The following is a 57,226-nucleotide window of genomic DNA, read 5'->3' as shown; positions in this document are numbered from 1 at the left end:
AAATACAGTAGCATGTAACAAGGATAGAATGCCCCATCCCATCAGCATGGGGAGATCCTCCCAGATGCTAGCAGAAAGTCCCTTTCCATCCCTGATTGGATGTCTACACATGATTCTTTGTAACTTTTATTTATAAGGCTTAAAAGACAATTACTCATCCAGCGCAAATATAAAACAGGGTCTTTGTTAACTTCTGAACGTGGCAAAAACATTTTTTTATGTCTTATGTACAGCTCACTAATTTGGGTGTCAACAAATTCCATTTTAGTTTAAGTAGTCCAAGCTGCCAATTGTTTGATATCATCATCCTCTTCTTCTGCCCTCCTGGAAGATGCTGGAACATAAAATGGATAAAAATTAGCAATTGGTTACATTCACACCTGAAGCACAGAAAGCAGGTTTGCATACAGGTATTAAAAGGTATATATTTATGAAACAAAAAATAAGTGCTAAAAGGGATTGACCTGGCTAATTATTTCAGGGAACTAACTGACCATAGGCAGTTGATGTGGGCAACAGACCTGCTCGGGATCGATGTGCAGCGGGGGACGTGCCTGCCATTCTCCCTGGCATTCTATCTGGCTGTGCTGGGAGGGAGGAAGAAGGCACATTTGGAAGCCGGATATTTGTCATCTTCTTATTTAATTCTTCCTGCTCCAATTCTTCAAGTTCTGCCATCAACTCATCCTGAACATAGGAGAAAGAAAGAATTATGGAATTAACGTTTCACGAAGTGGGTTTCCTCAAACACAATAATAAGAACATCTGCTACCCAATTGATATGTGAGAACCCAGTGAAATGGAATATTTATTTTAAGACTAAGTCTTTTTTGCAACACTGAGCAATGATTAAAAATGAATATTTTGGGTTGTGCAAATTTGTCGTAGTTAATCTTATAATACTTCAGTAAACAGTTATTCAACTAATTTGTGCTAGCTGAATATATAACCTCCACAATTTCTAGGAACTTTACACCTTGCCTGTCATTTTCCAACGTATCTTTTCTTTTCTGCTGTAACAAATTAAGAATCTGTAAAACTTTAATTGGAGCAAATATTTTCATCTCGGCTAATGCTTTTGAAAATAAAACAACAGGTATAGCAAAACTATAATGTACAGAAAGTAAAAAGAATCAAAGATACAAAGTTTCTCTGTAAAATTACCAAAGCCAATATAAATCATGCTGTGTGTTTGGGTTTAGAAAACTTCCAAGTCAACGTAGGTACACTGTACTTCCTTCTTTTAGCTATAGTCTCAGAGAGTCTGGTTTAATCCTAAACTATTCTCTGCCTGAAGAAACTTAGACAAGACCAGTTTGAGACTTTAAAGGCATAAGTCACCTTATGTCAGATATGACATAACTGCAGTAGTTCAGATCTAACTGGCTCCATGAGTACTCAGGTAGAGTCCAACCCCCTCTCCCCCCCCCAACTCGGAGAGAGGTTGGGAGTTGAAACTAAACTTGTCATTATTAGGATTCTAAGACTGTCACTATTAGAAATGACCTAAGGCGCTCTTATACTCCACCAAGGAGATTCTTTGTTTATTCATTCATTCATCACTGAACAAATTTATTGAAAGCTCATTCATGGTCAGGTACTGAATTCAATGCTGGGGATGAAAAGTTGAATCAACAGTCTCTACACTTAAGGAACTCATTATCGAATGTGGGAGAAAGGTAATAAATCATTATCTTATATTAAAGTGAGAGTAACAATACCCTGGGCCAAGACAGGAGATACTTAAGTCAACCACAACATTTGATCAAGTCAATTTATATCAGATGTGCAGCAAGCTTAACGATTGTCTGACCACTGTTAAATCTACCTCATGAAAAGGAAATAAATCATGAAAGTATATGTCGTCACTTTCACAGGCCATGTGAAATAATATGGCCAGTGTACTTGCGTGCTTTTGGTTTTCCACAGGCAATATGAATAAAGTGCCTTCAGAATGAATACTCTGATGCCTACTTCTGCTCACAAAATAAATGGGAACAAATATAGTAAATACAGTAATGGCAGCACACACTATCCTACACTGAATGGGTGCCCAGAACTGCCGATAGCACTTGATAGTTATCAACAGCACCGAGAAGATATTGATATTTTCTCTTTAGCAAATATGACAGAATAATCATCTCCTCCGTCAATTATAGACTTTGAGTACCGAACACTTGTTCACTGATAAAATAATTCTAGAATTTAAGAAACTTCAGAGATAATCTAGCAATACAGTAATTTTTCTTTTACAGATGAGAACTAAGGGTCAGAAAAGTGAAGAGACTTACACAAAGTTGAGTAACAAATAGCAGAACCCAGATGTCCTTGTGAGCCCAGAGCCCTTTCCACCGCATCGAAATGCACTCATTAGATGCTTATTAGTCTAACCAGGGCTAGGCAACATTTTCTGTAAAGCGCCAGATAGTGATATTTTAGGCTTGCTGGTCACATACAGTCTCTGTTGCGCAGCCTTCTTTGTTTCTATTGTTATTGCTCTTATTTTCTGCAGTCCTTTAAACATGTAACATCCTTAGCTCAGGCACCATACAAAAAGACCACGGGAAGGATTTGGCCTAAAAGCCAAATTTTCTAACCCCTGATCTACACCATTTGGGGAGGGGGGATATATATTTTTTATTTTAATTCCAGTATAATTAACATACAGTGTTTTATTAATATCAGGTGTGCAGTGTAGCTAGTCAACAATTGTAGGCATTACTCAGAGCTCCTCATGATAAATGCACTCTTAATCCCCTTCACCTGTCTCAACCCCTGCCCTCATCCACCTGCCCCCTGGCAACCACCAGTTTGTTCTCTATATTTAAGAGCCTGGTTTGTTGTTGTTGTTGTTGTTGTTTGTCTCTTTTTTTCTTTGTTTTGTTTCTTAAGTCCCACATGTGATGGTCTACACCATTTTTAAAAGTTGTCACTCATTCCAAATGTTTCAGGTTTCCATGGAACCACATCTTACTTAGTAGATGCATCATTTTTAATACCACATAGATGTAGGAAGTCAGATTCTTTCCCATACTAATCAGAGAACTGGAAACATTTCGAAACATATAGTAGTCCTACTTATGTGTGCTTTGAGTAGAACAATTGAAATTCACAGTGCAGACACTACCATTATAATTATAGTCTTTATTATTGGATTGATTAATCTAAATGGAATGTGTGTGTTAATAATGCCACTCTACATTTATTTTGTTTCATAGCCTGAGTAATAAACAGAGGCAGACTAACCTCTAATTTAACAACTACAGAGCGTGATATGTCTGTTCCTTGCAGAGTGACACAATCTTTGTTTTGCCCAGATGTGTGAGCACTTGATTCCTTGTAATGGTTCTATTTTGGCTTCAACCATTAAAAGTCACTAACTCTACATAATCACATGCTGCCTTGCCTTAATAGTTGAAAACTTAATTAGGGGGTGGTTTGCTAAACCATATTAATCTTTCTTTTAAATCAGGGTTACCAGCACTTCATTTCCCTCTTAAGACAAGTACATCACTAACAAATATCACTTATTCTTTAATGATATTTAAGAAAATATTTAAGGAACACTGCCTGCTATATATGGGAGGAAGTTATCCTTTTCAGCAACCACAACACTCTGTTCTTTACACTGTGTTACCTACCTCATCAAAGTCATCGCCAAATCCAACCCGCTGAGAAAAGGCTTCTGAGATTTCGTGGGCAATATCCTGCTGCTCTGTGATCTCTTGCATCAAGTCATCTATTTTGTTCAGATCCCTGGGAGATAATATGCTATTGAAATCTTTTAGAAGTTTACTTTAAAATTATGAGTTTAGATATAATTCCATATGAAAAATGAGTCAATTTAATGTAAACTCTTAGTTATTTCAGTAGGATAACAAAATTTTCTGGTGATAAGATTTATCAACTTTAAAAATAACTTGCATTTTGGGCGCCTGGGTGGCTCAGTTGGTTAAGTGACTGCCTTCAGCTCAGGTCACGATCCTGGAGTCCCAGGATCCGAGTCCCGCATTGGGCTCTCTGCTCAGCAGGGAGTCTGCTTCTCCCTTTGACCCTCCCCCCTCTCATGTGCTCTCTCTCTCTCTCTCTCAAATAAATAAATAAGTAAATCTTTAAAAAAATAAAATAAAAACAACTTGCATTTCAAGAAAATTAATAATCCTACATTAAATGCACATGTATTTTAAATATTTGATAAATAGCCATTACATTTGGGAGGCACTAGAGACTAAAACTAACAATATTTGTAGATGCATTTTGAAATTTTGTCTGGTAGGTAGGGCATATGTAGAATTTAATAATATATGCTGCTGTGTATCAAGTCAGCAGGAAATGGTGCCATAGACCACCGAGGATCACCATGACCAAGATAAGCTGTGGCAACACTCAGCAGTCACTGACAGCAGCCTTTTAGAGAAGCTGGACTCTGGAACCAGAGATTTTTCTAGAATGCCTCATGGCTCTGAGATCCTGACTCCCTGAGGGCTTTCCCACAGCTGCTGATGCCAGAGGGAGAACACTAATGAGAACAGGGTGAGGCCTAGGAAGTTTCTAGCACCTGAGGGCCAACCCCCACCCCCGCCAGCCCCCCCGGACGCTAACCACCAGCCTAAGCTGTCAGGGTCTGAAGGCCAGGATCTGGACTGCTTCTCTACCACCCTGTCTCTGAATCAGTCCTCCAGCTCTGAAACTAGGCCAAACTGATGGAATACCAGAGAAGTGACAACTTTCCTTATTATTAAGCAACCTAAACACTGAAATTGTGACTCCCAGTGGAATAAATACTTTGCAAGTTTCCCAGACTCTATATATGGGAAAAGCCAAGTAGTTTTACATAAAAAGTTTTCTTTTAGCATCCTCCCATCATCCCTTATTTCCAATTATTATAATTACATTTATAACAAATATACAAGGAACTTATTTATGACAAGGAATAAAGTCTGGGCCTGAGACTGAATTTTTCTCAAAAGGAATATAGTGGAATGCGGCTGCTCAACTACCTGGGGTGAAAGGCTGTGATTCTGTGATGCAGTTAGCACCCCGCTTACAGCAGTGAGAGAGGATTGTGACTCTGATAACGACTCTAATGATCTTTCTGAAGCTGTCAAAATGACATCTGATTGTCAATGAATTATCAAGGCAAGAAAATGTCAGCAAAGATGTCTTCACTGGCCCCAGCCTCCCACTCTCCCACTTTTCCCATCCATGGACACTTCTCAATATCCCTCAGGCACTCATTGTTCTTGTGCATCTTTGACCCAGATGTCACTCTCATATCCAATCTCAGGAAAGGATCAGGTCCCAGGCATAGATTTCCTAGTGTGGATGTAAAGCAAATTATCACCAGCCCCACTACCACTATGAATATTGACAATGAGTGCTTACTTTGTGCCAGAAACTAGGCTAGGTGCATTGTCTCTAGTATCTCATTGACTTTCACAATGACTACACAAGGTAAGCACTATTATTATCTCCAATTTACAGCTAAGGAAATTGAATCAGGGAAAGGCAAAAGTAATTTGCTCAAGGACAGCTGGTAATGAAACTGGGATTATAACTCAGAAAATCTGACCTCAAATCCATCTCATAGCTATTATTCCAGGTCAGTGTTTCCCAAATACCTGTTAGGATCAGAATCACCTGGGGAACTTGGTGATAAAAACAAAAAGGCCCAATCCCTACCTTCCTTCAAGGAGCCTGGGCATCTGTGTTTTCTTTTGTAGTTTTCCAGGCTTGATAACCAAAGTTTGACAACCATTATTCGATAATTCTAATACTCTCACAGATGTTGACATTTAGGCCTTTTTAAAAAATACAGTGTGAGGGGCACCTGGGTGGCTCAGTTGGTTAAGCATCTGACTTCAGCTTAGGTCGTGATCTCAGGGTCTTGGGATTGAGCCCTGCATTGGGCTCTCTGCTCAGTGAGGAGTCTGCTTGTCTCTCTCCCTCTGCCCCTCCCCCTGCTCATGCTCTCTCTCTTTCTCTCTGAAATAAATAAATAAAATCTTTAAAAAAATTTTTAGGGCGCCTGGGTGGCTCAGTGGTTAAACGACTGCCTTCGGCTCAGGTCATGATCCTGGAGTTCTGGGATCAAGTCCCACGTCAGGGTCCCTGCCCAGCGGGGAGTCTGCTTCTCCCTCTGACCCTCCCCCCTCTCATGCTCTCTCTCTCACTCTCTCGCTCTCATTCTCTCTCACTCTCTCTCTCTCAAATAAAATCTTTAAAGAAAATTTTTTAAAGCCTATAGTATGAAAGTATTTACAGGTGGAGTACCAGACACTATTGAGACAACTGAGAAACCTAAGGGCGAAATGAATGTCTTCATTTTCTCATGGTCCTTTTTTTTTTTCCTACTCTAACTTCTAATCTTTCTTTGAGGGGGCATTCCATTCCAACATGTCAAAAAACCTCAAATGAGTAACTCCATTCCTGCCAAAATCATCATATAGCTCCAAAGGCTCTTCTCAACATTGAGGGAATTTATGACTTGGAGGGAGACCAAAGTCACTCACATGTTTTCATGAACTGCTTTCATCGCTTTTGCCGCAAAGCCCATGTTTCTTAACACCTCGGTGTTGGTGTGTGAATTTTCCAGGGCTTCTCTCTGGAACTCAATGGTGGAAAGTGTGCCATCAATCTGAGTGAGCTGCTTCTCCAACCTCTTCTTTCTCTTTAGTGCCTGCAATGCAGCTAAATAAGGGAGAAGCCACATTTATAAGGAGGAAGCCCAAGCCACTTACTCAAGAGACATTTGCTCAACACCAACCATAGACTCAGCATTGTTGATCCCTACAGACACCAAGGAGGCCAAATACAGCTGACGAACTAACACTAACACATGTCCTTTCAATCACCCGCACCAACTACCACTCCCTCAAACATTTTGCTATTCTTTTCTTCCGAAGATCTGGCAAGAGGATGAAAGTGTCAGTTTTCATATTCCATTAAAATATATCTCAGAAGTACTTCTGTCAGTATAGGATTTTAGAAAAAGAATAGATAAAAATATGAGTAAAAATCATGCAGTAGAAAAATAAAACTTTAGAGGAAGAAAAAAAATCATAGTAACTGTCTATTCTAGCCCAGTTTCTTTATTTCAGAGACAAGCTAAGTTATGTGACTTTCTTGAAGGTAGACAGTGACTGGCAGCTGGAACCAAACCTAGGATGATGGGGTTCATGTCTTGGTCTAAAATGATTACGAGATGGTCAGCAAGGTTACATCTAACCATGAGCAACCATAAAATCAACACTGTTAGAGTCATACTCAAGGATTAGATGGCATGCTGGTAACAGAAAAGAGTGTTGCTTTCAGCAAATATCCAAATACCCTCCTGGTTTAGCTCTTTACCTGCTTCATTTGAAAATCACAAAACTAAGAGTCTTTTTGACTCTGGCACTCCCGCCAAAAAAGACCTTAAAATAGGAGTTTTGATAGGGCATTTAAGGAGAGTGCAGGAAAAGAGCAGCAGAAGAATGTTAATATAAAGATGATTAAATGGAATTGGCAAAAGTACCCCAAATAGCTTTATGGTTTCAGAGCGAAGCACGTAAGTTACTGCAACAGAGATCTGAGAGAAGGCTCTCTTCGAACTCTGTTTTGGTCAATTTATTCTTATAATTCCAAGAGATTTGGTTTACTTATTCTAATGCTTTTTGTTTGGTGCACAAAGACTCATAGTCATTACAGTTTGTCAGATTTTACTGGCATCAATATGAAATATTACTCTATGTCCCATTTAATCCTCTTTGCCTTAAATTCCATTTTGTTTTATATTAATGTTTCAGCTTTTTGTTACAATTTGCCTATAATAATTATGGGGACCTCTATTTCAAAATTGTTTTCCATTTGCTCTATTGCACCTATTACAGATAGCATATACTTGAATATGTAGTTTATGTGACTGTTTTCAACCCATTCAGATAGTCTCTATCTTTTAATGTAAGATTTTAACTCATATTTATTTATTGTGATAACTGATATGTTATCTAATATCATCTTTTTATTATCATCTTTTTGTGTTTTCTGTTGTATTTTTTGTTTACTTCTGCTGTCTTGTCTTTATGTATATTGATCAAATTTTCTTTGTTCATTTTCCCCCCTTTAATTTGTTGGATAGTTATATATACTAAATTTATTCTCCTGAGAATACTCTTGTATTTTAAAAAGACACATACAATTGAGTTTTCTATCCATGTTGAAAATTAATCAGTATTGATAATTTACTGTTCCCAAATAAGATTCCTTTCTCACCCCAGACCTTCCAATGTTTGATTGAAATAACTGCAATTTTATTAGTTCTAGATGATTACTAGCTGTTTTCACTAACCTTTCAACTTTTAAGGAAACTGGGCGCCTGGGTGGCTCAGTTGGTTAAGCGACTGCCTTCGGCTCAGGTCATGATCCTGGAGTCTCTGGATCGAGTCCCGCATCAGGCTCCCTGCTCGGCAGGGAGTCTGCTTCTCCCTCTGACCCTCCCGACCCTCCCCCCTCTCATGCTCGCTCTGTCTCTCTCTCTCAAATAAATAAAATCTTAAAAAAAAAAAAAAAAACTTTTAAGGAAACTTTTCTTAACAATTGCATTAAGTTTGACAGATTTTCTTACTAATGATTCTTGTATCCTACATCATCCTTTCATGAATTATTTTTACTTTGCTGGAATAAATATTAAAGTGGTTTTTTTTTTTTCCCCAGAAAAGGTACATAGATATAAATTCTCTAAATACCTATAGATCTAAAGATGTCATCTTGTTTCAAACTTGAATAATAGTTTGGATTTTTTTTATAGAACTCTAGGTTTAAAATATTCCAAAAATTTTAACTATTCCATTGTCATTGGGTAATCAATATTCCAAAGTTTGATAATAATATTATTTTCATCCCTTTGTAGAAAATTTGTTAGCCTATTTCTTCTTTGGAAACGTTTAAGATTTTCTTTTTTACCTTAGAGTTATGAAATTTCACCAGCATAGGGCTAAGTGTGTGCCTTTTATTTTTTGCTTTTCCCAACTAAATATTTGGTGAGGTTTTTTTTTTATTCTGAAGAATTAAGTCTTCCTTCAGCTTGGGGAAACTGTATTCTTTAATGTTTTTTATTACTTTTCCCCCCTCCATTATTTCTCGCTGCTTTCTTCTTATTTTTTTCTTAAGATTTTATTTATTTATTTGAGAAAGAGGGAGAAAGAGAGAGAACACGAGAGAACATGAGCAGGGGGAGAGGGAGAGGGAGAAGCAGGCTCCCCACCGAGCCTGAACCAAACCCAGATGCTTAACAGAGCCACCCAGGTGCCCCTGCCTACTTTCTTTTGAAATCCCTATTTATTTATTTTTTTTTTTTGAAATCCTTATATGATGGATGTTGGATTCCTTGGCTCTATCCTCCAATCTAATAATTTTTTGTTCTATGTTCTGGGATAATTCCTTAACTTTATATTCTGAATTACTAATTAGTCTTCAACTACATTTATTCTACTTTTTTACCCTCATTTATTTTTATTATGTTTTTCAATTTCTAAGAACTTTTTCTTCTAGCTGCTCATTTTTACGGCAGCCCATTCTTGTCTTATAATTCAATAGCCTCTTGAATCTCCCTGAAGATACCAACACAAGTTTTGTCTTTAACATTTTTTATTTCCTACATTATCTCTCTTCCCTTGGGTTTGGTTGTTTGCTTTGCTTACCTTAACCCTTTCTTGCAATTACCTTTCATCAAAATTCTTTTGAGTCTGTGTTAAAAGCTTTCATTTATAAATGAAAGACTAGAATAGTTAGTGTAAGTAGCTGGGCTACTTGTAGTTACATAAGTGTGTTTTGCCATGAGGTCTTGAAAGGCAAGGCTGCCCGGAAGCTCTGTAGAAGAAGTAGGTGTGGTATTCCAAGGGAGGGAGCAAGTAGACAGGCTTGACAAAGAAAGGCTTTATTTTAGGTGTGGAATTGTTCTCTATCTCCCTGGTGAGTGGTAACTGTCTTCCCATCCCTCCCTGCCCACTGTGGAAGTCCAGGGTTATCAGGTTCTGCTTGGCTTCCCTCTCCAGGTGCAAAATCACAACTGAAGTCCCTGCTAAATAGCACTGACACTTTATTTAGAAAAGAGTTTTTGTTTAACCCGTCCTTTAGGAGAGAACTAAAACAATTTTTTAAAAATTATCTGCATAAAGGCCTTTCTATGACATCACACAATATCATCCTGTAGAGAGGCTCATCACATTAATGACCAGAGCTGTGCAAGGGCTTTCTCCCCAACATGGGAAGAATGGTCAATTGACCCCCTGTGCTAACACCCTACCTGTGGATCCGTATCTACTGCTGCACTTATCACACTGTATTATAATTATTTATAAAACCTATTCTACCCCATCTCAACTACACCAGTTATAAGCCCTTTGAAGAAAGATGTAGTATCCTATTCCCCTATTTCCCCAGTACCTGGCCCAGGTCCTGGCACACAGCCAATAAAATACATAACAAAAATTAACATCAAGTATTTGTTATATGCCAAACTGGTGCTAAGTGCTTTATGTGAATTGTCATTAACTCACAAAAACTCCAAGAGTAGATGCTATTATTGGTCTACTTCCCAGAAGATGAAATGAATGAATATCAAATAAATAAATCTGATAATTTTGTAAACATAGAAATGACAGCATGGTATAATAGAAAAAGTATGGCCTTCAAGGCCAGAGTGTGACTTCTTCTCCCATGACTTAATAGATGTGTACTCTTGGGTAAGTCACTTCCCTTCTTTGAGCTTCAGTTTGCTGTTCTGGAAATGGGGATATAATCCTCACAATGCAGGGTGATTGTTTTAAGAATTAGGGGTATTATGGAAAATTAGGGAATTATGGAAAATACCTTATACAGTCCCCATGCAAGATAGATACTTAGCAATTAGATATTATTATTAAAAATAGCAATTTATGTAACATTTATTAATTTATGCAATTGTGTATCTTATATCTGAGGCCAATGAGCAACAAGTTACCTGTTGTTGTTTTTTTGTTTTTGTTTTTGTTTTTGCCATAACTCACCATAACAGGAACATAATATTAGAAAACATTAGAAAATATTAGAAAATCTTAGGAAGCTAAACTTCAAATACACATCTCCACCCAACATATCCAGAAGTGGAATGTTCCAAGTGTGTCTCCTCCCTATCTTGTTAGGCTGGTTCAGTGTCTATACTTATTTGAAACTTAACTGGTATCCATTGACCCAAAAACATTTTCCTTTTTTTAGAAAAATTTTATATTTCTCTATTAAAAAATATACCATGTTTCCCGGTAAGAATTAATTTTAGATTACTTTCTAAAAATCAAAAAATGCAATTTGATATAAAGGATGAGACTTCAGAGTTACTAGATTTACATTTTAATCTTACCCCTACCAATTATTAACTGTGCATAATAACCTTGGAGTGTGACCTTAACTCTTAAGTGACATTCCCTACTTGGATAATAATGATAATAATAATAGCAACAACAATAATACACAGATGACAATAGACCATTGTACTCTGGAGTCAAGTTGCCTACTTTCAAACCTAGGCTCCATCTATCCATAGTTGGGTGACTTTACATAGGTTGCTTATTGGAAAATGAGGATATAACTCATTCCATGGTTAAGGATTAAATGAAATAACATATGCAAAGTATTTAGTGCAGTGCCTGATGCATAGTGAGCGACTACTAAATACTAGGGATCTTTATAATCATCATCATTATCTCCTTCACAGGGTTGTCAGAACCATATGGTGGGAGCCACATGGTATAATGCCCAACCTTGCAAATGTTTGTTGTTAATAATAATGAGTTCTGGTTTGGACACAGTTTTAAATGCCTATGTTAACATACAGTTTCTGCCCTTCAAAGTACATGGGAGAAATTTAAAAATTCACTAAGAGTTGAGATCTCAACTTACATGTTCATTCCCATGCCACAAACTACGGATTGGCCTACACCAGAGTCCTAATCTCAGAGGGAGCCAGGCAGGTAAGGAAAGGTAAGTGAAGCAAAGAGAGGTTAGGAAGAAAGGCCTTCTTTGTTTTCTCACCTGTGAGAGAGAAAAAGACAGAGGAATATTAGTCTACTATAATAAAAAATAGTACAAGAGTGATAATAAATGGCAGTCGACCTTAATCCCAGGATCAGGGAGTCAACCGGAAGAAGCAGGAACTCTAGCAACAAGGCAAGCATTTAACCTGATTTATCGGAAGCAACCCCGCAGGCCCCGGTCCATGGCCACCATGCCCCGCCTCCCACAGCTCAAAAGAAGCAAGAAATCTGGATTTGCAGGCAAAGTCCTCCAAATTTAAAATCTGACTTCCATGTTTCAAATCATCTTGGGTGAGCAAACCCAGTGATTTCTGCAGAGCTGGATCTGGTCCCAGGACACCGGACACTTCCTGTGACTTCTGCCTGGTGCAGGATGCTTCCCCCAAACACAAAGACAAGAGCCGTATGTTCCAAAGAACCAAGAAATATACATTCAAGAGTCTCCTGTGAGCTGGTTCTCACATGAAATGATGATGCCTCAGGCCCACCAGGAGTTAGACGGGCTTTGATTTTGTTTTCTAATAAACAGTTCGGGAAAAGAAAACAGCTGCCTATTTTCAAAGACAAGGGACAAATATTGCAAATTTAGCAGTGCTCCCGATTGGCAAAGAAGGACGTTTTCAGAGCCATGTAATTCAACCTGTGTAGGAGGGTGCAATTCAATCTTCAAACTCCTGTATGTGCTTTTAAGCAGCGGGTGAGACCTGGACAGCATTCTTTCTGAAACAAAGGAATCTACTGTATTCTTTTGTGGTGGAGAAACAGCCAGGGGTTTTGTCGCTTCGCTTCACAGTGACGTTCCTTCAGCAATGGAATCACAGAACAACGTCCTGTACGGACTTGCTGCTAAGGATACATGAAGAGCCCTTACTACCGCCCAGTGAGGATGGCGGCTGAAACTTAAGAATTACTCACTTGAACCAAAATTCCACCAGCCTGAAGCAACTTTACTCCACTACTACATGGCCAGAGGAGGAAGGCTTTCAGTCATCTATGAAAAATAACTAGAAATGGCAGAAAAAAGTTACAGTTTCATTGTTCATATAACATATAGGGCATCTTGGTTTTAAAGGTCAGTCTGTTCTTCACTCATTGAGAGCATATACATGTGTGCATTGGTAATCCATTAGTTGGCAAAAAAAAGAAGAACTTTTTAGAAACCATCATATCTAGTGACGACAGACAAACCCGTGTGTGAAATATGAAACTGCATTATGACAGCTCTTCTCTCTACCAGGAATGGATGATCTTTAGAGAAGGCCTAAAGGTGGGGCCTAGAAGAAAAATCCCAGAGAGTGCTTAAGAGACATATGTCACACATAATTGGTCACATCGTCTTTTGCTTTTAACTGGGAAGGGTCATAATCATGTTGTTTTATTTGAGAACCTTTAAGGTGAGCCCTGTTCTTATTCACATACAAATCACTTCATTAATTAAAGAATACCTTCTATTTATGGCACCTTGCTTTAGTTCTTGAAAAACACAATCTGAATAAGCATCATCCATGGTAAGCATTCTACAAACGGAATGAAAACAAAATGTTTCTGTTCAAAGTCACAGGCTAGATTGAAAACAGCTGGGAGAATACTAGAAAATTGTAAGGTTCATTTGGCCCAGACCACCACATCATGAATTTCCCTGGACTTCTTCAGTTTAAAAAAATATTCTCATCCATTCATGTCAGCCAGCCCAGGAATAGATACTGAAGATCTACCACGCGGCCAGCACTGTGTTGGGTACTGCAGGGACGAAGAAATAAGGCTATAATCTCAGAGAGTCAAATACAAAGTGGGTGTTCAACCACTTACTCATCATTGAACAAGCATTCAGTAAGCATCCATTATCTTCCAGAAACTGTGACCGCAGATACTAACGTGTGTAAGTTACATTTCAGTAGCTGAGGAGACACAGAGGGAGAATAAAAGGGGCCACGTAGAAGGTAGGTGGGTGCACAGAGGGAATGGACAAGCTCTCTCCGGAGGGTAAGGGAAGGCGCCACAGAGGAGGCAATGTGGATGAAGCCAGGGTGACAGTCTACACGAAGACGCAAACAGCAAACACACCGCTCAGGAAGGAGCACGAATGATAAAAGGTGTCATAGGACGGATTCCTCCCGGATATAGGATATAGGAGAAGCTAGAAACCTTAAACCCCAAAATAGAGCAAATCACACCAGCTTGCCACACTGACTGGATCTTATAAGTAACCTCCATATTTTCAGAGGTCTCACCAATATTAAATGTCATAAAAAGGGTAAAGAGCAAGCTGAAAGACTAGAACACAGCAATGATGTGGTGTATCATGCGATGGCACGGCAGATGCCTGAGAAAACAGTAGAAAGGAAGGAGATTGGACAAAGTAAATAAGAGATATTCTGAGGAAAAGGACATTTGGAAGCGGAATAGTGCTGTAAGCAAGCCAGTGATGTTGGACTGAAATCTGTAGAAAAAAAGAGAAATGGTGATTGATTAATATTATAAAGTATAAAAGATTAGAAAGAGGATAATTAGCACCCTCTCCCATCTCCAGAAAGATAGGAAATGGACAAAGGAAGTTAAATGACTTTCCAACAGAAATGACACAACTCTTTTTTCTAAAAAGCTCACAGCTACTTTTGGAGATGAAGCAGTTCTTACCACCAGGATGTCGCACAAGAGATTATTAAATCTGAGAGTGAGAAGTCATGACCAAAAAGTGCTATCAGCCTTGAGTTGTCAAAAAAGGAAGAATGCTTGCATAAGACTCATTTTATATATCCACTGGAATTCTTATTTCTTATAATTAATTGCTTCTAAGGTCGATTGCCAGGCAAGTTAAATTAACCTGCTATTGGAACAACATATCAATGTAGTAATTAAAATGTACTTGATATTCTTTGTAAAAACCCAATTAAATGTTTGAGCAGGCAGAATATATAACTGATTGAACGGATGAGTTTTTTTACTTGCTACTGGTATTATTAGTAACCTCACAAATTGGGAACCTCTAGGGCCTGCTACTGCCTAAAATGTAGGGAAAACAGTATGAGTATGAAACTAGCGAATATTAAATAGAAAAAGTCAGAAATAGCAATTATGCTTAATTCTAGAGGGTAGACATATGCACCTATAAATGTAATTCTATATTGTGTACATATATACATGTGTATATGTATCTGTATGTATGCGTGCACATATATGTGTGTATTTATATGTGTGTATATGTGTGTATGAATATGCACGTGTGTATGAATATGCATGTGTGTATAAATGCGTATTTATATATGTATGTACGTACAACATAGTTCTATTTTCTACTTATAGGAAGTGTTCCTTGTTCATATGATGCACCAATATTTCCTATTACTGTGTCCGTGGCTTACAGGTGCTCCTGAGAACCAACAAACTATATCCCTACAGCGCCCTTCAACTCTCACCACCTATGATTCTATGATTATTGCCTTGAGATCCCAGGATCAACAAATCATGAAAAATATATAGCTCCTACCCTCAAGATCACTATTCCCATTTGAAATTCTTTAAGAATAGGTTTACCTTGCAATTGGTGATGAACTACATTATTTAACTTTGCAAGTTTAAGTGGCTGAACAATACTCAACAAATGAAGGTAGTTTATATAAATAAAATTTTTCAAACTGCTCACAAAAAGATAAACCAAAGGCTCTTATATGTGTGATCTTTAAAATATGTATAAACTGGTTTAACATAATTATAATATCTTTTCTTGCTGCAGTTAACAGAGTAGAAGTTTTGAGTTAGGATAATATCTTGGTTCAAACTCCAAGGTTATATTGACTTTCACTTATATGTACTAAGTATATGGCAAGAATCGGTCATGGAATTTGCACTGATCACTGAGAAAGGCCTATTCAACAATGTTATTACTGCTAAAGCAAATAAGATACAACCATTATGGATATGTAGCATATAACACTATACGAAAGAACCAAAAAGATTCACCAGAAATTCATATTTAGAGAATAAAATGTCAAAAGTGTTTGTCGAATATTTGGTTGCAGGATTTTATTCCTCTATATTTATACGTGAGCCAAATGTAAAAGTATACCTTTTATTTCATTTAACCTGGATGGTTGACATTAAATTTTAATTTTTAAATATTTTAACTTCTACTGCAAATATCCCCAACTCTTAACAGAGAATAATCATCTTCTCCTTTCCTGTCATTTTTATACCACCATTCTTGTTTGCTTGCTTTTGGGGGGTGGTTTGTTTTGAGGGTAGCGATCACAGCATTGGCATTTAAGTTACTAGCTCGCTAGATTGAGGGAGAGTTGATAGAGGTTGCCCAGAGCAGGTGACAGTGGGGCTTTAGCAAGACCCCATCCTCTCACTGGAAATACCCACAAGTTAGAGATACCTGGGAGAAGGGCTTAGCAGTGGGCTCAAAGATTCATTGGTTTGGGTTTAGGAGCTCTCACTGCTTTAAAGCATAAACTTTGGACTAAGTCCTAAATATTTCCAATAAGTAATTCCCTATTAGAACCATTTGTTTGAGGTAAGAAATCAAGATCTCCAGTATAGAAAAGTCAGTTATTCAGGAAATAGATTACTATTTGCTTTATATTTATTCCAGACTCTTGCTTTTTTTTCCTTCTCCTTCTGCAAACTTTTAAGCCAATTGTGTGTTTGTTGAACTTCTATCAAACGATAGTCAAAAGAAAATAGGAGAAACTAAAATTACCAGTTTGTACTAAAAGTTTTGGTTATAGTTTACTAAGACAAAAGATTGAGAATGGAGTTTTAAAAAAATAAATCCTCAATATTACCTATATATTTTAAGTACCTGTGATAATTTTGTTCCTTAAAAGTACAAATAGAGGGGCACCTGGGTGGCTCAGTCGGTTGAGCATCGGACTCTTGATTTCGGCTCAGGTCATGATCTCAGGTTCGTGGGATGGGGCCTGTGTCAGGCTCTGTGCTCAGTGGGGAATCTGTTTGAGATTCTCTCCCTCTGCCCCTCCCCCTGCTGTGTGCTCTCTTTCTTAAAAAAAAAAAAAAGAATCTTTAAAAAAAAAGTACAAATAGATTCACATGTACTTAGACATATTACAAAAAATGAATCCCCAAATAAGTCACTCTCGCCTTTGCCAAACCTGATTGCCAAAGTAAAGCATTGTAAACTTAAAAAATTCAGTATTAGACCTTGCCTTATGTCTCATTAATTAGACTATCATGCCTTTGTCCCATTTTCTTGAAAATGAAATCTGATCTGAAATTAGTAGTTCTAAGTACTGAGAAACACACAAGTAATTCTAAGTACATCTGAGGGCAAGCTTACAATGATCTCCTGCTATGGTTTCTCAAAATGTATAAATCATATGACTTTGGCATAATCATGGTGTTAATAATAGATTTTCTACCTTATGGTGGCTAATTCAATTAACTGCAAAATAACATATATCAAGGAAAATTGTATTCTTTGTATAATGTAAGTATTTTGCGAAAAGCTCTATTATCCAGCTTTGTGAAACTTAAATGAAGAACAATAATACTGACTACTCCAGAATGTATAATGCTGCTCCAAATTCATGAAGAGGAAAAAAAAAAAAAAACACAACAAAACTTGATGTAGTTACATAACACAAGAAACAGTACCAATTACCCTTCTAGAAGTAGCTACAATACATCAGCAAACTGTCAAAATCTGTGCCACAGATACTTGAAAGAACGCTTCTAGAACAGAAACACCCTACACTCTAGTTCCTGAGAAATTAGAAAAGAAGACAATGATAACTAGAAGCCAATATAAGCTCACAAAAATGAAAAATATCCAACTAATCTCACTGGCCTGTTTTCTTTGGATTACTAGATGCTGACTCAAGGAAAAAACCATAGACCACCTGCTAGCCTTCTAACATTATGCACATTGAAATCAACCAGAAAGGCTTGAGTATCACAATCCTGAACTTATCCCAAATTTCTCGAAATAAAATCTCCTGGTGTGGCATTTTAAAAAGCTCTCCAGGTGAATCTGGTGAAGCTAATATACTCTCAGTTCATAAATCAGCATTTGTGAAGCAGAGGTGTGTGAATATAGTTTGGTTTTAGGAATATAATCCACAAGGTATACTGAAGCATTGTAAGGGAAAAGAGAAAAAGTTGGAGAAATAAGATGACACCAGCTAGAAATGTAGATCAGGTATCTTCATAGTCAGATGAATAACTGAACTCACTGAGTGCTGATCTATCAAATTGGTAATCATGCCTTACTTGAATCCTAGATGAAATGTTACTATAATGTAGAGGTTTTCCTGGAATGAAGTCTCTAGAGAGAGAGAGATACCATGAGGCTCTGTCCTTGGGTTCTGTCTTATTCAATATATTTTAACAAAGACCTTGACAGAAAAAAAAAAAAAAAGCTGTTGATCCAATTTGTGACTGGTTCAACAAAAAGAAATAGCTCATATGTAAGACAGTAAAATTAGAATTTTAAGACTTAACTGAAAATAAGGAGATATTTAACAGAAATAAATGTAAAATACTGAAGGCAAGCTTAACATATTGATTTAAATGGGGAGAGGGTAAATCCAGCTGGGATTTTTCACTCTTTCCAAATCCACTGGGGAAAAGCAACTGATCCGCATCTGAAAAAGCACAAGCAAACTGAGGCCATATTAACAGAGCAAAAAAGATAACAAGCCCAGGGCATTCTGCTGGGGGTACCAAAGTGGATGCATGAGGGTGTAAGTCTACTAGGATCCCTGCCAGGCTCAGAGGGGGAAGGGAGGTAGTAGGAAAGTGAGAAGTTTTCATACTACAGCTTAAGTGAATAGACTCCCAGGGCCCATTCAGATATTTTAGGTTTCCCCACCATGGGGTGAAAGCCCCATGGGAGTTCCTGAGGTTGGGGGAAAGAAACTGGGGGTGAAAACTGAGGAAGCGTCAGATTTCCATTGATCTATGTTTTCCAGAAGAGGGAAGAGCAGTTGACTGGAGAGTAAGACCTGACTCGCATATGGGTTGTTAATGCCCCAGGAATAAAACTCTTTCTTTTCGGGATGCCTGGGTGGCTCAGTCAGTTAAGCGGCTACCTTCCACTCAGGTCATGATCCCAGAATCCTGGGATAGAGTCCCACATTGGGCTCCTTGCAGGGAGCCTGCTTCTCTCTCTGCCTGCCGCTCCCCCTGCTTGTGCTCTCTCTCTCTCTCTCTCTCTCTGACAAATAAATAAAATCTTTAACAACAAAAAAACTCTTTCTTTTCTCTGGCCCCAGAATACACGGAGTATGGCACAAAAGAATCAGAGAATCAGGGGCACCTGGGTGGCTCAGTTTGTTAAGCGTTTGCCTTTGGATCGGGTCATGATCCCAGAGTCCCTGGATCCAGACCCATGTCAGGCTCCCTGCTCGGTGGGGAGTCTGCTTCTCCCTCTCCCTCTGCCCCTCCCCCCTGCTCGTGCTCACGTGCTCTCTCTCTCTCTCTCTCACACACACACACACACACTCTCTCTCTCTTAAATAAATAAATAAAATCTTTAAAAAAAATCAGATAATCAGAGGCAAGCAAACACTCTATGATGATGCTTGGTTGTAATTTGAATACTGGAGAATTCTGAGACTCTTCAAAAGGACTACGGAGTCACAGTACCACGTGAACTTCCCTCAAGAAAACTAATTCAGGCTGGCTAATGAGGATCTGTCAGAAGCTTCAGAAATGTGTCTTCAGCAGGAAACAGAGGGACATGGGTAGCTATTTCTCATCTGGGTCCCTGGGTTCCATGGAGGAGGAAGGAAGCAACAACAGGCATGGTGAGAGAAGAAAACAGTAGAGGGTAGATGTTTCCAGTTTAGCACCTCACCAAATACTAAATGCCTCCTCAGTTCCCAATCCTTAGTGGGCATCAGAATCACTGCGTTATCTGTTCAAAGTTCAGATTTCTGGACCCTACACTCAACCTACTATGTTAGAACTTTGAGGGGGTCCTTGTGAGTGCACATTTTAACAAACACCCTCAAGGAATTCTGATGCAGGTGATCTGAGGGCCACATTTTGAGAAACTCTCTTAAGAAAGAAGGTCACCAGGTAAGCGATATCTCCCAAGGGAGCTTCCATCCAACAGGGCCTTCTGCACTCTGCATCAGTCTCTTATTACCTGAGCCATGCATGCTTTGCCCCGACTACTTTGGCAACAAAGCTGATACCCAGCTGACACAGATGTGATTCTTTTTATACAGAAGTCCTTCTGATCCCGTGTCTGAGACTGCAGAATTCAACTCCATGATGACTATAATAAAAAGCAAACTTAAGAGCACAAGGAGGTTTGTACACTAGGCTAAAACAATGCGATCATGCTCACACCCCGAACTCCAAGGAAGACCAAGTCTGCATCATGACTCTGAAAACAAACTTAGCCTTGCCAAAAAATAAAAATAAAAATAAAAATAAAAGATCCCAGGCTTCAAAGTGAGCTGGCTTACTCAAATAAAAGCCTCTCTGCCCTAGGGTCTCATTCATCAGCTACCTGATGAAGAGTTGGAAGGGCCTCAGCTGCCAGGTTTCACCAGAATCATGTGTAATGATACTGAGGAGGGTTGTGGCCAAATTCACTCCTTCCTAGTCTCAACCTTTCATCTCTCTGAGCCCACTTCCTACAGCCTGAGGCCTATGGGTAACCCAGACTGGATCCAGCCTCTCCACATAATTACATATTTGACGTTCCTGCTCAGCCTAGGACAAGGTAAGTAACAGAGGCACCTAGGATGGAAATTTAAGAGGACAATCACTCTCAGGGTCACACAAGTGTGTGCTAGGGGTCTCTCTCGCCTCCCCCTAGAAGGGGCCCTGGGAGGCAAAGCTCAGCACAGTAAGGGGTAACTGAGAAGTGCCAGAGGGAGTTGAGGTCACAGAACAGGAGATACAGAGAAATGACTGCTGTCCTCAAATATGTGAAGGGTCTTCACATGACAGATGGAGTAGATTTATTCTATGTTATTCCAGAAGACAACAAAATTTGGACCAGTAAGTGGAACTTAGTAGGAAGCCAATTTCAGCTGAAAAAAAATTACTGTTATTACAATGGCTGACACTTAGAGAGCACTGAATTAAGAGCTTTACACAATAATTCCATTAATCCAAACAACTCTGAGGATCAATCTTATCCTCACAATTATGCAGATGAGGGAATTGAGAATTAGGCCTAGTAAACGGTCTAAAGCCACACAATGTCTAAGTGACAGGGCAGGGCTAGGAATCAAACCCAGGTTTGTCTGCTTTGAAGCTGAGGTTCCTAACTACAACACTGAGTTACTTTCTATCAAGTGTGTAAAAACTGGATCAGGACGTTATTTTTAAGCAAAATATAACCTATGGCCATCTCTTAATGATGTTATTTTTTAAAAAGACCTCATAAGGGAGGTTAGAATAGTGACCCCCCCTAAGGTGTTCCACCAAACCAGTGTGGCAGGAAGGGTTTGCAGTACGCTGAGGTACTGATTCCTTCCGCCCGGGGTATCAAGGGTCCCCGAGCTGCTAGTCCCCGGTTATCCCAGGGAAGTACACAAATCAGTGCCACAGATGCCATGATGTGAAAACAAGTTAGGAAGCGCTTCAGGACGAAAAGACCATGTATTCCTAACTTGTTAACATTACTATGGATTTAAGTTCCTCATCCTTAACCCTGGCCACAGGGAAGAATCGCCTGGGGGCATTTTTTTTTTTTTTTAAGATTGGTTGATTGATTGAGAGAGAGAGAGTATGTGTGAGCAGGGAGGAGCAGAGGGGGAGGAAGAGGGAGAAAGAATCTGAAGCAGACTCCACACTGAGCACGGAGCCCAAGGAGGGGCTGGATCCCACGACCCCAATATCTTGACCTGAGTGGAAACCCAAGTCAGACGCTAAACTGAGTAAGCCACCCAGGCACTCCCTGGGGGCACTTTTTAAAAAATACTGGTGCCTGAGCCCCACGCCAGTCAATTATATCAGAATCTATGGGGTTGGGACCTAGGCATCAGGGTGACTTAATATACAGCCAGGATTGAAAACTGCTCTTGATGACAGTGCTCAAAAGAAAAAGATTAAGTGGTTTGCAAAAAGTTTGCTTTTCCACAAAGCAGATGACCAGTTATAAACGAAGGGTAATCTATGTAAACTGCATTTAAAGAGTCTCTGACCACCAATTTTTTTTTCTTTCTTCTTTTTCTATTATGGCTACTAGAAATTTTTTTTATTAGTTTCAAAGGTAGAATGTAGTGATTCATCAGTTGCATATAATACCCCGTGCTCATTCCATCAAGTGCCTTCATTAATGCCCATCACCCAGTTACCCCATCCCCCCACCTCCAAAATTGTTAACCAAATTATAAACCTTGTTCCAAGTGTTAATCTTTTAGATCAACAGGGCCTTGAATATCATGCGTGTTGCAAAGCCAATTTGGTGGTGCACACTCAGGTTCTTTTTGGTAGATTACGGTAACTACCAAAGAAGTTTAAGGTAAGAATTAGCTATGCCTGCCCAACTTGGTATGAGATACAATAAGAGCAAGTTTCAGACTAAATTCTGCATAAACAAACATACACTGGCAAGCAAAAACAGTTTGTTAGCTTGTTCCATTAGCTCAATGAAGTCCTGACTGGACATCCTTTTGGGAGCTCCAACACACCCCATATGAAAGGCTCACTGAAGGCAGCAACATTCCCTGATAGGGTGCTGAGCCCTGTGGGAGGTGCACTCTGTCAAAAATACACTTGAACCAAGAACTGGACGTGGCACTGATCTAAGATCAAGCCTCAGGTACCCTTCCCTTCTAATGTTAAGTTAGTTATACACCTAGTAGATTTTTATCACCTGTTCTTACAATGGGAAGCAAGGAGGTGTCTCTAAAGTATTTCAGCCAATCCACATATTTAGAATATCTGTAATTTCACCAATGAGATTTCATTTCTAACATTTATTATGCTAATTTAGAAGTTACTTGCTTTACCAATAAAACCCATTTTTGACATTCAGAATGCTGTCAAAGCTTCTGCTGTAGAAAAATAGATCACTGAAGAATTTGTAGTGGCCAGGAGTGTGGCCCTTTCTGATACAATGCTACTTGACCAGTCAACCTACTATTCTTGGCAGCATGCTAGCTGACCAACCATGTCTAGAAGTAAAACTTTAACTGCACATATATTATGTCACTCAGATTATAAATTACAGCCCTTATAGCACAATATACAGCCCTGTATAATATATAGCCTTGTATAACAAAGGCCCATTTTGTACTAACTATATTGGGCCTGATAACACTATGAATGTGAAAGAAAATATTTCTTGGTAGCTAGTGGAAAACAGAAACTATGTGTATATGAAGTTATCTGATTTATTTGGAAAATGCTGATATTGACAGGGTTTCTAATACATGGGCCTGTAAATGAATTCTTTCCCTAGCTTAGAATACAGATGAACTCAGGCTAACTAGCCTCTTTCTACTCCCAGAACCACTGTAGAACCAGGCCTGGGCTCACAGCAGTGAAGTTCCCAAGGATAAATGATAAAGAATAAGTGGCTTTTCTAACCTCAATTGGTTATTTGCACATGATACATGCATCTGTTACTTCTCTGATTTAAGGAAGTTAGATTGATGCTCTTAAATTAATGTTGTCTTTAATTCTGGGGGGTCTTAATAAAGCCAACTTGTAATATATACTTTAGTGCACTGCCAATTGAAGAACATTTTTGAAAAAAATCAGTAAAATGTATATTACCTTATATTTTTGTCTTCCAAAAGCAAATCTACATTTTCACCACTTCCTAGAAGCAGATGTTCAATTTTTAAGATTTTTTAAAAACCAGTATTTACTGTAGATAAAGCGATATACAGACCCGAAAGGATGACAGACAGACATCCCTTGACAGACATGCAAATTTCAGAGTGCATATCAAACTGAAGAGGAAGAACAGGGAAGCAGAGCTGCCCATGACTTTTTAGCAGGCCATAATGGCATGGTATCTCTTTAGAAATTGCCATTAAATAGCTCCCCAAAACATTTTCGGACAGAAAGTAAAAATAGAAACCAGCATTTAACTGTAAAACAGGCTAGCATGCCGGGGCAGAGCAGCGGCAGAGAAAAATGAAACTTGGCCTTTTTATCGTTGGTGGTAAGTGGACACAAATGTATCAGGCACATTTTTTATGGGAAGCAGCAGGGTTTTCAAGGTCAGCTCCAGACGACATTATTCCTTTCCTGCATTAAACAATGGCAGCGTCATTTAGGGCTAAGTAAATCTTCCCAGGGCTTTGTTATGACTAATGAAGCCTGACTTGTGGATGCGAGTTCAGGGTTAGGTGGTGGGCAGAGTCCTGGACTGCAGCTTCTATTTCTGAGTCTGCCATTACAAAACCACTTTTATTTCTAGTGTTACAAGACCAAATCATTTCAACCTCTCCCTGGGTTTTTATACGTGTCACTGTGCTGTTTACATCTATTCTCTATAAAGAGAGCAGTACACTGAAGAAACCAATTAACTCTGGAAAATAACAAAGGGTTCAAGGTGTGACAGGAGCACCAAGAATCATTACTGGTTTAAAGTCCCTTTTGCGGTAAAAACCAGTGATAGGAAATATAATATTTAGTTCTCTGACTTTTTTTTTTTTTTTTTTAAATAATATCTCAACTGCAGAACGGCCAACTAAACTCGTCAATGGCTTAGGAGCAAGGCAAACCAGAACATACTAGAATATACTTCACTGGAGATTTCCAGGCAAGTTAAAATGTGTGATTCAATATATATAAACACACAACAGAAAACTTGATATTTGAGGTCAGCAGGGCTGGACTAGGGTAAGGCAAGACAGGAGTCAAATTTAAGGGGGAGGGGCAAAAAAGTCAGTAATCAAGATAAATAATATTTTAATGTTTTTAAAATTCAAAAATAATGCAACAAAATTCACGATGGACAAAATATCACATTTTTTAAAAAAGAAAGTTAAGTAAAAAAGTGCCTTGTAGAACGACATAAGAGCCAGAGGTAAAAAAAAAAAAAAATCAATAATACCGATTCTGTCTTTATTTAAAATCTTGATATTTTGGGGCGCCTGGGTGGCTCAGTCGGTTAAGCGTCTGCCTGCGGCTCAGGTCATGATCTCAGGGTCCTGGAATCGAGTCCCGCATCGGGCTCCTTGCTCTGTGGGGAGCCTGCTTCTCCTCTGCCTCTCTCTCTCTCTCTCTCATGAATAAATAAAATCTTTTAAAAAAAAAAAAAATCTTGATATTTTGTTCATTATCGTTTTTTGAATTAATTCTGAGTTTTTCTGTTGTTCGGCCTCATTGGAACTCCCTATCATTTTGCCATCCAGGATTGTGCCTTGTTCAGCTGACTCGAGTTTTGGCCCTGGGGGTCAATACCAGTTCCTAGAAAGGCCGTGGGAGTAAATCTGGCCTCCTGGGGAACAGGTGCTGTGGGCCGGATTGTCCCCAAGGAAAGCGCTGGAGGAGAAGGGTGAGAGCTCACTCCTGCGGCCAGACCCCAAGCCTACCTCGCTTATTCTGCGTGCCGTGCTTCTTGGCCAGGGTGAGTTCCCTCTGGATTCGATTTTCCAGGTACTCTTGTTTCTTGCTCAGCATCTCCTCGGTCTCCCGAAGTCGGGCCAGGGCCTCCTGGGGGCTTGGAGCAGCTCGGCTTTTAGAAGAGCCTCCCCCTTTAAAGAACTTGCCCAACTTGCTCATGGCTGTGGATTTGAGGGGCGAGCGGTCCCGGGAGTGTCTCAGGAGCTCCCCGGGCCGCGTCGGGGTAGCAGGTAAGCGAGATCGTCCTCTGGTCTCTGGGGGGGAGGAGGGAAGGCCGAACTAAAAGGCAGCGCTCCTGGGAATCAACAAGTCTTCGGGGGCAGGTGACACAGACTCCCGGGCATTTCCTGGCGGCCGGCTGGGCCCCGCCCCTCGGCGCGGCTGGGACGGGGAGGGCACTGGAGTCGGAGGTGCCCGTCCCGGCCGGCGCCACCCGGCCCTCTGGGAGTTAAAGGAGAGCAGGGGGAAAGAGAGAGTCGAAAAGATTGACAAGACTGTAACTAAGTTGCCGCTCGATCCACACTGAGGACACACCCAGGGTTGAAGGACTGACTAGTTGGCGAATGGCTCAGAGAAAAGCGAACCAATTTCCCAGGGGTCTCCTCTGAGTCCTGAAAGTGTGCTTTACCGACCCAGATTAAATTAAACAACAAACAAAACTTGATTCCACACATGTGTATTTGCTTGCGAGTGTGTGTGAGCACAGTGTTTCTGTATTCAGGTCTCTGTCCTTGTGAATAAGAATATTCAGGTATGTTCGTGCAGGTGTATATTGTGTGTGAGGCAAGGGCTTGCAGGCCATTTGTCTGCCGCTCTGAAGCAGGTCTGTGGGCAAGCGGTTTACTCTAGGAGCAACTGGTCTGACTGGGCTTGTCTCTGCCGATGTAGACTCCGGGCAGGTAGATGTGTGCCTGGCTGCCAGCTGGCATGGATCGATTCTAGATCATCCTCACATGGCTTGAAGTGGGTGAAAGATGGTATTCCTCTCTTTTCCTAATGTCAGGACTGAGTGTGATTGCTACATTCAATTCTGTAATTAAGCATCTGAAGCTTTCAGTGTGGATGTTGGTGTATCAACAACCTTTAATGGAGTGCCCTTGTGTTTGTAAATATCTTCACAAAGACACCTAAGAACAAAAAGGAGAGAGCATCCTAGAAAAAAGAAACATTCTGTTCATGCTCACTATCTCAGTTCTGTTTATTAGAGCTGCAAGCAGAGAGTTTGGTAAGATGAAAGGACAGCAGTAGATAATGATTATGCATGCTGTAATACAACTGAAAACCTGTGCTGAGCATGCTACAAAGACATGGAATATGGAATTGAGCCTATGTTCTAGTTTTGAAGGGCTAGTAGATACTCCCACATAATACACCCCTATTTGAGCAACATTACCCAACATCATCAGAACCTATTTGTGATGTTAGCTAACCACTGATTGTTAAAGGGGAAAAAAGCGTCCATTACTATAACAAAGACACTGTGATACCCACGATCAATAACCCAATTTTGTCTGCCATTATAGTAACACAGAAGCAGCAGGTTGATCCATTTTACCCAACATTGGTGTAGCCAACATCAAATTTTGACAAAGAAATAGAACATTTTCACAGAAGGCTCACTGGTATAGATCTTACACACACAAACATGTGAACTTATCATTTCCCAATAACTCTAGCCAGCCACCTCTGATCATTTCCTGCCTGGCCTTGTAAGGCGCTTATGGTCTGTGACACATATGTTACTATAATCTCATATGTATCATAAACTATAGTAAGTATTGTACTTCATTATTATCTAAATATTTCATGAATCTGTCTCGCAACTTATTTTCTTGAGAGTTCAGAAGGAGCACATATTCTGCTATGGTTCCCATTGCTGGTTAGTTTAACCAATCTTTATTAAAAGTATTCTATATATAAGGTACTAGAAATGCAAGTATAATTTGCCTTCTAGGAGCTTACCTTCTAGTGATAGTAGTAACAACTGCCATCTTTTGAGCACTAACTATGTGGCAGGCACACTACATGGATCATTAATAACCCCTACATAAACCACAAGAAATAGATATTGCTATTTCTATTTGACAGATAAGGAACCAAAGGCTCAACTGGTAACTTTGCCAAGGTCACACAGGCAGTTAGAGGGTAAGAGATCTTTCTATTTTAAGCTTATGGTCTTCTCATTATTTACATGATCTTCTTTCCCTCTATGTGGCTTGGTCCAGAGGAGAAACCCATTAAGTACTTACTTAATTAAATAAAATGGGGGATGAAGAGGCTGGTATGATGCATTAACATTAAGGGATCCTCCAAGCATTATTGAATTCACTGAGGGGTATATTTGAAAAGAACTTCTCCAGTATAGCAAAACATTCTTTTGTAGTTCACTAACAACTACTTTTTGTTGGGAGAACATTGAAAAAGTGGAAAGTTATAATGAGGAGTTGCTTACTCATCCTTCCCTCCATGTTTTCATTTAACAGATATTTATTGAGCATTGAGCATCCCTTTGTTCCAGGCATTATGTTAGATGTTGGAAAGACTATTAAGAACAAGATAGAGGGGCACCTGGGTGGCTCAGTTGGTTAAGCGGCTGCCTTCAGCTCAGGTCATGATCCCAGGGTCCTGGGATCCCTGCTAAACAGGGAGTCTGCTTCTCCCTTTACCCCTCACCATGCTCTTGTGCATTCTCTCTCTCTCTCAAATAAATAAATAAAATCTTTTTTTTAAAGAAAAAGAGATATTTTATAGTTTAGGGGAGAAGATAGGAGTTAAGCAAATTATCTCACAAAAAGTAGACTTTATAAGCTAAAATTCTAATAAGTTCTATGGAGAACTTAGAAATACAGAGAACTGTAAGAACGAATAATAGAGAAAGCTGATCTTGTCTTAGGGATCCACAAGAGCCAAACTGTGGAAGGAGTCAAGAATGTCCTTCAACAGCTGAATGGATAAAGAAGATGTGGTTCATATATACAATGGAATATTACTCAGCCATCAAAAAGGATGAATACCTACCATTTGCATTGACATGGATGGAACTGGAGGGAATTATGCTGAGTGAAATACGTCAAGCAGAGAAAGACAATTATCATATGGTTTCACTCATGTGGAACATAAGGCATAGCTCGGGGGACTACAGGGGAAGGGAGGGAAAACTGAATGGGAAGAAATCAAAGAGGGAGAAAAACCATGAGAGACTCTGGACTCTGGGAAACAAACTGAGGTTACAGAAGGGAGGGCAGGTGGGAGGATGGGGTAACCAGGTGATGGGTATTAAGGAGGGCACGTGTTGTGATGAGCACTGAGCATTACACGCAACTAATGAATTGTTAGTTCTAAACTAATGATGCACTATATTTTGGCTAACTAAACATGATAAAATAATTTTTTTTAAAAAGGTGGCCTGAAGAAGTGACATTTAAGCTGGAATTTGGATGATGAATAGAAGTTTCCTAGATGTAGAGAAGGAAAGTTGGTATTCCAGGATAAGGAATCATTCATTCATTCATCATTTTTTCTGAGTACATACTATATACCTAACACAATTCTAGATGCTAGAGATCCAGCAGTGAAAAAGAAAGACTAAAAGCCATGTATTTTTTGGAGTCTACTTTCGAGTTAGGAGAAGACAGGCAATTAATTAATTAAGAAAGTAATAAAGCAGGCAGGGCTAAAGAACTAAAATTTTAGACAATATGTGCAAATATCTTGAGTGTGAAATATTAGGGTTTGAAAGAAGGCCAGGGTAGCTGGGGTTTGGAGACAGAAGAGGACAGTGCTGTAAGATTGCCTTTAAAGGTAGGCAGAGTCCTGATCACATAGGGTCCACATGATGGACGAAGCATCATGTATTTTATCCAAAGAGCAAATGAAAATCAATCAGAAATTAAAACAAAGGATTTAGTCATTAATTTATAATTCAATAAAAAATCAGTTTTAACCAATTTAATGTGTAGAAATGCATGTGGTGTGCAAAGCAAGATACATTTGAATTAAAAATCATTCCCTTCAATTAATACATAACCTCAATAGGGAAAAGATAATTCTTGTAAGCAAGTAAACCATCCAAATATATATTAGTGTTTAATCCAGCAATGGGATATAGAGAATAAATTTTTAAATCAATGATGTAGAAGCTGAAAATAACACATTTATCTTCATTCAATACTCATCCTACAACTGTGGTTTCATAAAGAGTTCTCAGCATCTAGTGTATTTTTCATTTTCTAATTTCAATTGATCTCAGTCAATAAGGAGGCTGTTGTTCAAAAGAATGATCTTGTTCAGGATGATTTACCATGGTTAAGATGGCAAAGGAAATTGGAAATTTATAGATCTGTTAAAAAGACCTAGATGTCAGGCTAATTGATACATTTTGGCCACTGCTTGAAATTACATCCATTTTTAGAATGCCAAATGAATTCTCTAAAGCAACAGAAGAAGAATTACCCTTTAAACACACTGCAGAATCATCATCAAATAGTTATTTATCAAACAGCTCAACAAGCATGTACACATTATTTTCATCAGCAGTTCCTTTTGTTTCTTAGAACCAAATATTCATTGTATATAATAATCACAATAATGAGTACAAAGGTAGCCCTTGTGAAAAAATAATAATTTTGCAAAAATAACTTTTATTGCCCTCATTCATAATGAAGATATACGGTGCCTGTGACTCAGTTTTGCCTGCATAGCTCTTTATCCATGTTTTCCCATATCTCTGCCTATTCCTGATCAGAAAGAAGTTACAGAATCTAAGAGTTATCAGATTTGGCTATAGCATGTTTTCTATACCAACTGCTTAATGAATATAAAATGAGATGTAGCCCTCTACCTCAATATCACCCTTATTGCACAATCTACCCAAAGTTGATTCTTACACCTTCCTTTACCTCCAGAATTTCCTTATACCTGAGTGCAATCACATGAGATTTTGTACCTCATCAAGGAACACACAAATTGTTTCTTTTTTTTCTAAACATTTTTATTTATTTATCTTTTATTATGTTATGTTAATCACCATACATTACATCATTAGTTCTTGATGTAGCGTTCCATGATTCATTGTTTGCGTATAACACCCAGTGCTCCATTCAATATGTGCCCTCTTTAATACCCATCACCAGGCTAACCCATCCCCCCACCCCCCTCCCCTCTAGAACCCTCAGTTTGTTTCTCAGAGTCCATAGTCTCTCATGGTTCGTCTCCCCCTCTGATTTCCCCCCTTCATTTTTACACAAATTGTTTCTAATTCAGCTCCTTCCCTTCTCAAATAATGATGCCTTCCTTTTGCTCAGGCCAAAAGCCCTGGAGTCATCCTTCACACCTCTCTTTCTCTCACTCCATCTAATCCATCAGCAAGCCCCACGTGCTGAAACTCCTACAGAAACCTGATCACTCCGCCACCACTAACCCTGCTAACATCCTGCGCCCAGCCACTCTCATCTCTCAGCTAGATATCACGGACTTCTAACTGACCTCCCTGTGATCATCTTGACCTTGCTGCTATTTCCCTATAAAGCAGCCAGAGTGAGCCTGGGTCAGACTTCCCCACCCCCAACTGACTTCCCATCTCATTTCAGTAAAAAGCCAAGCCCTTCACAATATCTTCAAGTCCCTATAGGGAGTGCTACTGTCACATCACTGTCACATCACCAGGACCTCCCTGCCCACATATCCAGCCATTCTACACTCCCTCAACCCCAACCCTGTCCACTCTGCTCCAGTCACACTGGCCTCCCCAGTCTGACTGGAATTCACCAGGCACATTCTCACTGCAGAGCCTTTGCACGGCTCTTCTGCCTTGAAACCTGTCCCAGACACCCATGTTGTTCACTCCTTCATGTTCTGTAGGTCTTGATTTATGTCTCACCTTCTCGCTCCACCCTATTTAAAATCACAGGCCTCTCCCTCACCCTCCTACTCCTACAGAACTCCTACTCACTTTCCCAGTTTTATTTTTCTCATAGCACTTACCACCATCCATCATATGCTGTTTTGGTTTTGTTATTCTGTTTATTTTTCATGCCCCTCCCCATGAGAATGCTCCCCATGAGAGCAGGGATCTTTGTTTTGTTTACCAGTGTATTCCCAGTTTCTAGAACAGATCCCGGCACATCAAAGGCTCTATATCAATATTTGATGAATAAGTGAATGAAGAAATACATCGTAAGTGAGAAAACATTCAAATGGTGGTATAAAATATGAAAATACTGGGAAGCACATTCTCTAGATCCAGTAATGTGTTATCATTCTGATACAGAAGAGAAACCTATATTTTGCTTTAAATCTCTGAGGCCAGTATTCAAAGGTTCTCACAAAATTTCTGGCCATATTAACTGGGGCAATGGAAAAACTCTGGACAGATGTTGCACCTAGCACTTGAGAAGGAGGTAATCACTTTCTCATATTTTAAAAATGTACACTCTAGAAACTAACTCACATCTTAAAATATTTGATTCCTTTTTATTGGTGAGAATTTCAAGGAGTAAAGTTAATAATAGCTGTTATCACACATCAAAAAATCCTTTTTTAAAGATTTTAAAGATTATTTATTTATTTGAGAGAGAGAGAACACAAGCGGGGGGAAGGGCAGAGGAAGAGGAGAAAGCAAACTCCCCACTGAGCGTGGAGCTGGGTTCAGGGGCTTGATCCCAGGACCCTGAGATCATGACCTTAGCCAAAGGCAGACACTTAACTAATTGAGCCACCCAGGTGCCCTACACGTCAAAAAAAATCTTATAGTTAGCACCCTGCTTGCCAATGTAGAGGGGCTTTTCCCTTCCCCACTATCTCTGCCTGAGGGGTACAGGTGTTTATTAAGAAATGATTCCTGCGGTGCCTGGGTGGTTCAGTCGGTTAAGTGTCTTACTCTTGGTCTCAGCTCAGGTCTTGATCTCAGGGTTGTGAGTTCAAGCCCCATGTTGGGCTCCATGTTGGGTGTGGAGCCTACGGGAAAAAAAATAAATAAAGGGTAAAAAAAAAAAAAATGACTCCCCATCTGGGTCTGAGAGGCAAAGATGTTGATGTGCCAGGCTTGGAAGTCCAGACTTGTTTTGGGGGAAAAATAAAGCTTCATGAATGTAAAAAAACAAAGAAAACTTTACAGTTAATTAATTACATGTGAATATCCAATTTGTGCCCAAACACAATTTAAGTCATCATTTCAAAATAATTTTATGTATGTTTATCAGGACAATTAAATTACCCCTCTAAAAAGTCATCACTTATGAAAATGTTACAAAGTTTCCTTCTGAAACAAACTGTTGCTAAAAAAGATGATGCTTTCCAAAACACACACATGCACATTGGCTGCTATAATAATAGTGGTCTTGGTAGTCTTGATGATGGGGGTTTTCCTTGCCTCACATTTTTCCTCAATTCTGCTGATCAAGCCCTAAGCATTAGCCCTTTTACATAATACTGTTTCTCATTCTTCACTATCCTTTTGCCTTCATTTTTTTAAAAAAGATTTATCTATTTATTTGAGAGTGAGAGAGAGAGAACAGGTGAGCAGGGTGAAAAAACAGTTACAGATTTCAGGGATTAGAATGTGGACAAATTTATGGGACCATTATTTTACCTACTCCAATATACGTTCTCATACTTCCCAGAATTGAAACATGGTAAGGGCTCAAAAAATATGTCTACTGAATGAATCAGTGAATGAACAAGTCAACATTGACATACAACCTCTCCAAAAGCATTTTATTTTATTTATTTTTTTATTTAAATTCAATTAGCCAACATCATTGCCTGAAACCTGTAACTGTTTCTTTATATGTCAAAAGGGACTTGGCAGATGTGATTGAGTTAAGGCTCTTGAGATGGGGAGAGTAGCCTGAAATATCCAGGTGGGCCCAATGTAACCACAAGGCTTCTTAAGAGAGGAAGGCAGAAGGGTCAGAGTAAGAGGAGACTGATGGAAGCGGGGAAGCATGAAGGGCAGGAAGAGAGACATTTAAGGATGCCATTTTGTCCTTGAAGATGGAGGAAGGGGTTGTCATGAGCCAAGGAACACAGGTAGTTTTTAGAAGCTGAAAAAGACAAGAAATTGGATTCTTTCTCGCTTTGAACTTTCAGAAGGAACACAGCCGTGCCAACACACGGGTTTTATGACTTCTGACCTCCAGTAAGGTAAGGTAAAAAATTTACAGTGTTTAAAGCTACTAAATTTGTGGTAATTTGTTACAGCAACAATAGGAAACCGGCGGGGGTGGGGGGGGGGGGAAACAGGTCTTAAAAGCCTCTTTTGAGAGCTGAAAGATGAGGAGGAGATAACCAGGTAAACTGGGGAAAGGAGAAAGAATTCCAGACTAAGAGATTAGTTTATGAGGTTCACCAGGAAGATAGTTGGTAAATGTAATCAATTAAGTCAGTGAGGAGATGAAGAGGGAGAGCAGTTTCTGATGCTGGAGACGAGGCAGGAGTTGAATAATTTTTATAAGAAATTCTATGAAATAGGAACAATAATATCTAAAAGTGTTAAGATTAAATGATCAATTTAAGTGCCTGGTACATAATAAAGTACTCAAAGAAGTTATAACTGTTAAGGTTTGAACTTAGGATGTTCAAAGATTTAATGTAGAATATGGTATGCAAAATAAACTGTTATTCAGAGGTATAAGAAATCTGCAGAAGACTGCATAAACATAGGGAGACAGATTAACAAAGAGTTCTACCGTGAATATCTATATAATCACCAAACCAGGCCCCTGTCCTCATGGAGCTTACAGCTTAGACAGGGAGACAAACGCTAATCAAATAATCATACAAATACAAAATCAAATCTGGGGCAAATGCTTTGAAGGAGATACAGAGTGAATGTAGTAACAGCAGGATTTGTCCTAGTCAGGAGAACAAAGAATTTCCTAAGGAGAAGATACTTGAGGTAACCGCTAAAGGAAAAGCAGGAACAAACCAGCTCAAATGGGAAAGCGAAAGAGCATTCCAAATAGAAGGAACAGCACCTTTAAGGGTCTGAGGCTATGGTGAGCACAGACTATGGAGAGGCCTTTGAGCGATAATGAGAAAGGTAGGTTGGGCAAAAATTTGAAAGACTTTAAATGCCAAGCAGAGATATTCTTCCCTAGACTTTGTGAGCTCCTTGAGGTCAGAGACCATGTCTTACTCAATTTTGTATCAAATCTAGGATAGGTTTGCTAAATTGAGTGCAGATTTTATTTGCTAGCTAATAGAATCCCCTGACAGTTTTTTTGGGGCAGGTGAATTACAGTATTGCTGGCTAGTGCTAGTACATGGCGATTGCTACCACAGCAGTGCCTGAGGTCTTGGAGGACTGAATTTTGTTTGAGCACTCAAAACTTTCCCAGTTGAAAGGATAACAGAATTATATTCTGAAGGTGGAGTAAAAGAGAAAACTGTTTTTTAAACTGATCTGATAAGAATGAATGTGAGAGCACTTGTTAAAGATCTAGCTTCCCAGGACCCATCCCAGACCCTCTAAATTAGACCCAGGGAGGGGTATGGACAGCTGTACTTACTAACAAGCACCCCACCTGATTCTTAGAGTTTGGAAGACTCTGGTATAGAGCACATTCAAGGGAAAAGGAAAGGCATGTACATATGAAAGAAGCAGAAGATACATTTAGGAAATTATTGGCGAGTAGGGCGCTTGAGGGGAAGTAGTTATTGCTGAGGCTGAGATTGTGAAAAGCTTTACCAATAAAGCTTTTCCTTACTAAATTAATCTCTTGTGAATAATGGAGAACCATCAGAAGATCTTAGGTAAGGGAGTGAGTTTTTTGGGGAGGAAATAACCTGAGCAGTTGAAGAGTATACATTTGAGAACTTTCTGAGGCATAATTGATAGAGTTTAAGGGCTACTTCCATGAGAGAAATAAGAACTGAGTGGTGAAGAATAAATTCAGGGTTTCCAATGTGGTAGACTGTTCCAATGTGGTAGACTTTGTTAGGGAGGGGTAAGAAAGCATCCCATTTTGTTTTAAGTTTTGTTTTTGTTTTTGCTTAAAAATTTTATTTATTTGACAGGGAGAGAGTGGGAGAGGGAACACAAGCAGGGGGAGTGGGAGAGGGAACACAAGCAGGGGGAGTGGGAGAGGGAGAAGCAGGCTTCCCGCTGAGCAGGGAGCCAATGTAGGACTCGATCCCAGGACCCTGGGATCATGACCTGAGCCGAAGGTAGACGCTTAACGACTGAGCCACCCAGGCGCCCCTGGTTTAAGTTTTATATGAGAGATGACACTAAGTGAATATGCCTACAGACAGAAAGAGACCTTCAGTCTGGGAGAACGTTCTCAAGATAAAGAATATGGTTATGGGAGTCGTTTGGAACCAGGGGAATTTCACTTCTATGAGTATGTAAATTGATAAATGGACCAAGCACAAAATTAAGGGGAAACACATGTTGAAGTAGCACCTAGAGGAGAAACTGGCAAAGGAGACTAGAGATGAAAGAGCTAGCAACTGCAACCTTGGCTACTCTATCTGATGCTCCTTATACTCCCAGGGTAAGTGAACTGAAAAAATAAAGAGTATTTTAATTTTATGATTGGACTGATAAAATATTTGCCACCTATTTAGGACATTCTAAACACTTAGTAAAACTCTAGAAAACCTGCTATTGATTGACCCAACCAGCTAAAAGAAACATAAAAATCGGGTAACCTGCTGATTCTTAAATTCAAGAATACCAGAAGTCTTTGATACTTGAATTTTAGTCCTGGCTCTTCCACTAATTTGGGCAAATCATTTGAATGCTATGAACATGTGTTCTCATCTTAAAACAAAAACAAAACTGATGCTGGGATAACTAAATGATCGGTTGCTTCTAGCTCTAAAATCTACAGTTTCTCCAGAGACCCAAGCAAGTCTTTGATGGAAATCTTAAACAGATTTATGCAAGAGCAAATCTTGAAGTAATAACTATTTCTCAATCTCAGCCTTTCCCCTTCTCAATGAATATTGATTTGGATAGACCCTGTTATATACGACGCATTGAATATTTTTTCCAGTTCCTGTCATGAGTACATTTTTGATTGCCACTCATCCCACTCTGAGTCATGTCTGGTGTCACATCAATGGAATGGCATCCATTTGTACCCCACCTAGAAGAGCCTCTACTTGGTGCCTTTGAAGTGGCTCATCAAATACATGAGATTCCCCTTCTTCCCAATGGCATCACAAGCTTTCTTCAGGGAGTTGTGTTAAATGAGAGGGGGCTCTCTAAACTGAGGAACTCAATGCGGTTCAGTACACACTTGGGACCTCAAAAGCTACAACCCCCCCCCATTTAAAAAAAAAATACAAATAAAGAAAAAACCCTTACTTTTCAACAAGCCTAATGAATCCCTTGCAAGAGGGATTTACTTTAAACTATATTATTAAGTAACTAACACTGGTGCAGGACAAATACGGAATTGAATAAGGTCCTTCACTTGATTATTGCAAATACTTGTGCCAGGCGCTGTGCCGGTTCGGAGATTTACATCAATTAAAAAAAACACCATCTTTGCGAGGTCGTCCCCAATTTGGGTTGCAGCACGGAGGGAACTTCAGCACGCAGCCTTCCAGAAGGGTAACTCGGTATTTCCTTAAGGACTGCCCGCGAAGACTTCCGCCCAGGAAAAAGACAACCAGACCAACTCCCTTTTCTTCACGCCGCCTCGCTAGACGCCTAGATCGCATATACACTCACAACTCAACGCACTCACAACAGCGGGACTTCTTCCGGTGGACGCGCCAGCCCCGCGGCAGGCTCCGCCCCGCGGCCCGCCACACTCCCAGGGGGCGCCGCGCGTGCGCCGTAGCCCTGCCTCTTGCGGCGCTGTGATGGCGGAGTTGGACATAGGGCAGCACTGTCAGGTGGAGCATTGCCGGCAGCGAGGTGACCTAGCAGTCCTTAGCCACGGGCGTGGTAGACCTGGGTCCCACTATGCCTTCACGGAGAGTGGTGGCGGGTGAGGGGAGGTGGTGGGGCGCGGTGAAGTCTGAGGAGGCAGGGTGAGTTCGTCCCTCTTGGGTCTGCAGTGGGATGTGTTGGTATTTTTTCTTGCCCCTGGGTTTTTGGAAGAGACTTGTGGTCTCTTTAGAAGCGAACCATGCAATTTCCGAGAACGTGCCTTGCATGTTCCCTTTGTTTTTCGAGTGTGCCTGGCCAAGAACTTGTTTTGTCCCTCCCACTCCTTTCTTTTGTCGGGAGACTTGTGTTCCCCTCTGATCCCGCCACTACGACCTTGGGCAAGCCACTTTTCTTTCCAAATTTTCTGTACTCACTTGTCAGATGGAGTTGGGCGAGATCAGTTTTTCACCTGGTCTTCGCGGCTTCTCGTGCGAATGCGCTTAGCTTTTAGCAGATTCTCATCCTCAGACCATTCTGCTAGATGATCATTTTGCTCACTCAGTTCTGTCATTCTTTGATTGAATATTACTGACTCAACAAACATTTACCAAGCATCAATTTTGGTGCTGGAACTACATAGGAGGGTATAAAATACAGTCTTTTCCATAGAAAAGCTTTCAGAATAATCTGTATTTTGGAGCATTAATAAGGCGAACTTCTCTCTACAGTGAACTGAGAGACTGTGGTACACCTAGCCCAATCTAATAGCCAGTGGTAATGTGGCACAAGCTTTAGGATGTCCTACATCTGGACAGGCAAGTTTCCAAAGCATTAGAGCGATACAGAATGCTCAGTCTTTGGTACCTGGGTTTTGCTCCAAATGTGTGCTGTCACATTTGACTGTTACTACATAGGGTGGCAAATAGGTTTCATCTCTCATTGCAGCTTCAGTTATTGGTTGTAGGTACCCGGTGAAAGGAGAACTCTCGAGATTTAGCCCAGTTTTAGTGAGAATGCCACGATTGATTAGTGATACCTGCTGTGGGCAAAAGGGCACAATCCCTTCTAGGTTCTTGTCACTTACAGTCTGTATGTGTATATTTTACCACCCGTTGTCATGGCTAGCCATTCAGGAAACCTATATTTCCTTGTAGATCTTTCATAGAGAAGCTCAGCCAATTGGGTTTTGACTGTAATGTTTATCTCTGGTATACCTGATTACTACATCCATGGTATGTGCCAACTTCAGGGATCTCTTAAAATACAAATATATATGAAATGAGGCCAGGGCTTCGCTCTTTTGGAGTAGTGGAGAGGGGGTTAGGATTTAGAGGGTATTGAGTATCCTAAATTTCGTTTAGCTTCTGGATGGATAGAAAGATAGAAAACTATCTTGATCTTGACTCTTCCCTCTAGGTCCTCTTGGTTTGTATTTAATACCTAATCACCAGAAGTCTCAAAATAGCAAGCATGTACATTTTTTCTAATTTGAAAGAGACATAAAAGTTAGAGTATTATATGCTTCAGTTTCCTCCCGCTGACAAATGAATACATAGTTTTTTGGTATGAAACATGCTCACGGTATCATACCTTCAGAACAACAGTGTCCATTCACTTGGCCTACTTCTGCAGTAGAGGAAGAACTGTATTCAGTCCCCCTTGTCCCACAAGCACAATTATCCAGGGATCCCTTTGGGTTATGATAGGACCTCTTTCTGTTTTGGTTAAGGTACCCTGTAGCATGAGACCTGTTTGGGGGCAATTGTACTCTTCTCTAAAGTGTAGTGCCTTTTGTTTTCACTTTGTAAAAGTTGCACGATTGGACACATCCAGCTTCACTTGACTGTATACTGTAGTATGAGGTACAAGCAAAACAATTTAGAGAGTGATTATATCTAGTGGAAGAGTGGATACTTTTTGTCTGCTTTTCAGAAATTCATTTCCGAACAACTACCTGTTGTTCCTCAACAGAAAGGAAGGAAACAACTCAGGATTAAATTTGGCAGTATCAATCAATTTATCTATTGAATTTCTGAAATTTCTTTCAACATATTTCCCCCAAGTCATCACAGGATTTTTCTCAGAGTTCAGTATATTCAAAACAAGTTAATTGTTGCAATGATTCTTAATTAATTACTTACTATTCTTTTACATATATCTCATTTGGTTTTTGCAGTTACTCTATGAAGTAGGTGTGACATACAGTCTAGAAATATATATATACACATATATGTACACAGATCTGATATGCTTATATCTATATCACCTAATAGAGCTTTGGTTTTGTATGCATACACAGACATACTATACTACATTCTATATCAAATATATATATATATATATACACATATATATCCAAAGCTTTACTAAATTTTTTACTGAGTAATATAGATGAGTCATCTTATTTTTCTATAACTTTTTAATTGACATAATCAACATACAATGTTATATTAGTTTCAGGTGCACAATCTATAGATTCAGCAATTCACCGTTGTCATCATCCAGTGTTATTATATTACTGACTATATTCCCTATGCTTTCCTTTCTGTGACTTAATTATTTTATAACTGGAAGTTTGTACCTCTTAATCCCCTTTATCTATTTCACCCATTCCCCCACCCACCCCTCCTCTGGCAACCAGCAGTTTGTGTATTTAAGAATCAGTTCTTTGATTTGTTTGTTTTGTTAAGTTCCACGTGTAAGTGAAATCATATGGTCTGTTCTGTCTTATTCCATTTAGCATGATACCCTCTAGTCCATGCATGTTGTCACAAATGGCAAGATCTCCTTTTTTTATGGTTGAGTAATATTCCATAGTATATTTACGTACCACATCTTCTTTATCCATTCATCTGTCATTGGACATTTGGGTTGCTTCCATATCTTGGCTATTGAAAATAATGCTGCAGTAAACATAGGGGTGCATATATCTATTCGAATTAGTGTTTTTATTTTTTTTAGATCCATAGCCAGTAGTGGAATGATTGGATCGTATGGTATTTCTACTTCAAATTTTTTAAAGAGCCTTTGTAACGGGTACAAGGTGATATCTCAGTTGCATTTTCCTGAGGCTTAGTGACTTAAGCATCTTTTCATTTGTCTGTTGGCCATTTCTGTGTCTTCTTTGGAGAAAGGTCTATTCAGGGCCTCTGCCCGTTTTTTAAAATCAGGTTATTTTTTTTTTGTTTTGAGTTGTATAAGCTCTTTATATATCTTGGATATTAAGTCCTTATCAGATGTATCATTTGCAAATATCTTCTCCCATTCAGTAGGTTGCCTTTTTGTTAATGGTTTCCTTCAATTCACAAAAACTTTTTGTTATAATTCCAAGTTTATTTTTTGTTACCCTTGCCTTAGGAGACCTACCTAGAAAATGTTGCTAATGCTGATGGAAGTCAAAGAAATTACTGCCAATATTTTCTCCTAGGAGTTTTATGGTTTTAGGTCTCACATGTAGGTCTTAATACATTTTCAGTTTATTTTTGTGTCTGGCATAAGAAATTTTTTCAGTTTCATTATTTTACAGGTAGTTGTCTAGCTTTCCCCAACACCATTTGTTGAAGAGACTGTCTTTTTCCATTGTATATTCTTGCCTCCTTTGTTGTAGGTTACTTGACCATATAAGATTTTAGACCACTGTGTTTTCATTTTCATTTGTCTCCATGTATTTTTTGATTTCCTTTTTGATTTCTTGGTTATCCATTCATTGTTTGGTAGCATGTTATTTAGCCTCCAAGTATTTATGTTCTTTCCAGATTTTTTCTTGTAACTGATTTCTAGTTTCTCCTTTGTGGTTAAAAAAGATGCTTGATAATGATTTGAGTCTTCCTAAATTTATTGAGACTAGTTTTGTAGCCTAAGAGGTTATCTATCTTAGAGATATATAGATGGCATGTGTGCTTGAAAAGAATGTATCCTGCTGTTTTTGGATAGAATATTCTGTGTATGTATTAGGTCCCTCTGGTCTAATGCTTTGTTCAAAGTCACTGTTTCCATATTGATTTTCTGTTTGGATGCTCTACCCATTGATACAAGTGAGTTGTTAAAATGCCCCACTGGTATTGTATTGCTGTCAATTTCCCCTTGTTAGTAATTGCTTTATGTATTTGAGTGCTCCTATGTTGGGTATATAGATACTTGTTATATCCTCTTGTTGGATTGTTCCTTTTATCATTATGTAGTGCCATTCTTTGTTTCTTGTTACAGTGCTTGTTTTGAAGTCTATTTTGTTTGCTCTAAGTATTTTGGCTTCCATTTGCATGGTATGTTTTTCCAGCCCTTCACTTTCAGTTTGTATGTGTGTCCCTTAGGTCTGAAGAGAGTCCCTTGTAGGCCACATATAGATGGGTCTTGTTTTTAATCCATTTGGTCGCCCTATGTCTTTTGATTGGAGCATGTAGTCCATTTACATTTAAAGTAATTATTGATAAGTATGTACTTATTGCCATTTTGTTACTTACTTTATGGTTGTTTTTGTAGTTCTCCTGTTCTTTTCCTCTTCTCTTGCCCTCTTGTGGCTTGATGACTTTCTTTAGTGTTAGGCTTGGATTCCTTTCTCTTTATTATGTATTTGTGTATCTCTTAATAGGTTTTTGATTCGTGGTTATTATGAGGTTCATATATAACATACATATGGCAGTTTATATTAAATTGATGTAGTTGCTTACACTTGAACACATTCTAAAAGCATTATATTTTTACTCCCCCACCCACATTTTATGTATATGTCCTGTTTTACATCATTTTGTGTATCTCTTATTTTTGTAGATATAATTCATTTTACTGCTTTTTAACCGCCATGCTGGTTTTGTAAGTGATTTATCTACTACTTTATTATATGTTTACTCTTACCTGTGAAATATTTTCCTTTCATAAGTTTCTTCTAGTTAGGGCCTTTTCTTTCTACTCACAATTCTCTTCAGTGTTTTGTGTAAAGCTCATGTAGTGGTGATGAACTCCTTTAAGTTTTATTTATCTGGGAGACTGGATCCCTCCTTCTATTCTGAATGATAACCTTGCTGGGTAAAGTATTTTTGGTTGCAGGTTTTTTCTTTTCAATACTTCAAATATATCATGCCACTATTTTTTTTTTTTTTTAAAGATTTTATTTATTTATTTGACAGAGAAAGACAGCGAGAAAGGGAACACAAGCAGGGGGAGTGGGAGAGGGAGAAGCAGGCTTCCCGCCAAGCAGAGAGCTTGATGTGAGGCTCGATCCCAGGACCCTGGGATCATGACCTGAGCTGAAGGCAGACACTTAACGACTGAGCCACCCAGGCGCCCCATCATGCCACTGTCTTGTGGCCTATAAAGTTTCTACTGAAAAGTCAGCTAATAGCCTTATGGGGTTTTCCTTGCATATACCTGTTTTTTTGTTTTTTGTTTTTTCTGCTTTTAAAATTACCCTTTTTAGAGGGGACAGGTGGAGGGGGCAAAGGGAGAAGAAGAGAGAGAATATTAAGCAGCCTCCATGCCCAGCACGGAGCCCGATGCAGAGCTCGATCTCACAACCCTGAGATCATGACCTGAGCTGAAATCAAGAGTCCGATGCTTAACTGAGCCATCCAGGTGCCCCTAAAATTATCTATTATTACTTTTTGTCATGTTAATTTATTATGTGTCTTGGTATGGACCTCCTTGGGTTCATCTTGTTGGAGGTTCTCTTTGCTGGATATGGATGTCTGTTTCCTTCCTGAGATAAGTTTTCTGCCCCCTTCTCTCTTCTTCTGGGATCCCTGTAATATGAATGTTAGTACACTTGATGATGCTGAGTTCCCTTATCCTATTATTTTTTCTTCTTTTTACTCCAGCTTGGTTGCTTTTCATTATCCTGTCTTCTAGAGTGTTGATCTGTTCCTCTGCCTCCCCTTATCTGTTCTCTCTAGTGTGTTTATTTCATCTATTGAATTCTTCATCTCTGACTGGTTCTGTTTTACATTTTCTATGTCGACATTGAAGTTCTCACTGAATTCATCCACTCTTTTCTCAGGTCCAGTGAGTATCTTTGTGACTATTACTTGTTTTCTTTATTGGGCATATTGCTTATCGCAGTTTCTTTTAACTCTTTTGCTGTGATTTTTGTCTTGTTCTTTAATTTGGGACATATTCCTCTGTCTCATATTGTGTAACTCTGCTTCCATGAATTTGGGAGATCAGCTATGTATCTTGGTCTTGAAAGTTAGTGTACGTGTGTTGAAGAGGTCCTGTGGTGCCTTGTAGTACAATGCCGCTTGGTCACCAGAACCAGGTGCTCCAGGGCTGTCTTCTCTGTGGGCTGCATGCACACTACTGTTGTGGCTGAGCCTCATTTGCCTTCAGCCCCGTTGGCTGCAGTGACCTACTTTGCTTGCTCTGGGCACACTGGGCAGAGTTTGGCTCCTGCACTGTTGAGAGGCCTTGGTGGGCTTGTAAGTGAGTGAGCCAGCAATCAGACTAGGTGTGTGCAGTCAGCCTCTGTGGCCCCACTGAATGGCAGGGCTTTCTCCCTGTGTGGCCTGCTAAAAGTTGCTGGAACTTTGGGTGTGCTGGTGTGTGGGGTTATCCCCCTCTCCCCAGGGCAGGAGTCACTTTGGAGTGGCACTGGTGCCTGCTGGGACTGCTTGCAGGTATGGCAGGAGAGGAGCCACTTTGGAGGGAGTCTGCTGAGGTGAGCAGATTGGATGGGGTGGGAACGCAGGTGAATGCATGGGCAGACACACCGTGCTAGCAAGGTAGTTGGAAAGTGTTAGTGCTGGTTCCTCCAAGTGTCCAGCTATCGAAACTGGGAGAGGAAAAGAAAAGCGCCCTCTAGCACTTCTGTTCTTGGAGAAGTCTGAAGATCCTGTCCCTCTAGCGCACATTCTGAGATTAGTAAATAAATCGCCTTCATGAATATCCCAGGTGTTTTTCAAACTGCTGTTTCTGTGCTAGTTGCCAGCAGTTATTTATTCTAGCTTTTTAAGGGTGGGGACTCAGTTTACTATTGCCTCCAGTTCTCAGAGATTTTTAAAATACCTGGAGGAGAGCCCTGCTGATTTTAAAAGTTTGAAGTTTAGCCTCACTGGTTTTCACAGCCCGATATTATGAGGACTCCTCTTCCCAGTTCAGGTTCCCAGTAGCTGGGGTGCCTGGCTTGGGCTCTGTGATCCTCTAGCTTTTCTGTGCTTGTGTTCCTCCTATTTATGGTTAGTCTTACCACAGGCTTGGTTCCCAACTGTGTCTCCACCCCTCCTACCCTTCCAGTGTGTCCTCCCTCTGTAGGATTAAGCGGGAAGGTCTGTTTCATGTTTTCAGGTGTTTTTCAGATGTAGCTGTTACCTTGGTGTGTCTGTGGGAGATGAGCTCAGGATCCTCCTATGCTGACATCTTCCTCTTATCCCCCACAAAACTTTACTATTAAACAGTTTGCTTAGCATTGCTACATTAGTAACTGTGGAATCAGAATTGAAACCCAGGATTTTCACTTCAAATGCAGGATTTTTGCAGCATACAGTACTCAGAAACAACACATAATAAATCTGGGCATCCAAAAAATCCCAGTACTTTTTTTTTTTCCTGATTTAGCACGCTACTACAAGGAACATTTCTCCTGATAATCCAGTCATTCCCAGAGTGCTTGAGGTTGTGATAGCTTTTGTTTAACCATTAATTCCTACACTAGGATATTGGTCAAAAAGAAGAGTTCTCCTGTAGATGTAGTTCAGTACTTTAAGAATCTTTTTGTTTAAGAAAACTAAATCAAAATCAGATACTGACCAGTGCATATAACATTTTTCCCTCAATTTTAGATTTTCTTCCATTTGTATGTGATGGTTGTTCAGGAGTATTTTGGTAAGTTAAATTTTTATACAGGATTTGGAAGTAATTTTAGTGTTTGTAATAAGAAATTTATTTCTGAAAAGCAGAATGATTTAAATAATTTTTATTTTAGCCAGATAAATTATAATTTTTATATTAATATTTTATATTATAGTATTTACTTAGAAAATATAGTCCTAGGCCCTAATTACTTGTATATCTATGTGGGTAAACTTCAAACTTTCAGAAATGAATTTGTGTGTGATTTTTTTTTTTTTTTTTTTTTTTTACGTAAAACTTAACATTTGTGTCTTGAAATCACAGGGAGAGAACATCTCCACAGTATAAAGAATATGGTAGAAGAGACGCCTGGGTGGCTCAGTCAGTTGAACATCTGCCTTTGGCTCAGGTCATGATCCCAGGGTCCTGGGATCCAGTCTGGCATCCAGCTTCTTGCTCAGCGGGGAGCCTGCTTCTCCCTCTGCCTGCCGCTCCCCCCCTGCTTGTGCACATGTTCTCTCTCTCTCTGACAAAATCTTAAAAAAAAAAAAAAAAATATGGTAGAAAACAATCCAGGTACTTTATTAATTAAAATGAAGAGCCCAACCTATACATTTCTTAAATTGGATATCACATGTCCTTTGCACACACATCACATGCAAAGTAAAACCTGGGAACTAACCAAAGATTTTGGAAAATGTCTTTTCTTTGTAATTAAACTTTTGTGTTTTAGGCTTTTTTTTTTTTTTTTAAGATTTTATTTGAGAGAGAGCACGAGCAAGGGGAGGGGCAGAAGGAGAGGGAGAAGCAGACTCCCCGCCAAGCAGGGAGCCCCATGCGGGACTGGATCCCAGGACCCCTGAGATCATGACCTGAGCCCAAGGCAGACGCTTAACGGACTGTCAGAGGTAGTTTAGAGTGGTGAATTGTTTTTATTCATACTGAAGTTGAACAGTTGGGTTTTGAAACTTTTGAGACTATAGATGTTCTATCTTTAATTTATCTGGCATTTCAGTTTATTCTTATATGCAGAGTTAATGTAGTGTGAGTAATATTAAGGATGCTAACCATTAAAATATCTCTAATTACTGCAATTATCTTTAAGTACATTATTTGATTGCATTTAAACTTTTTTTTTAAATTATTTAAGCCTTGAACACAGAACCAGGGAGTCACACAGCTGTCCTGAGGTATGTTATTAGTTGTCCTAATAAAATGTTTGTATTTATGTACTTTCATTCAGAATTTGATTGAATTTAAAACTAGTCAAGGTACCACAGATTAAAATTTGGCATACTAAACTGATTATGTAAAGAGGCTCTTAGTTCATTTTCTGTTATTTTTCTCAGTTTGTTTTAAAGAAAAATTGGTCTTCTTGATATTTATAAATTGCTATAAATCTTGTACATTGCAGTTATGTTTAGGTAGCCCACTTACAGCTTTAGGCTCTATATTTATAAATATACAGTGGAGTTAACATCCTCATCATATATTCCTTCAAGTTTTCCTTCACCGTTTTGTTCATTTTCCCTACTTCCTAGTGTTAGGATTTGGTGGTTACAAGTTGTTCTGACTCGGTCGGCCTTAGATCACCAGGAACAAACCTGTAATCCAATAAAATCCTCACCCCAATTCCGATCAAACTGAGAGATTAATGAGAGCTGTTAGATAGAAGCCAAAATATCCTTGTTACTACTCAAAAAGGATAACTGAGTGATGAAGCTTGGTGTAGTGTAGTGTAGTGTAGGCTGCAAAGGAAATCCAGAAATAGGCGGATTTTCCCACTATTCACAGCCGTGCTTCCCCAGGTTAGGCCTTGAGGGCAGCTCAGTTCCAAGAGGGAAGAAGAGAAGGCTGAGCCCACCATGTCAAATGTAATTTTATCAAATTTATAAGTTGCTTCATCGCCTTTGGTCAGAGAAAGGCAGGAAGTTAAACTGAATCCACTCGATTTGGCAGAAAGCGTGTGCCTCACATTTTTCAGTTGATATTTATTCCTGCCCAGCATTTACCAAGCACTTTACTAAGGATTTTTATATCTGTTTTCTCAATTGTAGAAAATTAAGGTTAAATGAGCTCCAGTCCAAATCTGGTCCCTTGAGGTTTAGGAGATTTATGTGAGGAAAATAAAAATTAACATTTTGGTATTATGCAGGATTAATTGGAGAGAAATAGTCATATAGTAAACATATTAATGTTCTACAGCTTGTAAATCTTCTCTGTGCTTTCCTTTTTCTTATATCATTTGAGTTCTATGAATGTCTCTCATAGAATGTCAATTAGATCTCCTTAAATAATGAAATGAAAACAATTTTACCATTAGACCAAATCTGGAAAAAATAGTCAATTCCAACAGGATATAACTACCATATATATAGAGGAATGCCCTTTGGTTGTAGATTTTTAAAAAGTTATTTCACTAAATATATTCAACTCTAGAAACCTAGTTACTTAAAACTCAAACTAGCCTGACTTGGATTTTTTTTTTTTTTTTAAATCTTGTAAAATCTCTTCTTCCTCAATATTTGTTGGTAATATAAGAATAAATGCAGAATAGAGAATGTATCATTGTAAAAACTATCTTTAACCTTCTATATCATGGATAAACATACTTCTAAGTTTTCTCAAATATATATTTTAACTTGCTAAAATCAGCATAGAAAGTAGTTATGACTTGCCAATTGAGGGTTGATGAAATGATCACCTAAGCATATTATTATGTGGGCATCTTTGTTTAGGACTGATACAGCATAAAAGACTAAAATTATGAAGAGTAACTGAATAGTAATTTTAACTTGACTTAGAAGATAAATATACCACAGGAAGAAAGTTATGAAAATGTAGAACAGTCAGCAGAGTAATCATTTCTCACACACTTATTATAATGTTATGTGAGAGTATGTAGGTTGTTCTGACAAGTTTAAGCAAAAATGGTATGAATGTTGCCTTCCAAAATAGATGTTGATTTTCTTTAAATGTGAAAGATATAATGCCATTTCCCTCTTTGTACATTTTCAGGTGACTATAATCAATGAGAGCCTGAAGTCAGATAAGCCTACCTCTTACCCATGCTCATTCAAGGACTGTGCTGAAAGAGAGCTTGTGCCAGTTAAATGTCCTTATTGTGAGAAGAATTTTTGCCTGAGGTGATCACTGAGACCATTCAAATTCTGTATATCTGTATAAGTCGTATGCAAATACATGAACTAGTGTCACTCTTCTGTTGCTCATAGGCACCGTCATCAGTCAGATCATGAATGTGAAAAACTGGAAATTCCTAAGCCTCGTATGGCTGCCACTCAGAAACTTGTTAAAGACATTATTGGCAAGTATCTAGAAAGCTTGTTTTGTTGTTTCCTTACTGCTGTATATCTGTTAGTTACGGGGTCCTGCTGCTTATTTCAGCTTTCACGTTATGGAAGGTGTTTTTCATGGCCTCAATGTTTGTAACTTGGTATAGATCTTGATGACATTTTTGTGACTGTATTTCTCACAAGTCCTACCTGACCAGTGAAAAATTGGAAACTCTATGGAAGTACCCTACCAGATGTTCTTTTACTGGGCCAGATCACCTGGTTAACTGTCATGGCTAGACATGGTATTCATAAAGCCAATGTAGTGGTTTGCTTTCTTTAAATACTAATCTTAAGTCTCATCAGCTGTCCTGTGAATGCTGCTGATAATCTGAGGTGCCAGGAAGAATGTATCTATGACTTAGACCAGTCTCTCTGCCAATATGTTCAGAATTTTCATTCTGTATTAAGGATAGTACCTTTATTTAAAATTTTCTATAACCAACTCTTAAAGTTTTCTGCAGAAGTGTTAGTGATTGTTTTGGATTAAATAGGCTTAAATTAGAAAGAAGCACATAACAGTGAGTTTTTTATATGGAGATGGCTTAGATCAACCTCAATGGTATTTTTATAATGGTCATGTAAATATAATACCAACAAAAATGAATGTGGTCTCTGTATAGCTCCATTGTGTGTAATTTGTGTACATTTCAAGGCCATAACTAATAAATAGTAATTAATAGAACTCTGGAAAATGTAATGTAAAAATTCTATGTGATTATATGCTTATACTTATTTCTTAGATTCTAAGACCAGAGAGACAGCAAGTAAACGACGTAAAGGTGCAAAAAATAGTGAAACAGCTGCAAAGGTAGCATTGATGAAATTAAAAATGCATGCTGATGGAGATAAGTCATTGCCACAGGTTGGTTTCAGAGATTTTTGAAAAACAGAAATGTTCCAAATATGGTTGAAGCTTCCTTTTTACTCTTCCCACCCATCAAGGAACAACTAATCTAAACCTGATATGTATTGTTACTAGTATTATATGGTATATAGTTTTAAGGTTTTTTTTTTCACTTTACAGAAGTGTCAGTGAACCATATGTATTCTTTTTCAACTTTTCAATTGGCATCATGTTCTTAACACTTATCCATGCTGATACATTTAGTCTAGTTCATTCATTTTGGTAGGTGCACATTAATCCATAGTATGAATATACCACAATTTATCCATTTTCCTAACGAACAAGATTCAGATTTTTTCCAATTTTTTTGCTATTATAAACTGTTCTAATAGTGAAAATCCTTATGTATGGGAACATTTTTCTAGGGTGGTCCCTTTAAGACTCCATAATATCAATTATATTATATATAATCTCCCAGTACGTATGTACATTCATGCATACATATATATATACATACCTTAACACAGTTTTAGTAAGTAATACCTAGCTTTGTTATATACTAGCCTTATGTGTTACATACTCTGATGTTTTTTGTTCTGTTTTATTTTAAAGATTGTTGATTTTATAACCCTTAAAGGATTGAGACCATCAATCAGATTGAAAAATGCTACTTTAGGGAATATATCTAGAAGTAGAAAAGCTGGGTCATGGGGTTTGCTCATCTTCAGCTTTACTAGATATTATCAACTTCCTTTGTCAGTGGTTGTACTGATTTATCTCCTTCCTGTAGTGTCTGAGAGTTTGTGTTTCTTGTTTCTAAACTTACTGAAGTTTAAAGTTGAATTTCCTTTGTGACTGATAAGGTTCAGCTACTTTGCATTGATTTATTGGCCATTTTATGTCTGTGAACTATTCATGTGCTTTGCACATTTTTTCTGTTGGGTGTTTTGGGTTTTGTTTTCCTTTTTTTTTTTTTTTTTTGCACTTTAAAAAAGTTATAGAATTTTTTATGTATTCTGAATTCTAATGCTTTCTTGAGTAAATGGATTTCACATATCTTCTCAGTCTGGCTTGTCTTCACTTTGGTTTTGATCTCTTTAGTGGTTCAGACTTGAGAATTTTAATGTACTCAAATTTAATTTCCTTAAGATTTGTGCTTTTTGAAATAAGTTATTTTCTTATACTTCCCTTTAAAAGTTAAAAAAAAAAAAAAATTATCAACTCTTTGTTCCATTTGGAATTTAGTTGTAAGTGAAGTAGAGACACTCCCGCCCCCCCCCCCCCCCCCCCCCCCCCCCCCCCCCGCCCCCCCCGCCGGGATTTCCTATTGTAGTAACATAAGATATTGAAGAGTTCATCCTTATAATGAAACCTTTGTCATACACCAGATTGTTCTATACATGTAGGACTAATTTATGGATCTCAATTCAGTTCCTTTGGTCTGTTTGTCTATCTTTGCATTAATAGCAAACTGTCTTAATTATCATAGCTTTATAATAAGTAGGATAAGTCATTCCACCTTATTCTTTGCTTTCAGCCACATCTATTCTTGGCAGTTTATTCATTTGTAAAAATTTTAGGATCACTTTGTCCTGTTCTTTGAAATTGCAATTTTGATAGGAATTATTAAATTTTAGATTAGAGGTAGTTGACATCTTTAGAGTTTTGAATCTTACCATCCACATCTATGATTTCCAATTTTTCTTTAGGTCTTTTTTTTTTTTTTTAAGGTCTTTAACATTTTATAATGCTTATACATATTTATACATCTTAGGCTCCTTGTCATTTTTGTTGCCATTGTAAGTGATAGCTTTTAAAAAAAAAAAAAATTATATTTTCCTAACTGGTTATTGCTCGTTGTTGTATGTTGTCCTTCTCTCTAGCAAGTAATCTAATAGTTCCCATAGTTTGTAGATTTTCTGGGATGTTTTCTGTGCAGCCATATCTTTTGTGAATGACAGTTTTGTGGGTTTTTTTCCCCCAAATTTTCTTTTCTTCTCCTTATTTATCTTAGTGCATTGGCTGAGATCTCCAGAACAGTCTTGAATAATGTGGGTGATGGTAAGCATCTTCATCATTTTTCTGACTTTAATGCAAATGACTTTAAAGTTTCATCATTAAATACTATATTTGCTGTAAATCTTTGGTAGTAGCTTTTTCAGGTTAGCAGTACTTCTTTCTATTCCTAGTTTGCTAGGAATCTATATCATGAATAGCTATGAATTCTTACTGTAAGTTTTTTTTTTTTCTACATCCAGTAGGATAACAGGTGTCTTTTCTTTCCTTACAAATGTTTTAAATTACATTAATCAATTTTTTTGTTGACTCACCCACATATTCCAGAATATGCTACTTGATGCTGATATGTAATTCTTTTAAAATGCCCTGCTAAGTGATTAGCTAATGTATTATTTAGTGTTTGATATTAGCACCAATATTATACACCTAAGATTGAGTAGCTTTTTTTATTCTTTGAAATCTTTGTAGTGAGTGGGGATTATTTGTTCTTGAAGTGATTATTATTTGTTCTTTAGTGATTATTACTGAAGTGTTGTTTTAAAGGGTGTTACAACCTTTGAATCTGTTACCTTTTTTGAGGGGAATATTTTGAATACTATTTCAATGTGTTAAAAGTTCTTGGTTTATTTAGATAGTCCTTTCTTAAATTTTGGTAAATTTTTTTTTAAGGATTTTATTTATTAAAGAGAGAATTGGAGCACCCGAGCAGGGGGAGACGTTGAGGGAGAGAGAGAATCTCAAGCAGACTCCTTACTGAGCGCAGAGCCAGACATGGGGCTCGGATCTCACGACCTTGAGATCATGACCTGAGGTGAAATCAAGAGTTGGACACTTAACCAACTGAGCCACCCAGGCACCCCAAATTTTAATAAATATTAATTTGTCTTAAAATTTACTATTTGATGTAGATTTTCCAGTTTGTTATAAAGTTGTTCAAGTTATTCTTATGTTCCAAAATCTCTATTGTCTTTAGTAGTCATTCCATTTCATTGTTAATATTTTTCATTTGTATTTTGTTTACTCCTTGAACAATCTTGCTAGAGGTTTGTGTATGTGTTTTAATTTATATTTTAGTTTTAGAGAACCATTATTTTGGTTTTATTGACCTCTACTGTTTTGTTTTTGCCTTTTTTTTTTTCTTTAGCTTTCTGTGTCACTAAATTCTGCCTTTATATTTCCTCTTACCTGCTTTGCTTAGATTTTCTGATCTTTTTCCATTTTCTTGCAGTGAATTTATTTTAACGTACTTGTTTGGGTGTGGGGTTTTTTTATTTGGTAACTTGGTAGTTTTAAAAAAAAATTTTTCCATATTCTTTATCCAGATGTACCAATTATTTACACTTTGCCCTTTTTGCTTTGTCATTTGCAGTCTTTTCTCCTGCCACCACCCCTTCCCCATTTGTATGTATTCATATGCATGTCCGTGTGTGTGCATACTAATTTTTGGTCTGCTTGATCTATCAGTTTGAGACTGAGGGTGTTAAAAATCTCCCACTATAACTGGTTTTGTCAGATTTCTTTCTTGTAATTCTAATGGTTTTTCTAAACATATTATCAGGTACATGGAATTTTTTCTTTATGAATTGCCTTAAATCCTATTTTGAATGCTGATACTGTTTCACTTAGGTTTCTTTTAGTGACTGCTTAACTATTGCTTTTTAAAATCCCTTTATATTTAACTTCTCTGTTTTGTTTTAGGGTGTCTTTTGTAAGCAGCATATAGCTGGACTTTGTTTTCTTTAATCCCGTTTGATAGTAGCTCTTTTATAGGTGAGTTGAATCCATTTATATTGTGATCACTGATACATTTGAATGTATTTCTTCCATCTTATGCTTTTTGCTCATCAACCTTTTCCTTTGATTATTTCCTCTCTCCTCACGTCTTTTGTATTGATTACATTTTCTATATTCCCTTTTATTCTGCTGGTTTAAAACCATTGAATATGGTCATTTTTTAGTGATTATTATTTTCCTTTTTTTGAAGTCTTGATTTTATGGTTTTAAAATTACAAGCATAGAACATGCTTTTACAAGTGTAACTTTTAAAAGATTGTATAAAGGGAAAAAGCAACACACTCTCCTCTGCCCATGTCCTTCCCACTAAAGCAGTGGTTCTCAACTGAGGGTGATTTTTGTCTCCTAGGGTGCTTTGTCACAATTGGACATGGGGACCCTATGGTATCTAGTGGGTGTAGGCCAGAGATGCTGCTAAACCTCCTACTTATGCATAGGACAGTGCCCACAGTAAAGAATTTTCTGGTCCAGGGGCGCCTGGGTGGCTCAGTCGTTGAGCGTCTGCCTTCGGCTCAGGTCATGATCCCAGGGTCCTGGGATCGAGCCCCACATCGGGCTCTGCTCGGCGGGAAGCCTGCTTCTCCCTCTCCCCCTCCCCCTGCTTGTGTTCCCTCTCTCGCTGTCTCTCTCTCTCTCAATTAAATAAATAAATAAAATCTTAAAAAAAAAAAAATTTTCTGGTTCAAAATTTCAATAGTGACAAGGTTGAGAAGGGCTGCCCTAAGGTATCCAATAATATATTGTTCAAATTACTTTGCAGTTGTTTCATTACTTAAACATAATAGTAAAAACTTGTATAGCACTTACTTTGTTCCAGGCCCTCTTCTAACACATTTAATCCTCACAAGAAGCTTGTGAGATAGGCACTATTATTTCTGCCTAACAGGGAGAAAATTCAGGCACAAAAAAGGTCAAGTAATTTGCTAGTAGCATAGCTACTAAGTGGAGAACTACCAGTTGAAACCAGGTGGGCTGGCTTCAGAAACCATGTTCTTAACACAGATAATAGTTTATTATGGGACGTGCCACAGGTCTGTAGCTATAACTTTTCCCCTTGCATTAATGTGTGTTTGTATTTAGAAACATATGTACTTACATATATAATATATACCTATGTATATGTGTGTATACATGTGTATAATTTTACATAAATGGAAATATTTACTTGTATATGTATGCAAACACAAAGTATCTTTTGGTCATTATTTCATTATTTTATAAAGATGACATCATATCATTTAGTCACCATTTTTTTTTTTTTTTTTAATACCTACTATATATCAGACCCTGGAGGGAGATACAAGAGTAAATAAGAGTCCTTGCTGACATGGAGTTTATATTCCAAGGGGCGAGATAGCTATTAAATATTATATATACTACCATGTCCAATAGTGATTATGGCTATAAATAAAAATAAGGCAGGTTTTAGGTAGGCTGTATATCCTTATCTCTCTCTATCCTTTTCATTCATGCCCAGCAGAAATTCCCTCAAGGGAGCTGGTGTGGCTTTAAATCGTTCTTTAAAAACTGGGTAAATAATTCCAGTGTGGATGTACAGGTCTTATTTTGCCATTTTTCTCTTGATGAACATTCAGTTTGTTTCCAGTTTCGACTATTGTGCTAAGTAGTCTCAATCTGGTTTCTTATTTATGTGAGCTAAATTCCCAGGAATGTGTTTGCTTGGTCAAAGGGTATGTGTATTTTAAATCTTAATTTTTTGTTGCCAAACTGCTTTATCAAAAAGTTGCAACAATTTACATTTCTACTAGCAGCAGTTATTATAGTCAGCCTTTATTGACTGATTATACTATGCCAAGCATTGTTTTGTGGCTTTAATTTTTTTTTTTTTTGAAGACTTGCTTACTGCCTCCTAGCTTGCCAGTCTATATCATTATCAAATTCTGTTGAATGTACCTTGCAAATATCTCTTGAATTTGTTCTCTTTTCTGTTTCTTTTACTCCCACTCCCAATTCACCACATCTCTTTTTAAAAATGTAGGTTTTATTAATGTTTAGGTATGGTGAAATAAATTATTATACTTACAGATCCCAAGAGGTGCAAGCCTGCCATGCAAGTCGGGTGAAGAAGGTGAGGGAAGACTTATACAGGGAAGCACCAGGATCAGTTAGGAGGCAGAGGGAGAGAGCAGAAAACATGGGGAAGAGCCTTATTGTGGTTCTGTGGGAAGGAATGGATGAGCTAGCGCAAACAGGTTTAGGATTGGTTAGTTCAAATGATTTCAGTGGGCTCTGGGGTGTAGGGCAGCCCCTTGTTGTCTGGTATTTGGCTCTGGGTTGATGAGGTTAGGGAAATAGTGGCCCTGGAGGCGGTTGGGGGTATGGACTTCTGATTGGTTTGATTGCATATGAAGGGAACACTCACAGGTGCTACCTCTAGGAATGAGCTGATCCTGAGAGGGACAGTGGAGGCCTCCTCAGCAGGTCTCAGATGTCAAAGCATCATAAATACAGAAAATAAAAAGGCACAATACAGTCTCTTGCATGCTTAGATTAACATGATCTTCTAATTGTTCTACCTGTGTCCATATTTGCTTTCCCACAATCTAGCTTTGATGCAGCAGCCAGAGAAATCTTAAAAGTATAAATTAGGTCATGTTATTGCTCTGCTTAAAATTCTTCTCAGATCTTCTTTTACATATCCAATAAAGCCCAATTTCCTTACCTTTAAATTTTTTATCTCTCAATACTCACAACTCTCCTGGTATATTCCATAACTGGAAGTATTGGAATAGTCTATATCCTATATCCTCATTTCACAGATGAATAATCTGAAGATCACTCAGGGGATGAGGCTGCCAACCTACCCAGTTTAATATACTGCCTCTTGTGGCCAGAATGAGTGCCCTTTCCTCTTCCCCTGGTTTGCAGTAGCTGTTATCATCCTTTTGAATGTTTTCCAGTCTAATGGCTATAAAAAGATCTAATTGCTTTAATTTGCATGTCCTTTACACTGTTCAGTTTGAGCGTTTTTGTTTGTGTTTAAAGATTTCATCTGTTTGTCAGAGAGCACAAGTAGGGGTAGCAGCAGGTAGAGGGAGAGGGAGAAGCAGGCTCCCCACCAAGCAAGGAGCCTGATGCGGGGCTCCATCCCAGAACCCCGCGATCATGACCTGAGCCGAAGGCAGACGCTTAACAGACTGAGCCACCCAGGCGTCCCTTGAGCGTCTTTTAATATGTTGGCCATGTGTAATTGCTCTTCTTTTAATCACCCATGCATATCCTTTGATCATTTTTCTCTTTGGTTGTCCATTTACCCATTCTCATGTCTTTATTTTGTTTGGTCAACTTATGGAAACTCTTAGAATATAATAGATGTTAATTTTTTTTAAATCTATAATCTGCTTTGGAAATTTTTTCCAAAATCTATCAAATATATTTCACTTACGTATCTCATTGACATATCAGTGTTTTAATTTTTTCTAAGGTCTGCTTTTTTTTTTTTTCCCTGCTTTGGTTTTCTTTAGGATTTTTACTTTTTTTGCATCTTGCATTTGTCTTTAATCCATCTGGAATTTGTTTTTAGCATATACTGTGAGCTAAGGACCCAGTTTTATTTTCTTCCAGTTTTTTAGCTAGTTTTGTCATCACCAATTATTAAATCATTTCTCCTATTGAAGGTGATATTTGGTATTTCAATTCATAATAAGTTTAAGATTTATGTTTACTGGATCTATTTTTGGGTTTCCTATTTATTCCATTCATTTTTTACTCATTTTTCTGTACCAAATTGATTTGATGCAATAGCTTTATAGAATGTTCTAAAATGGTAATGTAAGTCCCATCTATATTTTTTCTTTCTTTTTTTTTTTTTAAAGATTTTATTTATTTATTTGAGAGAGAGAGAGAATGAGAGAGAGCGAGTACATGAGAGGGGGGAGGGTCAGAGGGAGAAGCAGACTCCCTGCTGAGCAGGGAGCCCGATGCGGGACTCAGTCCAGGGACTCCAGGATCATGACCTGAGCTGAAGTCAGTCGCTTAACCAACTGAGCCACCCAGGCGCCCCCATCTATATTTTTTCTTAGCAGTT

At 38.5% G+C, this 57,226-nt stretch overlaps 2 protein-coding genes across 2 annotated transcripts in view; one reads left to right on the top strand and one right to left on the bottom strand.

Moving 5' to 3' along the window:
- Window positions 1-269: 269 nt before the first annotated feature.
- CHMP4C (charged multivesicular body protein 4C) lies at window positions 270-25,721 on the bottom strand. The gene is made up of 5 exons (XM_032421956.1): window positions 25,532-25,721; window positions 6,513-6,690; window positions 3,642-3,756; window positions 522-687; window positions 270-334 (listed from the first exon to the last, which is right to left on the bottom strand). Exons 1-5 carry the CDS (start codon window positions 25,719-25,721, stop codon window positions 270-272), a joined length of 714 nt encoding a protein of 237 aa, XP_032277847.1.
- An 11,638-nt stretch (window positions 25,722-37,359) lies between these two features.
- The window catches only part of ZFAND1 (zinc finger AN1-type containing 1), a 25,675-nt gene continuing 5,808 nt past the window's right edge, over window positions 37,360-57,226 (top strand). Inside the window, exons 1-6 of the mRNA XM_032421898.1 lie at window positions 37,360-37,434; window positions 45,156-45,198; window positions 46,316-46,355; window positions 48,184-48,311; window positions 48,399-48,490; window positions 49,262-49,383. Of these exons, the coding sequence (XP_032277789.1) occupies window positions 37,380-37,434; window positions 45,156-45,198; window positions 46,316-46,355; window positions 48,184-48,311; window positions 48,399-48,490; window positions 49,262-49,383 (480 nt within the window). The 5' untranslated portion in view covers window positions 37,360-37,379. The remainder of the gene's footprint in view (window positions 37,435-45,155; window positions 45,199-46,315; window positions 46,356-48,183; window positions 48,312-48,398; window positions 48,491-49,261; window positions 49,384-57,226) is intronic.

Source organism: Phoca vitulina, unplaced genomic scaffold (genome assembly GCF_004348235.1).
Source record: "Phoca vitulina isolate PV1807 unplaced genomic scaffold, GSC_HSeal_1.0 scaffold25, whole genome shotgun sequence".
NCBI lineage: Eukaryota > Metazoa > Chordata > Mammalia > Carnivora > Phocidae > Phoca > Phoca vitulina.
The sequence above is the reverse complement of the archived record's forward strand: the minus strand, read 5'-3'. Positions and strand labels throughout refer to the sequence as shown.

Coding starts and splice junctions, on each gene's coding strand:
- CHMP4C (XM_032421956.1), bottom strand. CDS start 25,721: ATGAGCAAGTTGGGCAAGTTCTTTAAAGGGGGAGGCTCTTCTAAAAGC. Junction 6,691..25,531: donor CGGCACGCAGAATAAGCGAG/GTAGGCTTGGGG, acceptor TCCCTTATTTAG/CTGCATTGCAGGCACTAAAG. Junction 688..3,641: donor TTGGCGATGACTTTGATGAG/GTAGGTAACACA, acceptor TCCTATGTTCAG/GATGAGTTGATGGCAGAACT.